The sequence below is a fragment of the Chelonia mydas genome, chromosome 14 (genome assembly GCF_015237465.2).
Source record: "Chelonia mydas isolate rCheMyd1 chromosome 14, rCheMyd1.pri.v2, whole genome shotgun sequence".
Classification (NCBI taxonomy): domain Eukaryota; kingdom Metazoa; phylum Chordata; order Testudines; family Cheloniidae; genus Chelonia; species Chelonia mydas.
Genome location: NC_051254.2, coordinates 40,421,845 through 40,492,972, shown reverse-complemented (window position 1 = coordinate 40,492,972; position 71,128 = coordinate 40,421,845). Strand labels below are relative to the sequence as shown.

The following is a 71,128-nucleotide window of genomic DNA, read 5'->3' as shown; positions in this document are numbered from 1 at the left end:
GTGAGGATTTTTATCAAGCCTTCCCCAGGAAAGGGGGTGTAGGGCTTGGGGGCATATTTTGGAGGGGAGACGTTTCCAAGTGAGCACTTCCCCTATTATTTTTGTTAGACGCTTGGTGGTGGCAGCAATAAGGTCCAGGGACAAAAGGTAAAATAGTTTGTACCTTGGGGAAGTTTTAACCCAAGCTGGTAAGAATAAGCTTAGGGGGTCTTTCATGCAGGTCCCCACATCTGTACAGCGTGGGGAAGGAACCTTGACGGGGTCCTGACCTACAGTTTGAGAACCGCTGCCCTTGATGCTCTCCCTGCAGTGTAACCCTTTCAGTGCCAGAGAGAGCAGCGGCCGTGGGGTCACCCATAACTCACACCAAGCAACTATTGGCAAGGTCGGTGCAGTAGGTGAATAACCAGAGGCAGGGTTATTAGAGTCACTATGAGGCAGGGGTTGCTAAGCCAGTCCAAACACCATGTCAGTGAGTGATCCCCCTTCTCCCCCTGCTCGCTCTCAGCCGCAGGGAGATCTCGTGTTGTTTCCTTTTTGGGGTGGGGTCGGGGAGGAGTCTGACTCAAATCCCTCCAGTCATTTTTTGTGCATGTCGTTTTTCTTGCTCCTCATGTTGCAGCAGTAACTCGACAGGTGGATTTTAAGCCTTCTCCTATGGCTGGGACACACGTAAGTTTGGGAGAACATTAGCAGCTGAGGCAGCGGTGATCAAAGAACGAGCAGGTCGTGTGCCAGGCATGTACTTCCCTGGATGAGTAATGGGTGCAGTGTGCTGTACATGCTAATGCTCACACACAGAACGGAGCAGGGCAGTCAGTGCATATGATGCTTTATAGTCCTGCTCGGTGTGTGATGTGTCACTCATTTCAGGGAGCGGCTGCAGCTGTGTGGGCCACAATTTCATGTTTCACACCCCGTACAGGAAATACACAGGACCCCGGGAGAAAGGCTCCCAGACCTGCAGGGCCCTTTCCAGTACTGCCTAGGAGGGGTAGGGCACAGCAAGGAGCCTTTCAGTTCTGGGAGCCCCTGACTGGTGCCATCTCCACCATCTGCCCCCACTGCGTTCTGGGGGCTCCCTGACCCGCAGGTGGGGAACCCCAAGCTCTCAGATCTCACCTTACGCTGTGTGAGCCAATGCTGCCCATTCCAATAGCCGGCCAGTCCAGCAGGGAGCTGGGACTCACAGCCCACCTGTAGCAGGGCAGCTGGCACCCGTGTATTGATGGGGAGGAAGATACATCTGTGAAAACCCCTCACACAGATGTGCTGGTAACTTACTGCAGTGAACGGCACCAGGGGAAGCCCCTTTCTGCACCGCTGCAGCCCATCTACGTTAGCAGCGTGCACCAATTCAATTGCACTAATGTCGTGACATTGCACAGAGGATTCCTAATGCAGACAGACCTGGATTCACCCCCCTCAGCCAGCTGCTAAACCCTCCTGGGGCCCAGTGATCAGATCCCAGGGCAATAGATAAATCCCAACCCTGACAATCTTACAGCACCCCCTTCCCCAGACTATTGGCAGATACAGTAGGGTTCATGTTCACCATGAAAAGCCGCACTCTGCCATAGCACACGCTGTCTGTGCAGGTGGTGAAGGCAATAGTGCTATGGGACCCTGCACTCCCGAGGCCACCAATGGGTGGGTTTCACACTGCATTAATGGAGGTGTCTGTACTGCGTTCCACGGCTCATTTCAGTGACACGCCAGCACCTGCCAGCCCCACCCTGGGCGTGACCTAGGGATGCAGGAAGGCCAGGCTGGTACCTCAGGGCGACACGCTGCAGGCAGAGGGCCCAGCTCATTGCTGCCCTGCACCCAGCCCCATCAATCACCCCCACTCTGCACAGGTATCGGTGACTCTGCCTGGGGCCCGGCAATAGAGACTTGGGTCCAAAGTGCTCAGAGATGGGCTGGGGGGAGCTAATTTCAGTCCCGACCCAGAGAGTGCCCAGGTGCAGGGGTCTGGGAGGGAGCAGGAGGGGGGGGTGGAGGAACATCCCCCAGGAATCCTCTGTCCCAGGGGCAGAAGCCAGACAGGCCAGGAGGAGAGACTGTGACTGTGGTGGCTGCAGGGGGAATGGGATGCACAGAGAGGGGGGCAGGGAGGGCTGAGAACTCACCTGCCAGGACAATAACAGCGATGATGAGAACTAAGAACACAATTGCGAGGGTGACTGCGAGACTGACTGCATGTTTCTTGCAGTTACAGCGAGGTTCTGAAACAGAAAGACCCGTCAGGCAGGGCTGCGAGGACGCGTCTCACTGACAGCACCAGGGCTGGAGCTGCCCTGGAACATGCCCCGTTCTGTCGATTGCTCCTTCCCTCAGACGCTCTGGGAGAGGAGCCCAGAGGATCAGGCCGGCTGGGGCTGGCAGAACAGCCCCTCCTTCCCCTCAGCCCAGTGCCCTCCCTGGGCACCCTCAGCCAGGCTGTCACAGGGCCTGGTGAGCTCAGGGTGGCAGGAGCCTGGTGAGCATGTTCTGGTGGCAGGAGCTCAAGCTGCCCCCCATCCCCACCCCCATTCTGCCCCCTGCCGAGCGCTGGCTGGGCCCACACTGCCGAGTGCGCCTGTCCCCGCACACTGGGGTCTCACACTGGCCATACACAGCAGAAGGGGGGAGAACGAACCAGGCAGAGATGGGCCAGGGCTGTCACAGGGGGTCTGACACACCCAGCCCAAAAGGCCCCTGCACAGCCCCACGGCCACTGCTGTGTGCACCAGACAGCAGCTGTGAGCCAGGGATCGGTGCCCTTAGAGCCCCTGGGGGTGATCCAGTCCCTGCTGCCCACAAACGGGGGTTGGGCAGTTGCTGCTGCCACTGAGAACATGGACCCATGGCCAGCAGCTCAACCCCCTGCCAGAGGCGGTTCCATGATGATTAAAACCACCTTAAACTCCATTGGCCCCTCCCTACCCAAAGGGCTTCAGAGACCTGATCTGCTATGGGATCTGCCTGACAGGCACCCAGCTGGGAGGGAGGGGGAAGAGCCCCGTCCACCCAGCCCCCAGGCACAGGACTGAGCAGAGAATCAAAGGGGGCAGCAGCCCGGCAACCACCGGAGCAGGGAACCGCGATGCCCAGCCACTAGCTGCCCTGTTTCCCATCACAACACATGGGGAGGAAGCGGGAGGGGAAGAATCGCTGCCAAGCCATCTGAATACACTGGCTGGGGAGAGGGAGGCGGGTTGCTGGCATACAGCACATGCTAACAGAAAGCAACGCATCGCGCCCACTGTGGACCCTGGCTGCGCACGGGCAGGATTGTCCTGGGGCTGTGGCTCTGTCAGGGCATTGGCTGTTTTGTAATCTGCTGCTCCATGGAGATCCCCGGCAGCATCTCCCATTGGCAGCTGCAATGTGATAATCACAGCAATGCACAAAGCATGGTTCAAATCTACAATCCAACCACAGAGCCCGGCAGCTGGGTTAGAGGCTGAGCGCACAGAGGTTTGTGCTGCTCATGCAGGCAGAGGGATGAAGGCAAAAATTCAAGCCAGGAACAAGGAACCAACATTGACAACCATGACAGGCTGTGAGCTGTGTCCATGTAAACAAAGATCTCATGCCCCTCAATCCCGACCTGCAGCTCCCTGCTATCCCAGTTTTGTCAATACTCCTCAGTCCCACCCCAGAGCCCCCTGCAGTTCTGGCCCTAGGTTACCCAATACAGCTCTCTTGACTCTCTTCACTCCTTCTGTGGCAGATACAGGATACACAGTGGGGTGGGGTGCAGGTTTCCTTGGCACTCACTTGGAGTGAGCTCCATAACTTGGGGCTTCAACCTTCATAAGTAACATAGTCATTGCAACCCCACGCCAGCCAAACCCATACATGGCGCCAGCAGGGCTTCCGGAGGCTATTTCTTGTGCTGCGCAGGCCACAGAGAAATGTTTTACGCCATATTTTATGCCCTCAAAAAAGAAAGGTTTTACTTTTTTAAACCCGGCCTGTTTTTTGTTTTTGGTCTCCTTCTGCACCACTAGCCAGGCCCTGGGCAGAGATTTTCAGAGCTGCTTAAGGGGGCTGGATGCCTAGTTCATCACAAGTCTTAAAAACCTCTTTAAAATGAGCTTCCAAGTGCCCTGACTGTGGGTTGCCTGCTGGGGCTGACCCAGTGACCTCTGGATCTAGAAAGCAGGTGCCTCTAACAGAAGGGAGATAAACCCAGTTGCTCCCAGCAAGCAACCCACATGCTGCAGACGAAGATGAAACACCTCCAAGGTCCCTGCCAATCTGACCTGGGGGAAATTCCTTCCTGACCCCATATATGGTGATATACTTAGACCCTACTTAGACCCTGAGCATGTGAGCAAGAACCAGCCAGCCAAGCCCCTGAGACAGAGAAAACTTGCTAACACTCCAGAGCATTGGCCCACCCCATCCAGTGTCCCATCTTCAACCATGGCCAACGCTGATGTTTCAGAGGATGGAGACAAAAAGCAAACACCTCTCCCGCACCCCTAAAAACATACACTGTGGGGGGGGGGGATCCCTTCCTGACCCCTTCAAGTGACCAGCTGAAGCCCTGAAGCATGAGATTTAGGACCATAAGACATATACCAGAAGAGACCCCAACCTTGTCCAGCCCATACCCACCATCACAGGCAACCCCCTCATACAATCACACTCATAAATGTGTCCAGCTCCCTCATAAAACTAAGTTGTTTGCCCCCCACAACTCCTATCGGGAGGCTGTTCCAGAACATCCCTCCTTTGATGGTTAGAAACCTTCTAATCTCCAGCCTGGACTTGTTCTTGGCCAGTTGAGCCCCATTTGTTCTTGTATCGACATTATCCTTTAGCTAGAACAGCTCTGCACCCTCCCTGGTGTTTAATAACCCCCCACCCCCACCTATTTATAGAGAGCCATCAGATCCCCTCTCAGCCTTTGTTTTGCTAGACTAAACCAGCCAAGCTCTTCCAGTCTCCTGTTATAAAACAAGCCCTTTATTCCCCATGTGACATTACGCCCCACTTATGCTTATGATATGAGTATGGCATAACTAAGATGTATTTTATGCAAGATGCATCTTGAGAGATATCACTGGAAAGGTTATGATTTACTGCATGTGATTATCCAATTTGTGGGCATGTATCATTTCTGTATCTGGAGTTAGGAATATTGACGATGTAACAATTACAACTCTGGTGACACATGGGAAACGCCCACCAGACAGTAAGCAATCAGCCTGGATGGGCCATTAGGAAAGACAATGGGTCTTTGAAGATGCTGATCTCCCATCTTCCTGGAGTTCCTTCCTCTGAATATTACAAATAAACCTTATCTCATGGTTGCTTTAACACCACAAGGTCATGTGATCATAGAATCATAGAATATCAGGGTTGGAAAGGACCTCAGGAGGTCATCTAGTCCAACCCCCTGCTCGAAGCAGGACCAATCCCCAACTAAATCATCCCAGCCAGGGCTTTGTCAAGCCTGACCATAAAAACCTCAAAGGAAGGAGATTCCACCACCTCCCTAGGTAACGCATTCCAGTGCTTCACCACCCTCCTAGTGAAAAAGTTTTTCCTCATATCCAACCTAAACCTCCCCCACTGCAACTTGAGACCATTACTCCTTGTTCTGCCATCTGCTACCACTGAGAACAGTCTAGATCCATCCTCTTTGGAACCCCCTTTCAGGTAGTTGAAAGCAGCTATCAAATCCCCACTCATTCTTCTCTTCTGCAGACTAAACAATCCCAGTTCCCTCAGGTGATGTCACCTGGTACAAAATACCACCTTGGACACTGCTGGTACTTTTCCACTAAAGGGGGGAGGGGAGGGGAGATCAAGCAGGGAAACAAAAGATTCCTGCCATATGTAAATCCTATTTAAGGCTGGAAAGTGAGTTAATCCAGGTCACCAGTTCTTCATTGAATCCCCGCCCAGGATGGCTGCTGTAAACACCTAAAACTGATCTAAGGAGAAAGGTCTGGGGCCCAGGCTGAGACAGGGGTCTAGCCTGTGAAGAGAAATATCTGGAACTCCATGCTGCAGAAACTCTGCAACCTGCCTAAAACAATATTTAGGGTGAGAAAATACTATTTGTAACCAGTTTCTTTAGTGAATTAAGCTTAGGTTGCGTCTTTGTTTATTTTGCTCAGTAATCTGCTTTGTTCTGTTTGCTATCCCTTATAATCCCTTAAAATTCATCCTTTGTAGTTAATAAACGTGTTTTGTTTTCTAAAACCCAGTTTGTGCAATTCATAACTGGGGGGGCAAAGAACTGTGCATATCTTCCTCCATATGGATGGAGGGGGTGATTTTCATGAGCTTATGCGATATAGATCTCTATACAAGGCAAGACAATATAATTTGGGGTTTACACTCAAGAGAGTGTGTGCACAGGGGTGCTGGGCAGTCCCCTAGCTGAATCCTCCCACAGAGAGCTGATTGCAGACTCTGTGTGATTCTACAGCTGGGTGTGTCCTGACCTGTGTGTGTGCTGGAAGGGGGCTTGAGAGCCTGTCATAGCAGCACAGAGTAAGGGGAATCCAGGTTGGTGGGACAGGCAGGCTCAGTGGGACCCCAGCACATCGGGTGGCACCCCAAAAGGGGGGTCCAACCCGTCACACCCCAATCATCCTAGTAGCTCTTCTCTGCACCTGTTCCAGTCTGAATTCGATGTTCTTAAGGTCTTGGAGTTAATGCAGGTCACCAGAAGGTTTCAGGACCTTTCAGGCAGGTGGTAACTAAGGTTATCTCCCTGTCTGGCCATCTGTGTATTGTGTGCCTGATGCTGGATAATATGAGTACTGAGCCAGGTGAAAATTGAGAGATTGCAAAATCCACAAAAATAGAAATCTACAGGAAGAAACAAACTGCGGGGTGTCTCATGAAAGAAAGGTCACACTCTGCCTGGCTGTACAATGCTGCAAGGATTTCAGGTGAGCAGGACATGGTTAGACAGGAGAATATCTTGTTAAATAAGTCTAGGATCTAGAATGCATGTTATGATTTTATTTTATGTATAACCATTTGTTTCCAAGACTTCTACTTGAATCTCTGCTTTGTTAAACTGATCCTTGATTTCACTCTGAACATATGTAAGTGCCGTGTGTTAAGCGGAGCAGTGATCTGAGGTGGAACTGTTCCTTTGGAAGCCGTGAATCTGTAAATAATACAGGTGACCAGGGGCTGGACGCTCCAGGCGGATGCTCAGAGGGTCTGAGGGCAGGATGGGCCTATTGCTAACCTGCAGTGACTGCAAACCCAGCAGCAAGTGTGTGTGTGGCACAGACAAGGCTCTCTCACACAAAGGGCAGATGGTCGTGAGCAGGGGTGAAAATAATTTAAAGGACTTACCCGTACGCAGGGCAGCCGGGCTCCTGGGCAAGGTGGGCCTGTGTCAGTATATTTGTGTGGCTCTGGGCCCCTGGAAGGGGTGGGGCCTCGGGTGGAAGGGGCAGTGCTGGGGCCAGACTCCCCCAGCCAGCCCTTCAGTGCTGCCCACCCTGCACTGCCCAGGGCCCCGGCAGCGATTTAAAGGGCCCGGGGCTCCCGGCCACCACTACCATGGCAGCGGCTGGAGCCCCGGGCCCTCTAAATCACTGACGGAGCCCCAGGGTAATGGCAGCGGTGGCCAGGAGTCCTGGGGCTCCGGTGGCAATTTAAAAGGACCTGGGGCTCTGGCCGCTGCCTGGAGTCCCAGGCCCTTTTAAATTGCCAGGCCCTGGGGCAGCTGCCCCTTTTGCCCCGCCCCACATCAGCAGCCCTGCCGATACGGTGCTTAAAGCACTGCCGCAGTGCTGTGTACCGACCCGTACCAGCAGCCACTTTCTTACCGGTATGCCGTACCAGCCCGTACTGGCTTACGTTCACCTCTGGTCACGAGATGCCTCACTGCCCTGGGAAGCATCACGGGTTAGTAATTTCTTCCAGGTTTAGGACAGTTATAAATTACAACTCAACACCCCAAACCAGAAAGAAGGACCGAGGGGAGGAACTGTGACTGTGAGGTGTACCTGAGTCCCAGTCCCTCCTGGGGTTCTGCTCTGCCCTGGCTTAGAGCTCCGCCTAAAGCCACAATCCCGCCCCGGGAGCCTAAACACCAGTATTTCATGTTACAGATACACAAATAAAGATCCTCAGCCCAATTGTTTATATCACAGCAGCTTCTTTCTGGCAGATCCATTTGAGCACAGCAGAACACGTCTCAGACAGAATCTGGGTGCCTTTTATACAACCGCAGCTGTTCCCATCAGTTGAGCCTGAGAAGCTGCAAAATTAAAGAGAGAGTCAGTGTCATTGTGGTCCCTGTAACAAGGAAAGGCCTAGAGGTGAGTCTTTCTTCACCCTCACTCTTAATGGGAAGCTTGGCTCTGGTGTTGTCCTTCATCTCTGTAACTTTCCTGCGGAGTTTAAGTCAAAAAGACAGCCCTGGAGGTGAGAGGAGCTAGGGGGTCTCTGGCAAGGAATGGAGTAGGCTGAATCTCATGGGTCAGTGATCTGGTACTTTCTCATTGGAAGCAGCAACCTTGAGCTCCCGCATCTCGCCTTTCCTTTAAAAACCAAATCTGAGTCTCAGGGGAGAGTGGAAATCTGCACCACGTGATCTGGGTAACAGGTGGCTGCAGGGAGCCTGAGGACTTGTCCAGATGAACGGTTAGCGCTGGGTTCACAAAGGGATTTAAGAGCCTAACAGGGGTGCCAGAACAGGGGGGACCAGGGGGCTATGGCCCTCCCACTTTTTGAAAGTGGATGGGCCTGGCCCATCCACTTTTCGCCATGAGCATGGCCCCTGCCCCTCCTAATCCCACCAAAGCTCCAAACCCCGAGCCTGGGCAGCTGTGGAGAGCCACGGACCTGTCACCTGCCAGGGGTGGAGGGGCCCAAGAGCAGCCCCCGGCCTGTGTCCCTGCCCCCTGGACTCCCCGCCCAGGGCAGGTAGAGGATCCACAACTCCCCACAGCTGCCCGCGCAGCTCTTACCATGGCCGGGCTGTGGCTCCCAGGCCCCGCCCCTGGATGGAGCCAGGTCGGGGTAAGAGCAGTGCAGGCAGCTGTGGGGAGCCACGGACCTTCCACCTGCCCTGGACGGACGGTCTGGGGGGTGGGGACTCCAGCCGGGGGCTGCTCTTGGCCCCCCCCCAGCCCGGGCAGTTGGAGGGGCCTGGGCTCCCTGGCCTGCTTCCAGCTTCCAGCTTGACTGGGGCGGGGCCTTGGGGAAGAGGAGGGGCAGGAGTTGGGCCATGGAGGGGGTGCGGCCCCCTGGGCCCCCCACTTTTGGGAAGGCTACATCACTCCTGGAGCCTAACAGCCACTTTAGGCACCTACATCCCAGAACCATGTCCAAAACCCTGGCTCAGCTGCAACCAAACCCTTGAGGCACCTAAACTTTTTCAGTGCCTCAGTTTTCATAGTGAAGGTTTCCTAGGCACCTGTGTGTCTGCCTGTCAGCCGGCTCGCTGCTGCCTCCCTCTAGGCTGCTGGCTGCCTAAGCCCCAGCATGATGCAGGAGCCAGCAGCAGACAGACATTCCTCCACCTAACGCGCCTGGGAGCCCCGAGCCGGCAGCGCATGTTCAAAGGCCACTTACTAGATTGGGCCCCACAGGTGAACTCCTACAACATGGAAGGGAGGATCAAGCGCTCCCTGGTAACTTGTAGCCCAGGAGTTTGGGCACAAACCTGAAAAGTGAGAGACCCCCAGTTCAAGTCCACTTGTGGCTGCAGGGCTTTGAACAGGGGTCTACTACCTCTTAGGAGGAGGAGGAGCAGCCTCTAATCACTGAGCTACGGGCTCCCTCAGTATGTTCCACTGAGGATAAATAATTTAAAGAGTGATTGGAGCAGAGGGACTAAATGTCACCTCAGGATGGGATGGAGAGAGATGATTTTTAGCCCCTATCAATGAACTGTTGCTTGGAGCAGCTGGCCCGGGCACCCACAAGGAGAGAGGCAATTCCTGATTTAGTCCTCAGTGGAGGACAGGATCTGCCCCAAGAGGTGAATGGAGCTGAACTGCCTGGTAACAGTGACACGGTAATTAAATTTAACAGATTTATCTGAGCATAAGCTTTCGTGGGTAAAAACTCCACTTCTTCAGATGCATGGAGTGAAAATTACAGATGCAGACATAAATATACTGACACAGGAAGAGAAGGGAGTTACCTCACAAGTGGAGAATTTTAGTTCTGCTGTTTCTCTTTGAAGTCTGTTTCTGAAGTTTTTTTGTTCAAGTATAGCTACTTTCACATCTGTTTATAGAATGTCCAGGAAGATTGAAGTGTTCTCCTACTGGCTTTTGTATGTTACCGTTCCTGATGCCTGATTTGTGTCCATTTATTCTTTTATGTAGGGACTGTCTGGTTTGGCCAGTGTACATGGCAGAGGGGCATTGCTTCAGAAACAAACTTCAAAGAGAAACAGCAGGACTAAAATTCATTTGCAAATTTAACACCATTAATTTGGGCTTGAATAGGGACTGGGAGTGGCTGGCTCATTACAAAAGCAGTTTTGCCTCTCCTGGAATTGACATCTCTTCATCAATTATTGGGAGTGGACTATATCCACCCTGATCAAATTGGCCTTGTCAGCACTGGTTCTCCACTTGTGAGGTAACTCCCTTCTCTTCGTGTGTCAGTATATTTATGTCTGCATCTGTAATTTTCACTCCATGCATCTGAAGAAGTGGGGTTTTTACCCATGAAAGCTTATGCTCAAATAAAACTGTCAGTCTTTAAGGTGCCACCAGACTCCTTGTTGTTTTTGTGGATACAGACTAACACGGCTACCCCCTGATACTTGTCAGTAATTAAATTTAGCATCCCCGTAGGGTGGATAATACCAAAAAAGCCCCAGACAGTTACATTTAACTTCAAAAGGGGAGCTACATAAGCAAGAAGATACTTGTTGGATGGAAATTAAACAGAGCTGTCACAAGTGTAAAATGCCTCCTAGCAGCATGGACACTACTTAAAAACACCGTAAGAGAGGCTCAGACTAAGGGCTTGTCTACACTTACAGTGCTGCAGTGAAGACACCACCTACACTGACCAGAGAGCTTCTCCCATCAGCGTAGTCAATCCACCTCCCCAAGAGCGGTAGCTATGGCGACAGGAGAAGCGCTCCCATCAACGTAGTGCTGTCTACACCCAGGGTTAGGTCGGTACCTGTGTCACTTGGACGGGTGGATTTTTCACATCCCTGAGTGACTTAGTTAGACTGACACAAGTTGGTAGTGTAGACCAAGGCTAAATGGGTACCCCAAATAAAAAAAGACTGTTGGAGGACCAAAAAAATGCCACCATGGCTAAACAGCAGAGTAACGGAAGCCATTAGAGGCAAAAAGGCATTCTTTAAAATTTGGAAGTTGAATCCTAATGAGGAAAATAGGAAGGAGCATGAACTCTGTCAGGTGAATTGTAAATGTTTAAGAAGGCAGGCCAAGGAACAGTTTGAGAAACAACTTGCTGAAGGTGCAAAAACTAACGAAAAATTGTTCCAAGTACATTCGAAGCAGGAAACCTGTCAAACAGACAGTGATTACATGCAGTGTTGTTGTAGCCGTGTTGGTGCCAGGATATTAGAGAGACAAGGTGGGTGAGGAACTATCTTCTATTGGATCAAGTCCATTGACCTAGCTACTGCCTTCCGAGGGGGTGGCTTTACTGCAGCGATGAAAAAGCCCCTAATGTTGCTGTAGAAAGTGTCTACTCCACTGTGGCCCTGTAATGTAGATAATGCTGCAGTTGTAACACTTGTAATGTAGTCCAGGGATTCTCAACATTTTACTTTCTGAACCCCAACCCCAACATGCTCTAAAAACTCCATGGCCGGGGGTCGGGGCTTCAGCTGCTGGAGCGGTGGTCGGGGCCAGGGCTGGGAGCTCCAGGTTTCAGCTGCCAGGGCTCGGGGCTTCTGCCCCATGGGACTTGGGACTCAGGACTCCCGGCTTTAGCCCCACGGGGCAGGGAACTCAGGGCTTCTGCCCCACAGGGACACCAGGGCTTATGGCTCCAGGCTTCACCCCCACGACTCCGGGCTTCAGCCCCATGAAGGAGGGCAGGACTTGTGGCTCTGGATTTCAGCCCTTTGACACTAGGCTTCAGCCTGGCAGGGGCACTGGGTCTCCAATCTTTAGACCCGCAGGAGTTCAGGGGCGCTGGGGCTGGGGGCTCCGGGCTTCAGCCCTGCAGGCTCAGGACTCCAGGTTTCAGCCCCTCGGCTCCGACTTCAGCCCCCTGGGGAGCGCCAGGGCTCAAGGCTTCAGCCCCCAGGCTCAGCTCCTGGTTTCAGCCCCACGGAGGCAGCAGGCTTCGGCCACAGGGGCCCTCAGCCCCTTGAAACCAGCTCCCGTCCCCCAAAGAGGACACGGACCCCTGGTTGAGAACCACTGGTGTAGACATACTTAGGCACCTAATTCCCTGAGAGAGGCAGTGGTTGGCCTCTTGTATTGGCATCTCCCATTGGCTAGCTCAGGCAGTTCCCCACCTAGTGTGCTGGTTTCTGTGAATCGCATTGTGAGGTGCTTGTCTCTCCCCATGCATTGTACAAGGGAGCCTGGGCACTTAACGCGGGCTTTGAGAATCCCAGGGATTTTCTTGGTGCCTAAAATGTAGGTGCTGATACATGCAGTGTCCCATCCCATAAAAGTCTGTTTGTGAATCTAGCCCTTACAGCACAGCAGGCTGGGGTGTAAATCTAGCTTGTGCTCACTGGCCGTGTGGACAGTCTGACTGCCCACTGAAAACACGGTAGGAAATTTTTAGTGCACAACAGCAGGGTCCACAGGGCAGTCAGTCTATGGCCACCTTGTGTGACTGAGGTAGGTTTAGAGCCCAGCCTGCTGCCAACCAACTGCTTGTCTAGACAAGCCCAGAGACAATGTGGGGGGGGGGAGCTGCCCCATACACCTCAGTGGGACGGTAACGCAGATCTGCAATGGTGATAAATTCCACTGATCTAATGCAAGGAAGGAGAGGGAGGATCAAGGGATAAGAATCTGCCCAAGTTCCTAAGAGCAGCAGCTCACTGTGACCCCACAAATGGGTGGTGCCTGAGAGAAATCGTCAAATTTCTTCCCCTTCCCCCACATCTAACACTGGCAGCAGAAAGACCAGATAGAGGAGCAGAGCCCAGGGGAACACAGCAGAGCCAGATCAGCACCTTAGGCCTTGTCTACACTAGGAGGTGTTTCCGGTGCAGTTATATTGGAAACCCTGTAGTGTGGACACAGCTATATCCATATCTAAGGGCTTGTCTACATTACCCGCCGGATCGATGGGCAGTGATCGATCCAGCGGTGGTTGATTTATCGGGTCTAGTATAGAAGCGATAAATCGAGTGCCAAGCACTCTCCCGTCGACTCCAGTACTCCACCGGAGCGAGAGGCGCAAGCCGAGTCGACGGGGGAGCGTCAGCAGTTGACTCACCTCAGTGAAGACACCGCGGTGAGTAGATCTAAGGGCGTCGACTTCAGCTACGTTATTTACGTAGCTGAAGTTGCGTAACTTAGCTCGATCCCCCCCTCCCTAGTGTAGACTAGACCTCAGTGTTTCTACCACTGCAGCTTATGCCAGTTCCCCCGATTGGCATCAGCTACACTTCTATAAGCACAGGTATATTGGTATAACTGCAGCTACACTAGGGCCTTTGCTGGCACAGCCAAAATACTCTTAACCAACATAGCTATGCTGGTAAAACTTTTAAGTGTAGATCAGGCCTTAGACAGACGTTGGACATTTAACATCAGCAATTTATACAATGGAGCTTTTCCCAAACATCTATAGAACAGTAAACATCAGGCAGCACTTACAGCATTGGATCTAATGGGGAACCGTCCACCCAGGTCCATTTCCCCCCTGGGGGTGTCACTTTAAGTCCAATCCAGGCACAATTTACACCTTGTGTAACATTCTGTATGGAAGCCTGTGAAGTGCAAAGCAGAGGGGGTGGGGTGAATATGCTGTAACATGCTCAAATTCCCTTAGTGCTCCCGTCAAATGCCTGCTCTTGGCTTCAGTGGCTCTGCCCATAACGCAGCAGGAGAACCCATCAGCACCTGAGCTAATTCACTCTCTCCCCTGGGCGGGCAGAGTCCCAGTGCAGGTGCTGGGAAATGTGTCTCTCTTTGTGCAGGCATAGTAACACCAGTACCAGTCCTTGGTGTCACAGGGTGAGCTGGCTCTTTAAGGGAGTCCTGGGTTCAGCCTCACCTGTGACTAGGTATCCCTGGTCTGAGAGGTTCAGGTGATGGAAGCAGATGACCAGGAGCCAGGCCTGGTGGGGCTACAAGGGCAGCCCGAGGTCAGTCAAGGCAGGGAGAGATTTGATGGAGTGGGGGGGGGGGGGTTCTGTGAGTAGCTCTATGCAGAATTCAGAGTGGTAGCCATGTTAGACTGTATCAGCAAAAACAACGAGGAGTCCTTATGGCACCTTAGAGACTAACAAATTTATTTGGGCATAAGCTTTCGTGGGCTAGAACCCACTTCATTAGATGCATGGAGTGGAAAATACAGGAGCAGGTATAAATACATGAAAAGATGTGAATTGCCTTACCAAGTGTGAGGTTAGTCTAACAAGACAATTAAATTGACAGCAGGATACCAAGGAGGAAAAATAACTTTTGAAGTGGTAATGAGAGTGGCCAATTTCAGACAGTTGACAAGAAGGTGTGAGTAAAGGTAGGGGGAAATTAGTATTGGGGAAATTAGGTTTAGGTTTTATAATGACCCAACCACTCCCAGTCTTTATTCAGGCCTAATCTGATGGTGTCCAGTTTGCAAATTAATTCCAGTTCTGCAGTTCCAACTCCCATAAAGACTGGGAGTGGTTGGGTCATTATAAAACCTAAACCTAATTTCCCCAATACTAATTTCCCCCTACCGTTATTCACACCTTCTTGTCAACTGTCTGAAATCGGCCACTCTCATTACCACTTCAAAAGTTTTTTTCCCTCCCTTGGTATCCTGCTGTCAATTGAATTGTCTCATTAAACTAACCTCACAGTTGGTAAGGCAATTCACATCTTTTCATGTATTTATACCTACTCCTGTATTTTCCACTCCATGCATCTGATGAAGTGGGTTCTAGCCCACGAAAGCTTATGCCCAAATAAATTTGTTAGTCTCTAAGGTGCCATAAGGACTCCTCGTTGTCTATGCAGAAGGGCTCTGCTGAGCTCTCAGACATGGCTTAGGGGGTCCAAAGCCTGCAGGAGCCAGCTGGGAAGTCTGGAGTGGAAAAGCTCTGGGGTTCTTGTTCTGAATTGTATGTTAATCAGCCAGATGCCCCAGAAGGGGGGGAAAGGAGAAATGGGGAAGAAGGGGTAGAGCCAGGCTGGATAAACCCTGCTGCACTGGGATTGTAACTAGTGACACACGTCTCTCTCCAGCTGGAGTTTGATGAGCCTGTATTTTATGTTACCATCTCCTCCCAGTTCTGGATCACGAGCATGTGAGAGCTCTTCCACAAGCAGTCGTCACGGCTCCCAGCCCAGTCTTTACTCTCTTTAGACAGCCAGTAGCACTTGTCCCCAAGCAGCAGCCAGTCCCTGGGGCAGAGTTTGCACTTGGATCCCTCTGGAGGGAGAGATGGGAACAGAGTGTCGTCAATTCTGAAAATTCAAACTACAGCTGGCTGAAAACTTTTGTTCAAAGCTGGTTTTTAATGGCAAAATGCCATTTTGACCAAAATAAAAGTTTTTATTTTGGTGTCATTTTTCATTTTTTGATGGGGGGAGGGGACTCAAAATAGAAATACTGATTTTTTGGGGGGTGGGAGAAGATTTCATTCACTTTTGGAGGGGAAATCAACACTTACTCTTAACATTTTCCCCCATTGGAAAAGAGGGGGAGGACTTTCACTTTTCCATTTCCTTCAAAGGACATCAAACTGTCATTTCTTTTCATATTTTTCATGAACAAGGTTTGCAATGTACCAGCTCTAGTTCTAGATATTGCTGAAGTTTCCCCTACAGCTGAGTAAAAGTCAACGTACTGGCAAGGGCTTTTTTCAGAGGTCAGCATGCAAACAGGCAGGCATGCTGTAGGTCACGACTGAGCGGTGCTGGCAGAGCTGGGAGGGCAGAGAGAAGATAATTCATTTGAAGTCTTTACACAGAGTTGCTCTCTTATTAAAGATCTGCTCTAACTCAGTCACAAGTTCCAGGTTCTATGCAGGAATCACTGGGTGGGGTTTTCTGGATTGGTGCAGTAAATGTAGTTCACTGAGGTTTGGTCATGTGAGATCATAACAGCTGAACAGACACAGGCTCTGTCTATACTCCAATGGGAGACCTCATGGGAAAATCAGTGTGGAAACAAATATTGATGACAGAGAGTGAGATGGAGGGACACCACCTACTAGGGCAGAACTGAACCCAGTGCCCCAGCCTGGCAGTAGGGGGCACTGTACCACTGCTACTTCCATGGTTCAGCTGAGAACTAAAAGCAAGGTCCACATCAGGTAATTAAGAGCATAAAAGATGCCATATTGGGTCAGACCACTGTCCATCTTGCTCAGTATCCTGTCTCTGACAGTGGCCCATACCAGAGTTTCCTGGGGAGTTTACAGAACAGGGCAATTACGGAGTTACCCACCCAACTTCCACTCCCAGCTTCTGGTAGTCAGAGGTTCAGCATCGCACCAATTATGGGATTGCATTCCTAACAATCTTGGCTAATAGTCATTGATGGATCTATTTCTTTTTTGAACCCAGTCACCGTTTTGGCCATCATAACATCCTATGGCAATGAGTTCCACAGTTTAGTTGTGTGAAAAAGTACTTCCTCTCATTGTATTAAACCTGCTGCCTATTAATTTCATTGGATGACCCCTGGTTTTTGTTTTGTGTGAAGGGTAAATAATAGGGCTGTCAATTAATCACAGTTAACTCACCCGATTAACTCAACAAAATTAATCGCGATTAATCGCACTTATAACAATAGAATACCAATTGAAATGTATTAAATATTTTTGGATGTTTTTCTATATTTTCAATGTTGATTTCAATTACAACACAGAATACAAAGTGCACAGTGCTCACTTTATATTATTATTTTTATTACAAATATATGCACGGTAAAATGAGAAACAAAAGAAATAGTATTTTTCAATTCACCTCATACAAGTACTAAAGTGCAATCTCTTTATCTGAAAGTTGAATTTAATATATTTCAAAATGTAGTAAACATCCAAAAATATTTAAAATAAATGTTATTCTATTATTGTTTAACAGCACAATTAATCGCGCGATTAATTTTTTTAATCGCTCAACAGCCCTCGTAAATAACACTTCTCTATTCACTTTTTCCACACCATTCATGTCCTATCACATTTCCACCCCCTCCCCGTTGTCTCTTTTCTAAGTGGAACAGCCCTTATCTTTTCTAGTGTTTCCTTGTATGGAAGCTGTTCCATACCACTGATCATCTTTGTTGCCCTTCTCTGAACCAGTTCCACTACATCCTTTTTGAGATGGGGTGACCAGAACTGCACACAGTATCCAAGGTACACCATGGATTTATACAGAGGCACTATGATATTTTCTGTCTTATTTTCTATCCTTTTCCTAATAGTTCCTAACATACTGTTAGCCTTTTTGACCACTGATGTATATTGAGTGGAAGCTTTCATATAACTATCCACGGTGACTCCAAGATCTCTTTTTTGGGTGGTAACAGCTAATTTAGAACCCATCAGTGTATACGTATAGTTGGGATGATTTTTTTCCCAATGTGTATTACCTTGCACTTATCCATGCTGAATTTCATCTGCCATTTTGTTGCCAAGTAACCCAGTTGTGAGAGATCCCTCGGCAACTCCTCACAGTCAGCTTTGGACTTAACTATCTGGAATAATTTTGTATCGTCTGCAAACTTTGCCACTTCACTGTTCACCACCTTTTTTCAAATCCTTAATATGTTCAACAGCTCTGGTCCCTGTACAGATCCTTGGGGGACCCTCTATTTACCTCTCTCCACTGTGAAAACTGACCATTTATTCCTACTCGTTGTTTCCTATCTGTCAACCAGTCACTGATACATGAAAGGACCTCACCATAGCTACTTAGTTACCTTAAGAGCCTTTGTTGAGGGACCTTGTCAAAGACTTTCTGAATACCCAGCTACACTATATCCACTGGATCAGCCTCATCCACCCGCTTGTTGACTCCCTTGAGGAATTCCCTTGACAAAAGCCATGTTCACTCTTCCCCAACAAATCGTGTTGATCTATGTGTCTGTTAATTCTGTCCTTCACTATAGTTTCTACCAATTTGCCCAGTACTGAAGTCCGGCTCACTACGTTGTAATTGCCAGGATCACCTCTGGAGCCTTTTTAAAAAATTGGCATTACATTAGCTACCTTCCAGTCATCTGGCTCTTCTTGAATCCTGGAAGGTCTGAACCTGTTCAGATTCCAGCCTGGGTGACTTCAGTTTGCCTCTCTAAAACGCCCCCTGCAATTCCAACAGGCTATGTGATTCTTCTTCAGTCATTTGCCTAAGACAAACAGCTGTTGAGTTTCACCCCAGAGGTGGCTGCATTTCATTAGTGGGGGAAATGATTCCTGAGAGTATTACATAATTTGAAAAACACTTTGTGATCCAATCTCTACAGAAATTATATTATTAAAACTGTCTGTGCTCTGGCAATGGGAGTTACTCTGACCACTAGATGTCACTGCTGATCCTCTGCACAAACAGCTGTGAATTATTAATTTTACTTAGATTGTAAATTCTTTGGGGCAGGGGCTGTCTTTTTATTATGTGTTTTTACAGCACCTTGCACAATGGGGCCCTGAATGCTGAGCCTTTGGGCACTGTTGCAATACAAATCAATAATAATGAATATTAGTATTACAGTAGGACAGAGAGGCCACAACAATGGATAGGACCCCATTGTGGTAGGTGTTGCACACGCACGTAGTATGACAAGCTCTGCTTCAATGAGCTACCAATCTAAACATAGGATGGGAAACAGGCGTAGATACACAAAGAGGAGCAGGATGACAGGGAGAATGAAATAACCCTACTGGTACAGAAAGAGGCAGCCACAGCATTTACCTTGCACCCACCAACTGGGACTCATGAAAAGAAAAAAGACAGAGGATCTTTGGGTGTATAGTACATCACTACCACACCTAAAGCATTAGAGCACAGTAAAAAACATTCCATTTACTTAAAAATCACCCTGTTGTCTGAACATTGTTTTCCCTGCTATAGTTATGAGTAGAGTTGACTGGCAAAAAATTGCCTTTCTTCAAAATGAAATTCTTCACAGGAAACTTGTTTCGTTTGAATTTTTCTAGTTTTTGTTGAAGTAACCTTCTGCCTCCCAAACTCTTTGATTAAAAAAGAAAAAGTTTACTCCCATGGTTAGCCCCTTTTACACTGTCACTTTGGCAATGTTGCCATCTCTCATATTTTTATCACACGTCTTGTGAAGTTTGGTGTTTTCTTTTACGCCCTAGCTCCTGGAGTCAGGGGATTATGTGAGAATCTCAGTTTCATTACAGAAAGTTTCTAGTCCTCATAATTCTGAGAAAAGCCTGACAGCAGGACCCAAGTGCAACCTAAAGGCTCAGAAACCAGAAGGCAAACATAAAGAACCCAAAATGTATAATTTTTCTAAAATAAGCCAATCTCATGACTTTTAGGGCCTGACTCATGGTTTTTGAATGCTTGGGGATCGCAACACTGGAGTATTGTATATAAAGGGGCCTCAGTAAAGCTGACAGTGTCCCTTTAACATGGTGCCTGGATTTTCAGTCACAGCCAGAGTGCTGCAAACTCTTTAAGGGAGAGTGACTCATGGCTCTGGGACAGTAGGAGCTGTGGTTACCTGCCAAGCTGTCATTGTGGGGTTCACAAAGAATTGGTTTCAGGTGAGACCGGAAATCATCTGGGCAGGAGCATGCAGTGCTGCTGTTGATTCTGGTTTCATTATTCTCCGATGTATTCAGAGTTCCTCTGGTCTTTCCTTCACAAGAGACATGCAACTGGGAAACTTCAAAACAGCATCAGCGTCAATAAAAAATCACTTCTATTGCAGCTATTTAGGGATTAAAAAAACAATCATGGGAGGTGTAAAATCAAACAATGTAGTATCCATCACAGCTAGGGTAGGGACAGAGGAAGAGGGAATCCCATTCACTTCAGAGTATAGGTGCATTTCTGTCTTCCCATCCACATGTAACAGTGAACCTGTTTTAGCTGGATCATATGAGTTTCATGCATCCAGCTCTTAACTGCACATTGTTCCTGTAACATTTTGACCTGGGTGGTGATGTAATGCCTAGGATTTCATCGCAAATGGACAGGAATCAGGAATGGAATATCATTCAGATTTGGGAATGAGAAGAGAATTCATGGAGCACCATGAAGCCCAAATGGATAAATAGTTTGGCTCTACTTACCCCAAACGCCCAGTGCTATCACAGCTATTGTCAGGACGATGTTCCCAGTCCATCCGACCCCTACAGCGATGCGATGCCACCAGGGACACGGAGGGGAACCTGTAAGAGACAATGTTTGGCGAAACACCATCAGTCCCAGTGTGAGAAATAACAATGAAACTTGTTCTTCTCTGGAGCCTGTCCCAGTCTCCTTACCTGGGAATTCCACTCCTCTTCGTATAACATTAGGGGCAGCTTTGCCAATGGCAGCTTCTTTCACACATTTCTCCCAGAAGCACCTCCACACCTTTTCCCCACGCTGTTCCTTATGCATGGATGGCTCCCCTGAAATCATTCTACACAGCCACTGCTCTGCCCTGCTTCAGATCCTTTCTTACGTCCCCCCTGTAACCTGATACCCATGGTAAACTGCCTAGTAATAACGGCTAGACAAGTGGCCCGTTAATGATTCATTAATATAGCTTACTTCTTTTAAAACCGACAACTACGAAGCCTCCAAATTGTTAACCTAGCTAATACATATCACCTTGTGTCCTTGTGACCATCCCCCTTGTCCTCCCCCTCCTCTATCTTTCCCTTCATGTTCAAAATACACCTGTTGTGTTTTGACCCTATTTAAACCACAATCCTATAAATACTGTTATGTCAGGAGTCACCAGGTGGTGCTGTTACACACAGTCATACATATTCCTTTTCTCAATGTATGAACACTTGGAAGAAATGTTATACTATTGTTCATTTTGTGGTATAGGTTCTTTGTGGGGGAGCTGTTGCACCAGCAGGGGAGTTTGCTCTCCGCCTTAATTTCTCTAACTAGAGTCACATCTTGGGGCAGAGTTGCTTCCTGGGAACCAGGCATGGTGATTTGGCTGAGATTCCTGAAAGAGGGGTTTGTTTGCATGCCATTTGTGACCACCTCTCTTCCAGGACTGGTGTACACAGGGTAAATAAACAAATTCCACTAAGAAAATACTCAGCCTCCATGTGACTGAATTCTTCTCCATTGTGAAAACAAACCAGGCTCAAATGTCTACTATTACTAAGCACACCTTAGTGACAAGGTGACAATACTTGTGCCTGCACTTAACTTTAAACACGTAAGTAGTCCCATTGACTTCAAAAGGACCACTTATATGAGAAAAGTAAAGTATGTGTGTAAGTGTTAGCAGGACTGGGGCCTTAGTTTGTAAATGATCTGGTTGAGAAATTTTCCATTGAAACTGTTTTTTTGATAGAAAACTGGGTTCGGGACTAAATTTTTTTTGCTAAAAAATGTTTGCTTTCTGCAGAAAATTGATTTTTTTTTTTTTTTTTTTTTTTTGGTATTTTGATTCTGAAATGCCACCCACTGTGGTGTCTCATAGAAGTGAAGTTTGGGTGCCTTATTCCCCCATTCTCCTCTATGGGCTGCAGGGCCACACAGAGAGGATGCCAAAAATGGAAGTTTGCCCCAGGCATCATGTTTAAGTGTGTCCCCAAACCCGTGGAACAATATGATTATTGGATGAAACACAGAAAGGTGGGGAGTCTCAGTTTCAAATATTGCCCCAGGCCCCCAGAAACTTCTGTGCAGCCCTGATGGACCAAGCTCCCCAGCCAAACTTCATCTTTTGTGATGCACGATGGCCATGTGAGTGCTGTTGTGATAACTGGGCCTACAAATTTACCCTAATTGTGAGAAGTGTGTGAAAGTTCATTAAATGTCGCAATAACCTATAATAATAAATGTTGATAGGAAAAGGTGCAAAAGGGAGACAGAAAGACTGAACTAATCCAAACAAAAAGGCCTACTGCTATAAATTAAGACCTGTGTTAAGATCATGCATGGTAAAGGTTGCACATGAAAGGTGCCAGAGAGCTGCATCATCAAACAACATAGATATGAACTTTGCATGCTCTCGGTGTGGCTGATTCTGCATCAGGATTTGGACTTTCGTCATACGTGGAGCCATAGATGAGAATTGCGACATCAGCAGCAATGTACTACTAACACACAGAGTTAATTTGTGAATAAAATAATGAGGGGACGGCTATTCCACCCACCAATCCTTTACGGGGTCCTTAAAAAAAAGACTTTTTTGGGGGGCGGGAGGGATCAAGAAAAAGCCAAGAAGAAGCTGTCTGCCAACATCTGCTACCACAAGTGTTACCGTCAGGGCTGCCGCCACTACCATATCCTGGGACCCACTGCTACACCATTGGGCCTTCGTCATCCTGATCTTGAAAGATGTCCTGACCAACCGGGCCCAGAGAGAGGAGCCCAGAGGACATTGCTACTTCCACCTGCTCTGGCTAAATTCCAAACACCTCCTGGCATGTGAGACTGTCACCCCCACTCCCCCTTGTTTGTTCTTTTTTTCCTCTACCTTATTTCTTCTCTTTCCTATCCGTTTCCTTTTGCCTTCTGTGTAATAAGAGTCTGGCTTAGGCAGCCAAGACTGTACATTTTGCAACACTGCTATAAGCCTGTGACCAGAAAAAGACAACCAGCCATAATACCCTAAACAATCCTATTCTGCTACAAGTTTACCAGGACTCTGAGCAGCTGATATGATTGTGTGCCATGCTTGTGTTTCTGCAGAAGCAAGGTTACAACTGAGAGTTAATACCAAAAACAGAAGTTGTATTTTCTATCTTTGCTGTTTCTTTTCCCTCACCTTTTGTTTGTCTTGTTTTCTCTTTTAGAGGAACAGGATTAGACTTTAAACAACAGTAGCAATAGCTCCAGCCCATCTCAACTAACCTTTTTTCTTTTCCCTCAAAAGAACAGTTATTATCATCATTAATACTATCTAAAGACTGTCAAATAGGGGGCTTTTCTCCAGCTAAAGGGAAAGGAAATAAGGAATGTTGTTAAAATGAAAGCCTTACTTAATATTTTAGATTTCAAATGCTTCAACTGCTTTATTAAAGATACAGAAAAAGAAAGAAAGAAAAAGATTAAAATGATTTTTAATGGTGTATTTGCCATGGGACTAACCAAGCTGAGATACTTTTATGTCAAACCCTGGACCTTGTTTACCAGTGTTTAATGTCAGACAGTGAGAGGATCACATTAACACCTTTGATCCTTTGGGCCCATTTAGTCCATGAAAATTAACACAAAAGTGCCATAAATGGACTGCGCCCCCCTCCCTTGCCAAGAGGGGAGACCATGATGAATCATGGGAGTTGTATTCCAAGCAGGGAGCCAAGCCCATAGAGGAAAACGGAGACATGAGGCACGCAAATCATAGACACCGAGTTTCTAATGTGTTGGGGGGGGGGGTGAAACTCCACCCCAGGCCCCACCCTCACCCCTTTCCCCAAGGCCCCACCCCTACCTGCCGTTCCGCCCCCGCTCTGCCCTGCCCTCCCACCCCTGATCGCGGTGGGCGGGAGGCACTGGGAGGACAGGGGGAGGCGCTGATCAGCTGGGCCACTGATGGGCGGGAGGTGCTGGGGAGGAGCGGGAGGCGCTGATAGTGGGGCTGCGAATGGGTGCTAAACACCCACCATTTCCCCCCCCCTCCCCCCGGGGAGTTCCAAAGTGCTTTCAAAGTAGGCTAGCGGAGTTTCAATGGTGGCTGAAACCCCTTAGGCTTCTTTGAAAATCCCAGCCAAAATACTTTAGTGGTTTCCTATTTTCCCGAGAATTATATTGTGAAATGAAGATAGTGAGCCAGAGTCTATTCTGTTACCCAGGTGTACTCTAAATACAAAGACATTCCACTAAGGTTACATCCAAATTTACACAGAAGTGACAGTGCTATTACATTGACTTAGTGTCTTGATTTTGAGTGGTAATCTTTTGTAACTTTTTGTAAACAGAAGCATCTTTAAACCAAACTCACTCTATACTTTCAAACTATGTTTTCTAGGGAAAGGGTTGGAAACTAACTTCTTGTTTCAAATGAAGCTTGTGACACTCTTAAAGCCACTCACAGAGTTTATAATCACTACAGGAGAATTAAATTTCTTCCTGTCGTAACCACTATTAATTCTAAGTCAATTCAAAAATTGCATCCTTCTGCTTATAAAAGTGCATCCTTATGTATGGATTTTCACAGAGACCTAATTCAGATCACTACTGTGAACTTCAGAGAACTAATTGTTCTGAAATTATGAGTGGACAAAAATAGTGGAAGTAATTTTTGAAAAGTGAAAAATATTGTCTGGTCTATACGTGTTCAGTACCTAAGACAACGAGGCCCCTGCTCCTAACTAAAGCCTTTTAGCAACACCACCTGGCAAATTTCATATTAATTAATGGTGGTGGTGGTGGTTGTGTTTTCTGTCTTCAATTTAAAATCGCTTGTTGAATTTTGTTTAACGTTTCTAAGGAAAATTATCTTGTAACTTTGGACTAACAAATTATTTCGAGCTAAAAGGAGAGGCCCCTGCTCCTAACTAAAGCCTTTTAGCAACACCACCTGGCAAATTTCATATTAATTAATGGTGGTGGTGGTGGTTGTGTTTTCTGTCTTCAATTTAAAATCGCTTGTTGAATTTTGTTTAACGTGTCTAAGGAAAATTATCTTGTAACTTTGGACTAACAAATTATTTCGAGCTAAAAGGAGAGGGGTTTTCAGGAAAAGGAAGTGGGAAGGTTAAAGTCATCCTTATATTGGAATCTGTCTTCCACTTTTAACTGCTATATGAAGTCAATACTGTGACTTCATGATTTTAACAAGTATCAGGGGGTAGCCGTGTTAGTCTGTATCCACAAAAAACAACGAGGAGTCCGGTGGCACCTTAAAGACTAACAGATTTATTTGGTCATAAGATTTTAACAACAACTTATGAGACAAGTTAATTTTAATTTCAGCATTAGACCCTGATCCTGAAAAGATTTGAGCACAGGTGTAAATTTAAATATGAGTGACTGCTTCATTGGGATGACTCATTTAATGAAGTAAAACTTGTGCATAACTGTCTGCAGGTTCGGGCCTTTGGATGACCCACCTTACAAAGCTCACGGCTAGCCACAAGCATTTGGAGGATCAGGACTACCCTTAGTTGTAGGACTGGAAATACATTATTGCCAAGGGTCGTGGTAGATTCTTCATCACTGAATTTTAAAATCAAGACTGGATTTTATTTTTCTAAAAGATACTCTAGGAATTATGTTGGGGAAATTCTACGGCCTGTTATACAGGACATCAGACTAAATGATCACATGTCCCTTCTGGCCTTGGACTCTGTGAATTAAGGCCCCAGTCCTGCAACTGGATCCATGTGGGTGGACTCTTGTGCCCATTGACTTCAGTGGGATTCTGTACAGGTGTGAATGAAGACCAACCATAAGGATCAAATCAGATCACAGGATTGGGGACTAAGTTTCCATTCATTAACGTAAGTCTTCAACATAACAAAATGATATAATGGCAGCTAAAAAAGTAATTTAAAGTCAACTTCAGCTCTTGGATACATTGGTGTAAAAAGTTTAGAGCAAATTCACTGACTTCTATGAAGTCACGCCGGACTTACATTGATGTAACAAGCAGAATCTAACTCCTAAAATATTTTTCAAGAGTAGATCAGATCCTGTCTGAAAATAATATCTAAAGTGCATGGATACAATTTCATGAAGGCTCACAACAAGAATTAAATTAGACTAGACAGCCCCATATTATGCTAGTTATTACTGTGATGTAAACAGATACCAAAGCAAGATCCGTTGGAAAATATCAACTGCTAAAAAATTCTATCAGGCACTTCTTTAAGAAACCATTTCAGAGGCTGTACAATAATTCCGTTATGTTCACAATGTGTAAGCGTACAGCAAGAATTTTTAATTATAATACACTTGTAGCTAAACTTAAAGAAGGAAAATGTGTGAGATAAAGGAAGACAGAATCATTGGCAATATACAAGTATAATTGTAAACATAGAGTATGTTTGACTATAGTATGTCACACTTGATATACAGCTTGATGAAATATCTGGACTATTAGAGTGGGATTTTTAGAAACACCTAAGTCACTTAGGAACTTCTGAAAATTTTACCCTTCGTGTAAATCTGTAGCCTTACTGTACTTATGGAAAATATACTCTAAAATAATTATTTAATATATAAATTATTTTTTTCCCAAACAGCCTCCAAACTATCAAGATTTTTAACTGATTTAATATCATTTTTCAGGGGAATCACAAGTTATGATACTCAGTTTACATCCTTTAAGTTGCAATACATACTTCCTTGTATTTTCAATATTCCTAAAACACTGACAACTCTTCATGGTCCCCATCTCCGCCACGGTTTTCTCCTTGACAGTCTTCCCTAACTCCTGACTGTCCATGCTTCAATGGAGCTACAGTACAATAACTCGCTGTCTCTCCTGCACTTAGAAACAGAACACATCATCTCTGTCCTTGGAAAGCTTTCCTGGGTTTTTGTCCATTTCAGAATCCAGTAAAAAAAAATTCCCTTCATTACCTCTATCATTCCCACATACCCACCCCACGCCCCATTGGCCAGGTTCTTCTCATTTCTTCTTCTTCTCCTCTGGTCCCAGTTCCTACTTTCCTCAGAGATACTAGGCTTCCCTCTCCCTACTTCCATCAGTACACAGAGGTTTGTAGACCCTTCCTCCTCAATCCCCAGTACCTACCATCTGCCACAGTCTCAATGACCCTCCGCACATAGTTTGGCTCCCTCCTGAATTTCTGATTCCACCTCTTCTCTCAGACCTATGTGGATTTTAACCTTCTCTCTAATAATTAAATTATATTCTATGAGCCTCCCACATTCCTTGTGTTCATTCTTCTCAGATTCACCCAACATACTGCTCTCTGCCCCCTAACTATAACCCACCATACTATGTATTATTACCTCAATAGTTTGCTTATATGCCACAAATACGTACTAAATAAGTAGGAAGGGTATCATAGAAAGTACAGCTATATTTTTGCACTTGTATTTGCATGTTTAGATTGTCAGTGACTGAAGTTTTCTGTGACACACTATACTAACAAACTAAAGTGCATTATATTACCTTAACAGAATTCAGTTGCCAGATGCTGAGAGTGGTAAAGAATTTCACATTAGCTAAGTCCTACCATACATAAAGCACAGAGCTGCTCCTTGGCTCTGGACACAGTTTCTCTAAACTATCTGTGCTGCAAGTCAAACAAAAAATATCTTAGAAACATGGAACCCTAACCAAGGACTGACCATACTGGTACAAAAATAAGAAACCTAATGCACTTACTGAGGTGCTGAGATCGTTGTGGTGACCTTGAAGAGGAACTGGCTCCAGGAATGTTTAAATCAGCATAAACTATTTCTCCAGCCATGGCAAGTACAGAGGAAGGTCTGAGCATACAGAAGGGGGATCTGTGCCTAAGAGCAGTCTCATGTGTATGTCTGCCCTCTTCTGAACAGTAACATATTTCTGTTCTGTTCTATGCAGGATCTTACACCACGCTCATCATCTAAGTATCTGTGAGACTTCTAGTAGTGCACTAAGCAATGTGACTAACATCTGTCACGTTTGTTCTCTCATCACCTCCCCAGAGGGAGAAATGTGCAGTAGAGTGTCTTGGTTTCGTAGGGTGTGGGTTTTTTTGTTTTGCTTTTTCCTATAAATATACCTGTTGCGATGTGTTTATATTATAGATGGCAAGGTCAAAGAAATGTGCCCTGCACTTGGAGTGGAAGATGGTGAAGTTTGTGATGATCCTTAGTTCTTGGGGGAGTTCATTCTAGAAAAAGTTCTGTCTCCTTCACAGACAAGCTTTGCCCTTACTGTTGAGAGTTTCATTGAGCCAGAGGAATGGAGTTGTCAACCAGTCTTCATCCCAGAGCTTTAGATGATTATTTAGATACCCTAGGTCCAGGCCACAAAGCGCACTGAAGACAAAGACTGACTCTTTGAACTTGATGCAAAATTCTATGGGAAGCCAGTGTGGAGAGTGGAAGACAAGTTTGATGTGTTCATGGTAGCCTGTGCTGCTGAGGACACACACTGCAGCATTCTGTACTAGTTGGCGTTAGTACAGATTATAGCTGTAATCCATCTGAGAAGTAACAAAAGTGTGAATAACTGAGGCTAGGTCTTCACCTGCCAGGGTGGGATGGAGTCCCTAACTGAGTAGAGATGGTAGAAAGCATTACTCACAGATGCTGCTCTATGAGTGCCCAGTGTCAGAGAGGAATCCAAGAGTACTCTTATATTACAGACTGAATTGACCAATTGTCTGTGTGTACCTTCAACCAAAGGAGACTGCACCATGGCTGCAAGCTTTTCAAAATACTTTCCTCTGCCCATCAGCATCACATCTGTCCTATTCCGGTTCAGCTTCAGCCAGCTGCTCTTCATCCAAGCTGATCTCATCCATTTTTTCCTCCGTTGAGTGACTGTACATGTTACACTGTAGGTAACTCACAAGCACTTTCCCTTAAAGGAGGTGGGACTTTGGATTTCTTGAAGAGAGTCAGCAGCACTGGCTTGTTAAAGTTGGCACCATCCCGGGAAGTTTGAGTGATAATATCTGGAAAAAGTTATGTACAGACAACCATATTGCTGCTTTGCAAATGGCTACTGCCATATGTTGCTCAAGAAGGCTGACAAAGTGGAATGAACTCGAGGGGAATGGGCTGTTATCCTTGGAGGAGCAGAAACCTTTGTTAGATTACAGCAGAGATGATCAATTCTGACCGTATCACACACTGGGCTGTAATCACTTGCCCTTTAATCCTTTCAGAGAAGACCACAGAAAGTCTAGGCAAAGACCTGAAAGACTTTATGTGATCCACGTAAAAGGACAGAGCATTCTGAACACATCCAAACTATGAAATTTCTCATCTGCTTTGTTAGAATGAGGGTAAGGAAATAAAAGTGGAAGATGAATGGTCTAATTGAGGCAGAATGCAGATACAACATTAGACATGAATTTAGGGTGCGGTCAAAGGGAGACCTAGTCCTGGTGAAATATTGTGAAAGGGTGGTCAGCTAGTAGTGCCTGGAGCTGTGATACCTTCCTCACAGAAGTAATTGCTACCAAAATTGCTTTCATTGATAGCAATGATAAGGAAGTTGTTGCTAAAAGTTTGAAAGGGGAACGCATTAAACAAGACAAAACTAAGTTCAAGTCCCATGAAGGTACTGGATCAGACACAAATGGGTCCATGTGAATAAGGGCCTTTAAAACTCTAGATACCAAGGGATGTGAAAATACAGAAATAACTCATCTACTGGAGGATGTATAACAGAGATGGAAGCTAAATTGACTGTCACAGAACCAATGGAGAGATCAGAACATTTCAAATGCAGCAGGTAGTCCTTGGGTTGGACTGGAGGGTTTCAGACAGAGATACTATGGACTAGAATCTGTCCATCAGAAGATAAGCCATAGATCACAGAGGCCAGATCCACCCCTACAAAATTTATTCTTTGTGTTGGTTGTAATGTTCATTTTTCTCCATTCAGTTTTAGACCAAGATGAGAAAACAGATGTCTGATGACCAGGATGTTGTTCTGGACATAGAACCTTGACCTTCCCCAAACTTGCCAATCATCCAGGTAAGGAAATATCTGAATTCCTGAACAGTGAAAATAGGCTGCTACCACTGCTATATGCTTGGTGAGCATCCTCAAGGCCGAAGGGCAGTATCATGTACTGGTACTGCATGTTGCCTACTATGACTCAAAGATACTTTCATGTGGAACACATCCCAGCACAGAAAGTAACATCCTGCAGATTGAAGGAAGCATACCAATCTTTCTTCTCAAGGGAACTGATAATAGACTGAAGGGTGACCATCCTGAACTTGATTTTCTTGATAAATCTGTTCAGCTTTCATAAGTCCAGGAAGGGATGAAGACAACCTCTCTTTTTGGAAAGCAGGAAGTAGTAGGAAGAGAAGCCTTTCCCTCTGTGATGGTAAGGAACTTCATCATCTATTGCTCCCAAGCCCAAAAGAGACTACTTCCTGCATTAACACCACCTCATGTCCCTGAAATGGGACCAGGAAGGTGGGCTGGGGAAGGGGAGAGAAGTGAATTGAATAACATATCCCCCTGTCGCAGTGCTGAGCACCCAGTTGTCCATGTACTATAAAAGAAAGATAGGTAATTTCCAAAGGGGGGTGGTCTCTAAAAATTGGAGGAGAGACATTGTCAGTATGCTGTTCTTGAGTGTGATGACAAAATGATTGCTCCAAAGTAGATGAAGGCTGGTGAGAAGGACCTGCTGTGGATGATGCTGATGGGCAACATCTAGGAGGCTCAGAACTCTGTCTAGAGACATCCTGAGGTCTCAGCTGGTAATAAGGTCTGTGTTGCACCTGTGATGTGAACGGTTTCTTCTTAGTTACTGGGGTATAGATGCACAGCAAATGAAGAGTCGCACAGGAAACTTAACTTGCACATGGTATCATAGGTCTTTTGAGAAAATAGTTTAGTTCCCTCAAAAGATTTTGTAGCTCTCTTGGCATGCCAGAGGCTTGCAACTAAAAAGAGTGTCTCATTCAGATGGTTGTTGCCATAGAACATGAAGCTGTGTCAGATGTGTCAATAGCCACTCAGAGAGACACCCGGGCAGTGAAGCATCCTTTGGAAACTATGGCCAAGATCTGTTCTTTGTATTCTTTAGGCTACTTGTGAGTTTTGAAACTGCTGACCAATTAAGAAAAATATATTGGGCCAATAATACCTGATAATTTGCACCTTAATTTAAAGGCCCACAGTGATATAAGCCTTTGTCCCATATAAATCCATTCTCTTAAACTCCTTTTCTTTTGGGGTAGCCTTTGGGTGCAACTGCCTCAAATGTTCATGTGCTGCCGTGACTACTAGAGAAACTGGGGCAGGGTGGGTGAAGAAATAATCATATTCTTTCTGGGTAACTTGATATTGTCTAATCCACCTGTTTGGCAGTGGGTGGAACAGAAGCTGATGTCTGCCAAAGAGTCTTGGCAGTTTCCAGCCAAGCTGCATTAATGGGAAAGGCAGGAGTGTATTGTCTCGCAAAAGTTCTGTGTGCAGTCCCAGAGAAGCAGCCACTCGCCTCATGAGGTCTTGAAAGACCTTAAAGTCTTCATGGGTAGGTGATGTTGACTCCAGTGTGATGGTCTCATCCGGAGAAGAGGAAGAAATATCTAGGGATTCCTCCCTTGCTGCCTCCTACTCTGTGGGCTCCAGTGAGAAGGGACATGGAGATCCTAAAGAAGAATGCTCTCTTGGAGCTACTGGAGCTGGAGAAGGTGATTTCCTTCTGGATTGTGTAGCTGAGCAGTCCAGAGGGCCTTGGAGCAGTCCAGGAGGCCCAGTACTGCCCATGGTGATGGGCACCATAAGAGGACATCTTTATAAGAATACTGACCTTGCTCAATGTTTTGAGCAAGTCTAGAGCATAATCTATATGGAGACCTGAAAGACCTTGGAGGAGATAGAAGTCTATCATGTGCAGAGTCTGAAGAGGAGGATGAAATATAACTCTCCTCTGTGAATGGGGGAGCACTTCCCGTGACTTTGGTGGAGGTCTCAGCACTGGCGATACATGGTGTTGCCCAAAAGGTACAGACATTGAAGTATCTGACAGTGCCAGTAGAAGTGAACGAGGCAGATTGAAGGCCAAAAAGGTGAGTCGATGCTGAATGCCAGTGGAGCCAGTGCTGACTGCATCAAGGATGCAGGAGAAACTGATGGTGCCTTAGTGGTACACAATGACAGCAGTGCCTACATAGTTGAGGCTGCTGCGACTTGTATCGGACAATGCACTTGCAGCAAAGGTGAGAATGGCCGAGGGAGACACAAATGCTTGTGGTGTTGATGGCACTAACAGGGGAGATGAGTGCACAGCTGCCAACACTGGTACCAGACCTGACGGTGTGGGGATCAAAGATCTCTCCAGTAAAAGTGAAGGCACCAGTCTCGATGACGCCTCCTCAGAGGTGTCAGTACTTATGACCAGACATCAAACCGGCACTGAAGGACTTTTTTAGTGCCTTTTTATGAGGTGAAGAGCACGACTTCAGTCTCTGATGGTTCTGAGTGCTTTGAGGAGACCACAGGAGAGGAAGATGAGTGAGATTTCTCACACAAATCCAGTTTCAGAGCCAGGGCAGCTGCAGGGATGCTCCATGTGGAGGCGGAGGCAGGGCTGGATTAACCTTTTGCGGGCCCGGCACCAAACATATTTGTGGGCCCCCATGGGACACTACAGCAGGAGTACCGGAACCTCCCCCAGCCCCGGCTCAGAGAGACTCACAGTACCAGTGTCTCCCTGGAGCTTGTGGACACCTCAGACGGGGAGGTGCAGGGCACAGGCAATGTCCCTACATCCAGCTGATCAGAGGTCAGGGAACCTGCTCCCAGCACCTTCCCCAGTGACCCCTCTCCCTGCGCCCAGCCCAGGGCTGCTGCAATCTCCCCGCCCCACCAGAGTTACATGCGGGGAGTGTGCTGGGGGGCAGGAGCAGCGGGAGAAGGACAGAGTTCCTTTCCCTCCCCCATGACAGGCCAAGCAGAAATGGGGGGCACTTGACTCTGCATGCCCCCCCACCCAAGTGTCCACACTGGGCTCACCACTTGGAAGGAGCCCATTATGGGCCCCTTCGGAGTCTGGGTCTGGCACCATTGTAAACCTGTGTAACAGTGTCCCTGCAGGGCCCTCCTGGCTCCGGCCCCTGCCGGGCTGAGAAAGTCACACAGAAACCTTTAGGTGCAGTGCCCACCTGGTGCTTCTATTTACAGGCTGTGCTCCCACCACCTTTCCACCATACAAGTCATCCCCTTCTTGCAGTCCCCCAGCAGGAGAGAGGGGGCAAGCTATCTCTCTCTGCTTCCCCTCACTGCCTTTCCTCTACTGCAGCTTTCCTCTTTCCAGCTCCTCCCCCAGCTTCATTCCCCTGCGGCTCTTATCCAGCCCCAGCCTAATGAGGCAGCAGCTGTTCAAGCTTCCCCAATCAGGGCCAGGTGGTCTACCCAGCTCCAATTCACTTCCCTTAATTGGAGCTGGAGTGACAGAGGGTTGGCTAAGCAGTTTTCTGCTTAGCACCCTGTCACAACCCAGTACTGTGTGGAGGCCCTCTCCAGTCTTTCATGGTCAGAGTCAGGCTCTGAGAAGGGACATATCACCTTTTCAAGAAGATGAATTTGAAGGCAGAAGTCCCTCTGCTTCTTCATCCTCATTGGAAATGAAGTGCAAATAGGACATTTGCCCCTCACATGTCTCTCGCCTAAGCAAATTAGGCAGCTTTTGAGCCTGTCGCTGAGAGAGATAGCAGTCCTACATGTGGCATGTTGAAATCCTGGTGATTTCTGCATGGGAAACCTCCCCACCCCAAAACAGGAAGGGCACATGTGCTGACTAGTGGTACTGCAGGCAAAAGTCTCCAATTTGAGTGCATTGCATTCATATACATCCACAATGGAATGTATCTGTGCACACTGACTCGAAGTAGAACACTTTCAATGGAGAGTTCCACTCAGAGTGCTTATATGTGACCAACCCATAACGTGTATGACATTAGCACCTGCTTCCATAACAATTCCAAAATGCTACCACAAAATACGCTGTAACAGGGTGGCACTCACCTCTCATGAGCATCTCCCTTGGCGGAGCATGTGTGCCTGCACTTTCACTCTGCCTTGTGGTGAGTCTTCAGCAACTCAGCCCTCCGGCCAAGTCACACATACCGACTATGTGAAACAAGAGATAGATAAACCCCTTCTGAGGCACAAGTCCAAGAGGGGGCCTATCCCAGTACCCTTCGCTTGGTCAGTGTCTTCCTGCATAGGCGCCAACTTCTTATGGCGCTGGTGGGTGCTCGTGCCCCCCCACCCCTGGCCCCGCCCCCATTCCAACCCCTTCCCCAAAGTCCCCGCCCCAACTCCGCCCCCTGCCCCTATTGGACCCCTCCCCAAATCCCCACCCTGGCCCTGCCTCCTCCCCTGAGTGTGTCGCGTTCCCCCTCCTCCCCCCTCCCTCCAGTGCTTGCTGTGCGAAACAGCTGTTTTGCAATGGCAAACGCTGGGAGCTAGGGGGAAAAAGCAGGCATGTGGCGTGCTCAAGGGAGGAGGTGGAGGCAGAGCAGAGGCAGAGGTGAGCTGGGGCGGGGAGCTGCCGGTGGGTGCAGAGCACCCACCAATTTTTCCCCGTGGGTGCTTCAGCCCCGGAGCACCCACGGAGTCGGTGCCTATGTCTTCCTGTAGCCCTTCTTATGCTTAGGCCCTTGCTTAGTCCAGCAGCCTTTAAATGGTCTCAGCCCTGGTATCGAGCCGTATCCCCCAGGGCTCCCTCCCTGGAGGCAATAATGTCTTTGCCATCTCTGGGCCTTTCTGGCCCCAGGGCTCCAGCCGGGCCACTAAACAGTTCAGTTCCCCTTCTGTGGGTGTATCAAAGTCCAGGTCACTATAGCTGCTCAGGCAGTCCCCAGGCCAGCTGCACCGGCCACTGCAGAAGTCACGGAGGTCCCAGAAAGTCACAGAATCCGTGACTTCCATGACCTCTGGAACAAACTCGCAGCCTCACCCATCACATACACATTCATGTTTGGTTTTATATATCAGGGGAGATACTACTATAGGAGGAATGATTGTAGGAGGAACAGTTGTCCCAAAGATGTATTTTGTGAACTTGAACAGAGCAGTTAGTGAAAAACGATGGTCTGTTGGCTTTGCAAAAACATGCAACAAACAAGGGTGCTGTAGTACTGGTTAACAAGTGGTAACAGAGCTATGCAGTTAACATATAGCAAAGGCCTCTCTGCAAATAACCACTAAACCCAAGGAACAAAGAGTGTTAGGCTGTTCTTCAGATGATTTGTTTTTCTCCACTAGGTTTTCAAGCTTACTATTTGTATTGTAAACATGCAGCTGGGCTGAGGAGCTATGGGCCTTGAGATGTGAGACAGTTTGAAGTGGACAGTTTAATTGCTGAAAGTCTCCATTTCCTTTCTTTGAAATGGTGCAAACAGCAGAATGCTCTGCAAGGCTATATTTAACTCAGTGTGGGCTGTAACACTCTCTAATGGAAAATACTGAATGAAAGAAGAGGAATAGAGGGACAAAGTCAAGAAGTTCAGGCGGAAGTCAGAGGTTGAAGCTATTGTAGTTAGATAAAGAATTTTAAATGTCACTCAAATAACTATCCAGCTCTTAGTCACCTTTAAAAAATGGTATTACTGGAAGAATGTAGGACCTACCTTATTTTGTTGTCTAATTAGCACTGGAACAAAAACACACTCCACCTGTCTCTAGCATTGTAGTGATAGTATTCGTCTTTAGTTCTTGCTATTAAACAGCTGATATGGTTCATCCCAGAACAGCTGCATTTCAGTGGCAGATGAAACAATGTACCCGAGGGCTTCAACCTGCAATAATTATTCAGATAAAACTCATAAAGTACATGTTAAACTTCGAAACTTACTTTTTTTATATGCAGCTATTTATGTACAAGAAATGCGTAGTGTGCAAAAGGCATTTGCAGTTGTTAACAAATGTACCGTGTACAAAATGGCAGTTTGTACACACAGATGTGATTTGTAATCGTAAAACAATGCTTCTGGGTGGATTACTGGCAGGAGAAATTGAACCTACAGCTTCTTGATCTAAATACATGAGCCACTACTGCCTGAACTGAAAGAACTTTCTCTGCTAGTTCAGAGGTAATGAACTCAAACTTCTGTGTGCAGCCACGAGCAGGGTTCCGCATGCTGCTGTGTAAGCGTAGGTTACTTCTGCACAGTTACACACGCCAAGTTTGCAGACATAAGTTTACTGGCCAGTTTACAAAGCCATTTTGAATTAGAGCTGGTCAAAAATTTTTCTTTGAAAGGTTTTTCTACAAAAAGTGACTTTCCAACCAAAACGATAATATTGACAGACAGTGTTCATTTTGGTTGACTTTTTTTTTAATTTTTCCTTGAGAAAAATTGGTTTTTTGGGGGGGTTAGTTTTGGTGGAAAAAAATCCCACTCACTTGTTTTAGTCTCCCTACCCACCACACCTCTTTCCACTTTAAGAAAAGTAAAAATGTTTTTCCCCCACAAAGACTGAACACAATTTTTCAAAAATAAAAAGATGTCTTTTTGAAATGTTTCCTTGAAAAATGTAATGACAAAATTTGAACAGCACACACAAAGTAAAAGACAGTTTTTTCTCCCACAGTTTTTACAATATGAATAGACAAATAGTTGAGAGAAAGGACGATTATCCCTATTTTACAGATAGGGAACTAAGAGAAGTGGACCTAAGATACCCACATTTAAAACTGAATAAAAGATGGAGCCATAGTTTGTTTCAGTACATGGTCTGCATCTATGATTCTTTGGTTTAACTTTGTTTTCTGGCCACACAATATAATCTTCCTCATCCTAAAGTTCTGAGGTGTCCAGTCTCATTAACACTTGAATTGTTGCCCTTCTGTTTGTGTCTATGCATGTGTCTAAGCTTCCGGTGTGGTTTCTCACTGCAGACTGAGGAGGTGTCATCTCTGCTGCCGGCCTGTGCCCTAACTTGGACCATCTCCGGTGCAGTTAGCACTTCTCTTATCTTTTAATCATTTGCTAGGAGACAAAACCCAAAACAGAAGGTGCAGGCTGAAGATGATTACGCAGTACTAAACCTCCAGTTGCACAGGAGAAACACCAGCTGCCCAGATCCAAGGTAGAATAATTATTGTACTTAGCACATTACGTTTTTCAAATCACTTAGAACTAATTAGGGGTGGGATTTTCATAAGTGCATCAGTGTCCCATAATAAGGTCTGTTCTGAACAGTTTTTATATCAGTATAACTATTTCAGTTTGGGGTATATATATATTTTTAACCAATATAGTTATACCGATATAACCCTAGTGTGGATGCAGTATTACCAGAAAAAAGTGCTTTACAATGGCATAGCTTATTCCTCTTCCTGTATAAGAATAAGCTGTACATATTGTGACAGGGTCAGGCCAGATGGCTACAGGAGAGTGATCGAAAGTAGATAGCTTAGTCCCAGATTAAGCAGATCCCTTTTCCCTGAGTACGACAATGGGCTGTTCCAGAACAATCAGGAAGTTGCTAGAACCAATTAAGGCAGGCTAATTAGGCCACCTGGAGCCAATTAAGAAGCTACCAGAATCAATTAGGACAGGCAGGCTAATCAGGGCACCTGGTTTTAAAAAGGGCCTCACTTCAGTCAGTGAGGTGCATGCGAGGAGCTGGGAGCAAGAGGTGCGTAAGAAGCTGAGAGTGAGTAGGCATACTGCTGGAGGACTGAGAAGTACAAGCATTATGAGACATCGGGAGGAAGGTCCTGTGGTGAGGACAAAGAAGGTGTTGGGAGGAGGCCATGAGGAAGTAGCCCAAAGACTTGTAGTTGTCATGCAGCTGTTACAGGAGACACTATAGACAGCTGCAATCCATAGGTGCCAACTCCGTGGGTGCTCTGGGGCTGGAGCACCCACGGGGAAAAATTGGTGGGTGCTCAGCACCCACCAGCAGCTCCCTGCCCCGCCCCCAGCTCACCTCGCCCCTGCCTCCTCCCCTGAGCGTGCCGCCGCTCCGCTTCTCCCCCCTCCCTCCCAGGCTTGCCATGCCAAACAGCTATTTCGCGTGGCAAGCCTGGGAGGGAGGGGGAAGGAGGAGGAACCCGGTGCACGGGGGAGGAGGCCGAGTGGAGGTGAGCTGGGGTGGGGAGGGGTTCCTCTGCCCCCCGCCACTGCCGCAGGGCCCTCCAAGCTCCCCACACACCCCCCACCCCAGCTCACCGCCGCCTCCTCCCCTGAGCGTGCCGCTGCTCCGCTTCTCCCCCCTCCCTCCCAGGCTTGCTGCACCAAACAGCTGTTTCACGCGGCAAGCCTGGGTGGGAGGAGGGGAAACACGGCATGCTCAGGGGAGGAGGCGGGGATTTGGGGATGGGGTTGGAATGGGGGCAGAGAAGGGGTGGAGTTGGGGCGGAGCTGGGGGGGCGGCGTGAGCACCCACCAGCACTGGGGAATGTTGGCGCCTATGCTGCAATCCACAGGGCCCTGGGCTGGAACCCGGAGTAGAGGGCGGGCCCAGGTTCCCCCCATCCCCTCAACTCCCTATTTGATATAAGAGGAGTTGATCTGGACTGTGGGTTCCACCAGAGGGGAAGGTCTCTGGCCTGTCCCCCGACCCATTAGGTGGGCCAGCAGAGACTGCGGGGAATTTTCTCCTCCTTTTTCCCCATGCTGGCCAGTGATGAGGTTACGGAGTGAACGGCAGGTTTGTGCCACTAACAAAAGGAGCCAAACTGAGGACTGCCGTAAACCTCCGAGGCGAGCAAATCCGCTAGAAAGCGCAGAACCCACGAAGGCAGAGAAGGAACTTTGTGACAACAAATAAGCACCTTTAATACCAATATAATGGCTTCTCCACCACAGGAATTGTAAAACAGTAACTTTTGTGTTGAGACAAAGCCTTAGGAGCACAAATGCCATTGGCTTTCAATGGGCCTTGTGCTGCTAAGTCACTTAAAGGCTATGTCTACACTGGCAATTGAGCGACAAAACTTTTGTAGTTCAGAGGTGCTAAACCCTGCTCCTCTCCCCCCCCCCACCCTCTGAAGGCAAAAGTTTTGCCACAGCAAGTGTCAGTATGAATAGCGTGTTCTTGGCAGGAGCACACTCCTGTCGACAACGCGAACACTGCTCATTGGGGGTGGAAGTATTTTGCTGGCAAAAGTGCCAACAAAGAGCAGCTGCACTGCCCGACTTTTAGCGACACAGCTGTGTAGACACGACTGTGTGGCTAAAAGCTGTGTAGCGTAGACAAAGCCCAGGTGCTTTTGGAAATCTCACTCTAAGATTGTAAAGTTCAAATTTTAATCATGCCCAGAACCTTCTACTTGAGGAATTAAAAAGACAGGAATTACACAAAAGAATCAGCTCTGTGCAGCAGAAAAGGGGCCATTTTTAGGCTACGTCTTCACATGGTGCCAAGGGTGAGATTCCCAGCTCTAGAAGACATACTCAGGCTAGTGCTAGAATGTAGCCACAGCAGTGTGAGCTGCAGAATGGGCTAGTCACACCGAGAACATGGCCGTCAGAAATGCTGGGCACCTACTTAGGGTTGCTAGCCCATCCTGCAGCTCCCATTTCAGCAGCTACAGTGTATTTTTAGTACACTTGCTCAATGAGAGCTAGTGCAAATATGTCTCCTTGAGCCGGGAATCACACCCCTAACTCCAAGTGCAGAGATACCCTTAGAGTCACTTTTCAGAGCCGAGCTGTGCTGTAATGTAGAATGGCCCCTTTACGCTCAGCAAGATCAGCTCCCCATGTATATCAGTCAGAGTTGCTGACAACAGGGATTAAAACAAGATTTTACTACTGTCCGCCCTGCACAGCCACCAACAACTCCAGAGAAGGAAGTTGAATTCTAAAGGCCTGAATCTCCGTTCCCGTAATCCACATGCGCTCATTTACACAAGTGCAAAGAGGATGTAAAATTATTCTTATAGGTGGCACTTGTAGCACCACCTACAGTTAAGGTTGCCTGATACTTCCTATTATAAGACCCTCTTTTCAGCTGCTTACATCATTGCTAAGCTGTTTGGACTAAAATTTCCCATGCCAGGTGCCTGCCTCCCTCAAGCTGAATTATTATTGATGATTATGATTATTTTAAAGTTGCAGCAAAAGTGGTTTAGCAGTCTCAGAGAATGAGACTTGGGGGAAACACATTGTTTAGCTCAAGTTAACAAGGAGTTGTTTGAATGTATTTATTTATTTAGAAGTTCTAGCACTCCATGCTTTGGAGCAGGAACTTGAAATTTGGCTGGGGAGGCGGGGTGTCACCTGGTGTCAGGTATGTGCCTTCTGTTGCTCCTGTGAAAAACCACCTAGAATTTGGCCAAGTTCTGAGCCCTTGGAAAGGGCTCATGCTCAAGAGTCTTTCAAGAATGTGGCTGCTAAATTCTCCAAAGATTCCATCTACACAGAGCACGCTCCAGCCCCTCACAGGTCACACATGTGACTGGCCTACTCAGGCCTATCCCCCGCAGAGATCAACTGAGCATGCTCCAGCCCAGGTCTGAGCCGGGCTTTGATTGCTGCAGTGGCACCAGGCATCAGAGACCAGGGAGACTGCCTCTCTTGTGCTCAGTGCTTCCTTTGCTGGCACCAAAGTAGCAAGGAGAAGAAAGCCTAACTTGGAATACAAAGGGGTGAGAAACGGGGTAGGGGACATGGGGAGGAGGAGGTTACAGGAGCCAGAGAGGCTGGCTAGGAGCAGAAGCACAGCAGTGGGGGGGAGGGGTAAGGGTGTGGATAGGGACATGGAGGTAGGGTGAGATGATAGGAGCACAGAGGGAAGGGGCAGGAGCAAGGAGGATGGGAAGCAGAGACAAACCTGGGGGGAAAAACAGGGGCAGGGGGTCTATAACAACTAAAGCACACGCCCCTCCACAACCTGGAACCGAATCCATTATTCCTGAGCCTCAACATCCCTCTGCAGTCAGTAAATAGCCATGAAACCCACTGGCAAAGCATGTGACTCATTCCCCTTTTGTGCCCAATCCACATATTCAGCCTACTATTGTTACTAGTAACTCAGGGTATGTCTACACTACAAAATTAGGTCGATATTATAGAAGTCGATTTTTAGAAATCGATTTTATACAGTCAATTGCCTATGTCCACACTAAGCGCTTTAAGTCGGCGGAGTGCGTCCTCACTACCGTGGCTAGAATCGACTTACGGAGCGGTGCACTGTGGGTAGCTATCCCACAGTTCCCACAGTCTCCGCCGCCCATTGGAATTCTGGGTTAAGCTCCCAATGCCTAATGGGGCAAAAATATTGTCGCGGGTGGGTTTGGGTACATGTCGTCAGTCGCCCCTCCCTCCGTGAAAGTAATTGCAGACAATCATTTTGCGCCTTTTTTCCGTGCGGACGCCATATTGCTTTCAGCAGACGGTGCAGTAGGACTGCTAACTGTCGTCATCCACTGCTTCCACTGCAACTCTGCTCTGCTGCTATTGTCTCAATAGCAAATTTCTCCATGTTGGCTGTCATGGGCTCCCGGGTACGTGTGTTCTTCCTCAGGAAATGTGCGCGGTGCTAACCACCGTCATCCACCGCTTCTGCTGCAACTCTGCTCTCCTGCTCTCATGAATCCACCTCACAGGTCCTCTCGTCGTTCTCTGTAAATATCTATTCTCATAGCATCCGTCGTCAGCCACCGCTTCCGCTGCAACTCTGCTCTCCTGCAGACGCCATACCACGGCAAGCATGGAGCCCGCTCAGATCACCGCGGCAGTTATGAGCATTGTAAACACCTCACGCATTATCCTGCAGTATGTGCAGAACCAGAACCTGCAAAAGCAGGCGAGGAGGCGACGGTGTCACGGTGACGAGAGTGATGAGGACATGGTCACAGACTTCTCTCAAAGTACGGGCCCCGGGAATTTGGACATCCTGGTGGCAATGGGGCAGGCTCATGCCATGGAACGCTGATTCTGGGTCCGGGAAACAAGCACAGACTCGTGGGACTGCATAATGTTGCAGGTCTTGGATGATTCCCAGTGGCTGCGAAATTTTCGCATGCATAAGGGCACTTTCATGGAACTTTGTCACTTGCTTTCCCCTGCCTTGAAGTGCAAGAATACCAAGATGAGAGCAGCCCTCACAGTTCAGAAGCGAGTGGTGATAGCCCTCTGGCAGCTTGCAATGCCAGACAGCTACCCGTCAGTCGGGAATCAATTTGGAGTGGGCAAATCTACTGTGGGGGCTGCTGTGATCCAAGTAGTCAACGCAATCACTGAGCTGCTGCTATCAAAGGTAGTGACTCTGGGAAATGTGCAGGTCATAGTGGATGGCTTTGCTGCAATGGAATTCCCTAACTGTGGTGGGGCAATAGATGGAACGCATATCCCTATCTTGGGACCGGATCACCTTGGCAGCCAGTACGTAAATCGCAAGGGGTACTTTTCAGTGGTGCTGCAAGCACTGGTGGATCACAAGTGACGTTTCACCGACATCAGCATGGGATGGCCGGGAAAGGTACATGATGCTCACATCTTCAGGAACTCTGGTCTGTTTGAACAGCTGCAGGAAGGGACTTACTTCCCAGACCAGAAAATAACTGTTGGGGATGTTGAAATGCCTATAATTATCCTTGGGGACTCAGCCTACCCCTCAATGCCATGGCTCATGAAGCCGTACACAGGCACCCTGGACAGTAGTAAGGAGCTGTTCAACTATAGGCTGAGCAAGTGCAGAATGGTGGTATAATGTGCATTTGGATGTTTAAAAGCGCGCTGGCACAGTTTACTGACTCGGTTAGATCTCAGCGAAACCAATATTCCCATTGTTATTGCTGTTTGCTGTGTGCTCCACAATATCTGTGAGAGTAAGGGGGAGACATTTATGGTGGGGTGGGAGGTTGAGGCAAATCTCCTGGCTGCTGATTACACGCAACCAGACACCAGGGTGATTAGAAGAGCACAGCAGGGCGCACTGCGCATCAGAGAAGCTTTGAAAACCAGTTTCATGACTGGGCAGGCTACGGTGTGACAGTTCTGTTTGTTTCTCCTTGATGAAAACCCGCCCCCTTGGTTCACTCTACTTCCCTGTAAGCCAGCCGCCCTCCCCACTTCGATCACTGCTTGCAGAGGCAATAAAGTCATTGTTTCAAAATCATGCATTCTTTATTAATTCATCACACGAATAGGGGGATAACTGCCAAGGTAGCCCGGGAGGGGTGGGGGAGGAGGGAAGCACCCGGTGGGATGTGGGAGGAGGGAAGGACAAGGCCACACTGCACTTCAAAACTCACTGAATGCCAGCCTTCTGTTGCTTGGGCAGTCCTCTGGGGTGGAGTGGTTGGGTGCCCGGAGCCTCCCCTCCCCCTGCGTTCTTGGGCGTCTGGATGAGGAGGCTATGGAACTTGGGGAGGAGGGCGGACGGTTACACAAGGGCTGCAGTGGCAGTCTGTGCTCCTGCTGCCTTTCCTGCAGCACCACCAGATGCCGGAGCATATCAGTTTGATCCCCCAGTAGCCTCAGCATTGCATCCTGCCTCCTCTCATCACGCTGCGGCCACCTCTTCTCTTGCTCCTGCAACCTCTCATCTTGCTCGTCCCTCCTGTCCTCGCATTCATTTTCTGCTTTCCTGGGCTCTGCTATTGTTTTCCTCCACGCATTCTGCTGAACTCTTTCAGTGCGGGAGGACTGCATGAGCTCAGAGAACATTTCATCGTGAGTGTGGTTTTTTTCAACTTCTTATCTGCGCTAGCCTCTGGGACAGAGATGATAGGGGGAGCGTTGAAACATCTGCAATTGAGGGAGGAAAAAAAGGGAGAGTAGTATTTAAAAAGACACATTTTAGAGAACAGTGGGTAGACTTTTTCACGGCGAACCAAGCTGTTAACATTACATAGCACATGTGATTTTGGTACAAGGTCACATTTTGCCTCTTATATTGAGGGCCTGCCGATTTTGTGTGAGAGATCACACATGCAGGGCTGGGCAACAGAATTCAGCGTGCAGGCAGCCATGGTTAGCCACAGTCTTTCAGCTTCTTCAACCGTCATAACATGTGGGAATGGTTTCAAACAGCAGCGCCCTCCTTTCCCATACCAAGCACGCATTGGGTTAGTCATTTAAAAGGAGGGGCTGCGGTTTTTGGGTTAACATGCAGCACAAACCCAACTAACCCCCCGCCACATACCCAATTCTCTGGGATGATCGCTTTACCCCTCCTCCCACTGCATGACTAATATCAGGGACGATCCCTGCCAGCCAAATACGAACAGCTCAGCGTGAACGGGCCCCCCGGCATTGCGTGGCTAAAAGCGGGGATGATTTCTTTTCAGCCACAGGCAAACAGCCGAGCAGGAACAGCCACCTCTGAATGTCCCCTTAATAATGTCCCTGGAGGATTTCCGCTCCATCCCCAGACCCATTAACAGACTTTTCCAGTAGCTGTACTGGCCGCGAATGCATCCCAAGTCTTCAGGGCAAATTAATCATTAAAACACGCTTGCTTTTAAACCATGTATTGTATTTACAAAGGTACACTCACCAGAGGTGCCTTCTCCGGCTTCATAGTCTGGGAGCCCGCCTTGGGAGGGTTGGGAGGGTATTGTCTCCAGGGTGATAAACAGTTCCTGGCTGTCGGGGAGAACAGTTTCTCCGCTTGCCTGTTGTGCACTATCCTCCTCCTCCTCCTCCTCCTCCTCATCTTCCTCATCCCCAAAATCCTCATCCCTGTCGCATGAGACTCCTCCCTTGCGGGTGTCCACAGACAGGGATGGGGTAGTGGTAGGGGCCCCCCCTAGAATTGCATGCAGCTCATCATAGAAGCAGCATGTCTGGGGCTCTGACCCAGAGCGGCTGTTTGCCTCTTTGGTTTTTTGGTAGGCTTGCCTGAGCGCCTTAATTTTAATGCGGCACTGCTGCAGGTCCCTGTTATAGCCTCTGTCCATCATGCCCTTGGGGATTTTTTCAAATATTTGGCATTTCGTCTTTTGGAATGGAATTCTGATAGCACGGATTCGTCTCCCCATACAGCGATCAGATCCAGTACCTCCTGTTCGGTCCCTGCTGGAGCTCTTTTGCGATTCTGGGACTGCATGATCACCTGTGCTGATGAGCTCTGCATGGTCACCTCTGCTGATGAGCTCACCACGCTGGCCAAACAGGAAATTAAATTCAAAAGTTCCCAGTGCTTTTCCTGTATACCTAGCTAGTGCATCTGAGTTGAAAGTGCTGTCCAGAGCTGTCACAATGGAGCACTCTGGGATAGCTCCCGGAGGCCAATACCGTCGAACTGCATCCACACTACCCCAAATTCAACCCGGTGATGTTGATTTCAGCATTAATCCCCTCATTGGGGAGGAGTACAGAAATCGATTTTAAGAGCCCTTTAAGTCGACAAAAATGGCTTCGTTGTGTGGACGGGTGCAGGGTTAAATCGATCTAACGCTGCTAAATTCGACCTAAATTCATAGCGTAGACCAGAGCTCAGTTAGCTCAAGTGGTAGAGGTCGGTGCTGTGCATCAAAGGATTCAAACTCTGCTGTTGATCCACACTGGGGGATCAATATGGTTCCATGTGATGGAATTTATAATTTTTTTCCAGTCTGTTTAAAAAAAGTTAGGAAATTACATAAACAACTACTTTAGAAGAATATTAAGATTGCAAGTCAGTCAGTCAGAAGTTAAGAAATGCAAGATTTAAGCTTGTCAGTGCAATCTTAAATTAGCTCCTTTGTGCATATGCATTATGATACAGTAACTACATGATTAAATTCTATTTTTAGACAGGACCCCTGCCTCATTCAGTGCACAGCATAGATGATGCTCTGGAGATGAATCAGGGTTGCATAGTGAATAGAAGTCATTTTCTGTGGGACCCCTGCCTCATTTATTGCGGAAGTCAGAAAGTGAGTAATGATTGCTGCGGGGACTACAGGAGGAGAAAGGATGCTCCTGTGGTTAAGTTGAATGGCATTCTAGAGAATTTGATTCTATCCCTGCCTCTGCCACAGAGTTCCTGTGTGATAGTGGGCCAGTCACTTAAAGCAAAATGTTCATAGATGGCCACTAATCACGTGCTCCTCATTTTGTGTATGCTGCAAGTAAGACACCGACCTGGGGCCAGATTTGCAGAAGTGCTGAGCACTCAACTGCAATGAAGTCAATTAGAGCTGTGCTTTGAACATATAATAAGCTATAAAATTGCTTAGCACTCTGGAAAATCATGGCTTAGGTGTCTCTACTTGGGCACCCAAAATTAGTGGACACTTGACAATTTTGACCTTAATCTCTCGGGGTCTCAGTTCCCCATCTGCAAAATGGGGATAATACCACCTAATCTGAGAGGGGCGTTGTGAACATAAATTAATGTTTGTGAAGTACTAAAAGATCCTATGGTGAGAACACCATAAATATGCCAAAGAAGAAATTAATTTTTTCTCCAGTGCTGTGTTTGAATGGTGTGCGGTAAATTAAGGCCAGGGAACATACTTTGAATGAGGAGGATAAGAAATATTGAATGACTACTCATTCAGTAAGCTGTGATCCATCCTGTGCACTGAATGAAGCAGAGATCCTGTCCAACAAATAGAATGTGTTCATGTAATTAAAGATGATATCATAATGCATACACTTGTGGGGGGGGGGGGGGAATTAAGATTGCACAGGCAACCTTAGTTCTAGCTTTCCCTAGCTGCTGACTCTTTGACTTTCCAACCTTAATGTTCTTATTACAGCTGTTTTGGATGTAGTTTAATATGTATATTGTGGTAGTACCTAAAGGCCACCTCTGTTACTTGAGCTAGCTGAGTAACTTGTAGCTAGCCATTATAAGAAATAAGAATTTTCTAGTGGGTTTCAGAGCTATTTGCTGACAGCAGAGAAACATACAGACTTAGGACTCCTGGGTTCATTGGTTAGACCCTTTTGTCTCTGTGATCCCAGTATATTCACCTGCCACCATGTCTCCTATCAGTCTGCTCTTATCCATCCCCTACACCCTGGATCCAGTTCTTCCACCCTGTCTCCAGACCCCCAACCCGTCTGTCCCTATCCAAACTCCTCACCCCCAGCTTCTAGCTTTGTGCTCCCTAGTCATCTGTTCTGTCTACCTACCACTCCCTGACTCCCACTCTCTGCCTATATACCCCCCATCCCTCCCCGCTGCTCTTGTCCACCCCACATTAGTTCCAATCTCCATCCCTGACTCCTCCTCCCATCCACTGGCTCCTGCCACCCTCTTCATTCCTCACCCCTCTATTATCCCAGTCAGGTTACCTCCTCCTTTTCCTCACTGCCTGGGCATCAGCAGGGGAAAGCACTGTCTGTCCTTTACTCTCAATCTCCCTGCCCTCAGTTCTGGTATCTGATGTCACCCCAGCCCGAGAAGCAATTGCAGGGAAAATTCTGCTCAGCCCCTGTAGCCTTAGGGTGAGGAATGATTAGTTAGCTTGTGGAGATGGCACGTGTGCAGTGCTCAAATTCCAGGGGGGGTTGAGGGGAGCAGGCCCCCTTACTACTTTTAGGGAACACTTCACTTCTGTCTTATTCAAAGGTGCTGTGGGGCCATGTATTGGCCCCCTTCTCACCTAGCTTGGGTGTCTGCTGGGGTGCTGCTGCCTAGGTCCAGCTGCCCTTGGCTCGGGGGGGCCCTGCCACCTGTGTGCCCAGCAGCAGGGCCATGAGCTGCCGGAAGAGCAGCTAGTGCTGCCAGCCCATTGTCAAGGAGCCAGGGTGCAGCAAGGGGCAAAAGGGAGAGGCTACCCTGAGCGATTAGGGGCCCCAGCACCACCACTCCATGGGCAGGGGGCAGTCCCCTGCCCACAGCAGGTCCCAGGCTCGGACACTGCACTCTGGAGATGCCCCCCTCATCCCAGCAGGAAGCAAGAGGCACTGCCTGGCACCCTGGCCAGCTGCTCAGCAGAAATCCGCTCAAGCCTGCCATATCCCATCCCGACCACTCCTCCTCTGGGGACAACAGCCTGGGGAGATACAGGGGAAAGGGGGTCAGAGACTAAGAGTGAGGGGATTGGGTGAGCCAGAGGGAGAGGGGGGTCAGAGACTTGGCAAACTGTGGGGGTCAAGGACCAGGAGACCTACCAAGGGAAAGAGGGCAGAGAATGGGAGCTGTCACCACAGGGGGACCTAGGGGATAAGGGGGATAAAGACCCAGTGTCCTGACCCTTCTAGGAGCGCCACACTGGGGAGAGGGATCTGCCGGGTTGGGGAGAGTCAGAGTGGAAGGGGGAACAGAGATAGAGGCAGGGTTAGGAGAGGCAGAGGGGGTGTTAGATACAGGGGAAGGGAGGAGTAGACCAGGGGAGCTAGGGGGTATTGGATAGATGCAGAAGGCTGGAGGGAGGCAGGTTACAGACAGGGCAAACTGCAGATGGGAATGAAAGGGGTAGTGCTGGGTGGAAGGGGTGCAGTGATTGGTGCAGAAGGGGGAATTATGAGTGGTGGAGGAGACAGGGACAGAAAGTGTGGGTAATGGATAGGGGAGGCAGGGGCAATTAGGAATAGGGAAGGCAGGGGCAGAAAGTGGGGCATTAAATAGTAGGGGCAGGTAGAGACAGTTAGGGGTAGGGGAGGAGGCAGGGACAGAAGGTGGGGGTTTACAGGTGAGAGAGTTTACTTTCATTAAGGGCCCCCCCATAATTCGAGCACTGTGCATATGCAGGCTGGTCAGCACATAGGGGCTCTGAAGGGCTGGAGCATACTTAGTGCAGATGGAATCTTCAGGGAATTTCCAGTTACCCCCTCTACTTTGCATTGTTACCCTGGGTGAGGTGCGGTAGAGCAGAATTAAGTTTGCTCTCAGAGCAGGCTAAGAGACGTAGGTGTATGGGTCACCTCCCTGGCTGTGTGGAATGAATAAAGTCCTTAAGGAACCAACTGAAACTGACCCAGATCAACAAGAGGCCCACAGAGACAATGCAAGCTCCAAAGTCTCCTGAATCAACACAACAGTGGGAAGCTCCGGCCAGGTGGGCTTTGAACTCAGCATGGCCCTGCCTGGAGAACAAAGGACAAACATGTCCAGCAGGAAATAAGTGTGAGTTCTGGAAGAAACTTGAAGCTCTCTCTCCTAGGACTGACTAAGGAAGTCAGAGAGAGCCTAAAAAGGGAGCTCACTAGAGCTTGGCTGGTGAATTGTGACTTGACCAGAATGGACTGTGCTTTAACCTTTACTTCTCCGCTAACCTAAGGACTTCCCATGCTGTGTTCCAACTAACTAATAAATCCTGTTGTTTTCAAAATGCTGTTTGGGGTGTTACTGTAAATACCGGCTGGGGTGCATTAGTCCCTGACGAGTGTACAAGTCCCTCACCAGCATTCTATCTCAGTTGGACTCATTGAGCAGAGCCATAGGCGCCGACTTCCTCTTTAGCCGGGGGGGGGAGGCCGCCTCTTCCTGCCCCCTCCCCTGAGCACACTCCATCTCCACTCCTCTTCCTCCCTCCCAGCGCCTCCTGCACACCGCAGAACATCTGTTCCGCGGTGTGCAGGAGGCACTGGGAGGGAGGGGGAGGAGTTGATCAGTGGAGCTACCGGCGGGCAGGAGGCGCTGGGGGGAGAGGAGGAGCCTGGCTGCCAGTGGGTGCTAAGCAACTGCTATTTTTTTTCCCATGGGTGCTCCTGCCCTGGAGTCGGCACCTATGAGCAGAGCTCATGGTGGAAAGACCCAGAAATTCAGTCTTAGAAGGCTGTGAGGCAGCATGTGTTCTACCGTGAAGAAAGAGTGAGACCCCTTGGGAGTCTGGCACACTAAAGGGGTTCCTCCAAGAGACTGTTCAAAAGCAGGGGATACAATGCTTATCCTGTGGATCCATGAGAGTCTTATACTGTGATTGAGAGTACTTTGGGGCAGGGACTGTCCTTTTTGTTCTGTTGTACAGCACCTAGCCCCATGGGGTCCTGGTTCGTGACCAGGACACCTAAGCACTATGATAACAATATCATTTTCCTGCATCTTAAAGTTCTGAGAGGTCTAGTCGACTTAACACATTGATTATTACCTTTCTACTTGTGTCCATGGCAGCATCTAAGCTTCCTGTGTGGTTTCTCTGTGCAGACCGTTATGGAGGCGTCATCACTTCCACTGTGCAGCTCTGTGCCCTATCTTGGACAATCTCACTACACGTCCTGCTAGTGCTTCTAGTCACTTGCCAGAAGATAAAACCCAGAACTAGAAGATGCAAGATGAAGCAGGTTACGTGGTTAAATCTCCAGCCCAAGATGAGACCCTAGATACCCACTCCAAGGTAGAATGATACTACTTCGTACTTCTGATTTTTGAAGCACTGAATATTGATAAATATTTTAATACTCAGTACATATATCCCATCTGAGGAATATAAAGCATTTTATAAAAACGAATTAATCCTCAAGGTCCCTATGAGGTGGGCAGGTATCTCTCCATTTTATAGATGTAGAAACTGACAACCTGACAGCAGATTCCCTCCTTCTCTCCCACTCTTCCCACTACTGCCGGCCTGCAGTCTGGCTGTCTGCCAGTTATTCCCATATGATTCCCATGGGTGCTACCAGATAACTCACATTGAGTGTATAACAGATCAGTGAGGGTTTCTGGCAGCAGGGAGTGCGTGACTGAGAACTGGGAGGGTTCTGGCAGTGTGAAGGCAGGTCATGTGGGGAGCATATGCCAGGGATAAGAGATGGTTTTGGACTGCATGGAAGTGGGGCAGGGCAAGAGTTACTAAGCAAGTATCTCGGGCTACTGGTACCTTCCAACTGCTGTAAAACTTCTCTATTAACAAGCTTCCTCCCAAGTGAGCTCCTGAACAGCTATCCAGGGATGGGCCACCTCTAAACTAGCTCATTTCTAATGGCTAATAGGTCACCATCTCTCTGCCCTGTCAATCCCGTTTGAGTCACTACATAAATACAAAAAGAAGAGGAGTACTGGTGGCACCTTAGAGACTAACCAATTTATTTGAGCATAAGCTTTCATGAGCTACAGCTCACTTCATCTTCGATACTTAAATACACTGAGCAGCGACTGTCTGGAGCAGCAGCAACGACATCTAGTGTCCAGACAGGATAAGCATGGGTGGCTATAGATTTTAGTATTGAATTACTTTTACTATTTCTTTATCATCACAGGTGTGAATAATAGCATAGAATACATACACCAGTATGGAAATGTATTTCTATATATTTTGTCCTTATGGATCTCAGAACACTCTACAATTTCCATAAATAGAAAATCTCTGTATCCATGGTTGCTCCCACACCTATTCTTCATATGCAGCCTTTCTACAGCAAAACAATAATAGTGAAACATCCTGTTTAGAATATTTATAGCTTTGTGGGGGGTTTTAAGCCAGAAGGGACCACTTTGATCACCTAATCTGATTTCCTACATAACACAGGCTATGGAACTTCACCTATTAATTCTTGCATCCAGTCCAGGTTAATTTGTGTGACTGCTCCTCATGTTACTTTAAGGTAAGTGATTGTTGTTATTCAGTAAACCAAGAACAATTAGTGACACCCCCACACTCACTTTTCCTTCAGAGGGATCTAGGTGCAAACTCTGCCTATAGGACTGGTTTCCATATAGGAATAAGTGCTACCAGCTTTCTGAAGAAAGTAAGACTTGCAGTCAGAGCCAGGATGACTGTTCAGCAAAGAATTCACAAATCCTAGTGACCCAGAATTAGGAAGAATGGTAAACTAGAGGGTCTCACATTTGGCTTCTGTAGTCTAAGCTCACTGCACAAACCAGGGGCTCCTTTCATCCCTCCATTCCCCCCACAATCTCCCTGTGTGCCCCTTCCCATCTCCTCTATTTCAGGGACTGCAACCACCCCACAATCCCTCATGCTAGGAGCCCTGTATGTCCCCCCACTCCCTCCTTCCCCCATGCCACAGATTCTGTGTCTCCCATACCCCCACCCCCATACCATAGAGCCCATGCCATGGCAGGAGAATGGGGGATACTGTGCCCCACATTATCCTGTTCCCATACTGCCATTTCCCCCCTCTTCCCATACCAGGGTCCCCCATTCTCCCCCACTCTAGAAGTTCATACACAAACCACCATAACAACCTCATTAACTCATAAGTAAAATACGAGCACAAGCATGGTGGAAGGTGCAGTGTAGATGGGCCCTGTCAAGGTTCCTTCCCCACCCTGATCTCTAGGGTACAGATGTGGGAACCTGCATGAAAGACCCCCTAAGCTTATTCTTACCAGCTTAGGTTAAAACTTCCCCAAGGTACAAACTATTTTACCTTTTGTCCTTGGTCCTTATTGCTGCCACCACCAAGCATCTAACAAAATATAACCAGGAAAGAGCCCACTTGGAAACGTCTTTCCCCCCAAAATCCCCCCAAAACCCCCTACACCCCCTTTCCTGGGGAAGGCTTGATAAAAATCCTCACCAATTTACATAGGTGAACACAGACCCAAACCCTTGGATCTTAAGAACAATGAAAAAGCAATCAGGTTCTTAAAAGAGAAATTTAATTTAAGAAAAAGTAAAAGAATCACCTCTGTAAAATCAGGATAGTAAATACCTTACAGGGTAATTAGATTCAAAACATAGAGAATCCCTCTAGGCAAAACCTTAAGTTACAAAAAGACACAAACAGGAATATACATTCCATTCAGCACAACTTCTTTTATCAGCCATTTAAACAAAACAGAATCTAACGCATATCTAACTAGATTGCTTACTAACTCTTTACAGGAGTTCTGACCTGCATTCCTGCCCTGGTCCCGGCAAAAGCATCACACAGAGAGACCCCTTTGTTTCCTCCAGCTTTGAAAGTATCTTGTCCTCATTGGTCATTTTGGTCAGGTGGCAGCAAGGTTATCTTAGCTTCTTAACCCTTTACAGGTGAAAGGGTTTTTCCTCTGGCTAGGAGGGATTTAAAGGTGTTTACCCTTCCCTTTGTATTTATGACAGGCCCTGACTGACCAGCTGCCACCCTCTTCCTGGCCCTTCCCTCACGCTTTCTGATGTCCCTGACTGGGCCCCAGCGGTGACCTACATGGCTGTATACAGTCACGTCCCCCTGCTTTCTCAAGGACTCCGCACTGCACACCTGGCTGCCCAGTCCAAACACCATTCCAGATCCCAGCCCCGATCTGACCTCACAGCCAAAAGCCAGTTCCCATCTGCCCTCCCCACTCACCGTTCAGAGACCTGCTCTTTAGCTGCCTTTCTTGGCTGGGCCGTTCACGTACTGCGGGAGGCAGAGAGGTCACCTAATGATGCAGAGCTGGTAGAGGGGAAGGGAGGGAGGGTCACCACAGCCTGAAGGGCAGGCATCCTAGGTCCGAGGGAGATAACTGGGATTTATGTGCTGGGCTGAGAGGTGGAGGGAACACCTCACAGTGAGTGGAAGGGGCTGAACTAAGATGCCGGTCTGTCTACCCAGCCCTCAGCTCTGCCACAAACTACCTGACCCTGCAATACCCTTGAGTAACTGCCAGTCTGATCTGCCCCTCCCCACTAACTACTCCAGGTGTGACAAAAATTTCCCTTCCACTCCCAGTTTGTCCTCTCAATTAACTTCCACGGTCTGCTGTAAACATCCCAGTCAGCTCCCCCAGGCTCCTGTGATGTCCTGGACAAACTTGCAGTCTGTCTTCCCCTCACAGATCATAGAGAGTTCAAGGCCAGAATGCACCGCCAGATCATCCAGTCTGACCTCCTGTATATCACAGGTCACGAACACCACCCAGCACCTGCACACAACACACAACAACTGAAAATATTGCAAAGACCAAAGTGTTACAGCCCTCAAGAGACTAGAATATTATGTGCCACAGACAGAGAACAGGAGGGATCCAGGTACACCAGTGCCCGAGTCCCCCGCACTGGCAGGGAAATAATTAAGTGAGACACTCCCAGATAATCCTGAAAAGTAACCCACACCCCATGCTGTAGAAGAAGGCAACCCCACCTGGCAAGTCCCTACCAGTCTCACATGGGGGAAAATTCCTTTCTGACCCCATATATAGCAATCACTTAGACCCTGAGCATGTGAATTGCCAGAGCTTCCCATGTGATAACTGATCGATTGGTGTCCTGCCTGCCCTTGCTACTTACTGGCTGTCCCAGCTCTGAACCTGCCATCCCTAACCCTCCATCCCCACCCCCACCCCAAAATTGTTTCCCATTCACTATCTGACTTTGGCTTTTCCAGAACATACCCCAGCAATGTCACCCCTACTGACTGTTCCCCGCACCCCCACATATATTAATTGCCCTGGTTCTTCCAGAGCCTCAGACCCCATCCACCGCTATATCCTGAGTAACTGTTTTGCCTCTGTACCCCCTCACACAGACCCCCCAGCTCTACCAAAACCTCCACAATAACCAGCCCCATGTCTCTCTGGCAGGCAGTCTGGTCCCCACATCACTAGCTGACCTAGTATGAACATTAGTAATTATTTGTGTCACTGCAGCACCTAGGGCCCCTAGGCATGGACCAGGACCCCACTGTGCCAGGCTCTGTCTGAACAAACCTTCCTCCCAGACCCCAACTCATCCCTGCTGAAAACATGCCTGCCCCTCACTGCCAGACCCTGGTTCTTCCACAGCCTTCCCGCATCTCCCTGGGACATCGGTTGGTCCCTAAAACTACCTGCCGCAGACCTGCCAGAACCCCAACTTCACATCCTTATATAACTGCCAGTCTGCCCCCATCTCCTCAGAGAAACCCTGGGGCTTCCAGAACCTTCCACCACTCCCAAGTCCGTGACTAAACACCTGTCTGTCTATCCACCTCAAACCCACACCAACCGCTCTGGGTCTTCCAGAACCTTCCACGGCCCCTCACCCCTAGTCACTGCCATTTCCCACCAGCCAGCCTGTCCCCCTACCACAGACAGACCCTGCTGTGCTGGAACCTTCCGCCATGACCCATTTTGTGTCTCCCTTTAGCTAAGGGTCTGTTCCTCCATCGCTAACTGACCCAGTGTTGCAAAACCTTCCACACATCCCCCCAGCGCACCCCTGCTGAGAACATGCCCGTCCCCCACTAACAGACCCCGGCTCTGCCACAACCTTCCCCCTTCACATCTCTGACTGACTGCCGCTGTCTCGCCCAGCCCCATAGAAAGTGGCTCTTCCGGCAGCTTCCTTCACCTCAGCCACTGGGACACCCAACCACCAGTCTGTCCCCCCCACCCCCAACCCCCCACAGACAGACCCCAGCTCTTCCAGACCCTCCCCCCACCTGTGACCCTGAGTAAATACCACTCTGTCCCGCAGCCCACATACACATTAACTGCCCTGACTCTTCCAGAACCTTTTACAACAAATACCCCACGTCCCTGAGTAACTGCCAGTCTGTCCCCCACAGACAGAGCCCCGCTCTTCCAGACCCTCCCCCCACGTCCCTGACTAACTGCCAGTCTGTCCCCCACAGACAGAGCCCCGCTCTTCCAGACCCTCCCCCACATCTCTAACTGCCAGTCTGCCCCCCACAGACAGAGCCCCGCTCTTCCAGACCATCCCCCCACCTGTGACCCTGACTAAATACCACTCTGTTCCCCAGCCCACATACACACTAACTGCCCTGACTCTTCCAGAACCTTTTACAACAAATACCCCACGTCCCTGAGTAACTCCCAGTCTGTCCCCCCACAGACAGAGCCCCGCTCTTCCAGACCCTCCCCCACGTCCCTGACTAACTGCCAGTCTGTCCCCCCACAGACAGAGCCCCCCTCTTCCAGACCCTCCCCCCACATCCCTGACTAACTGCCAGTCTGCCCCCCACAGACAGAGCCCCGCTCTTCCAGACCCTCCCCCACGTCCCTGACGAACTGCCAGTCTGTTCCCCACAGACAGAGCCCCGCTCTTCCAGACCCTCCCCCACACCCCTGACTAACTGCCCGTCTGTCCCCCCACACACAGAGCCCCGCTCTTCCAGACCCTCCCCCACATCTCTAACTGCCAGTCTGTCCCCCCACAGACAGAGCCCCGCTCTTCCAGACCCTTCCCCCACGCCCCTGCCTAACTGCCAGTCTGTCCCCCCACAGACAGAGCCCCGCTCTTCCAGACCCTCCCCCCACATTCCTGACTAACTGCCAGACTGTCCCCCCACAGACAGAGCCCCGCTCTTCCAGACCCTCCCCCCATGCCCCTGACTAACTGCCAGTCTGTCCCCCCACAGACAGAGCCCCGCTCTTCCAGACCCTCCCCCCACATCCCTGACTAACTGCCAGTCTGTCCCCCACAGACAGAGCCCCGCTCTTCCAGACCCTCCCCCCATGCCCCTGACTAACTGCCAGCGTGTCCCCCACAGACAGAGCCCCACTCTTCCAGACCCTCCCCCCACATCCCTGACTAACTGCCAGCGTGTCCCCCACAGACAGAGCCCCGCTCTTCCAGACCGACTTCCTTCATGTTACTATTTTTTTATGCTACAAAGCTTTCCTGAGTATCATGAGCAAGAAGGGAAATGGCGACTCTTCCACAGTTCACATCTCAGCAGAACCCGAATGAAATTTCACGGGCCAAAGAAAAGCCACTTCCTCCATCCCAAGAGCTCCCTGCCATATTTCAAAGACCTGCTGCAAACAATGGAAGTGCAAGAGCTTCTCAAAAGAGTCACAAGAACATTTTACAGTGGAAAGTGTTATGGATCCTAACCACAGGGGGTCACTACCAGCTCCCCATATACGTAGTTTGTTAAATCTTTTGGGATGAAAAGTGCTCTAGAAATTCAGTATTTATTGCACTTATTGAAGTGGTTTGTGTCCTCCACTTAGGGTTACCCTAACTGGCCACTAGATGTCACTGCAATGCAGAAAGAATGAGGAGGACTTGTGGCACCTTAAAGACTAACAAATTTATTTGAGCATAAGCTTTCGTGGACTAAAGCCCACTTCATCAGATGCATGGAGTGGAAAATACAGTAGGAAGATATATACAGAGAAAATGGGGTTTGCCAAACCAGCTCTAACAAGACCAATCGATTAAGGTGGGCTATTATCAGCAGGAGAAAAAAACTTTTGTACTGAAAATTAGAATGGCTCATTTCAAACAGTTGACAAGAAGGTGTGAGTAACAGTAGGGGGAAAATTAGCATGGGGAAATAGTTTTTACTTAGTGTTATGACTCATCTACTCCCAGTCTTTATTCAAGCCTAATTTAAAGGTGTCCAGTTTGCAGATTAATTCCAGTTCTGCTGTTTCTCGTTGGAGTCTGTTTTTGAAGTTTTTTTGTTGAATAATTGCGACCAGCTAAAACCTCCCAGCGCATCATCAAGGATCTACAACCTATCCTGAAGGACGATCCCTCACTCTCAGAGATCTTGGGAGACAGGCCAGTCCTCACTTACAGACAGCCCCCCAACCTGAAGCAAATACTCACCAGCAACCACACACCACACAACAAAAACACTAACCCAGGAACCTATCCTTGCAACAAAGCCCGTTGCCAACTCTGTCCACATATCTATTCAAGGGACACCGTCATAGGACCTAATCACATCAGCCACACATCAGGAGAGTGGGGAGTGGGAGATAATAATGAAGCCCACCATTTAACTTCAAAAAGGGGAGCTACACAAAAATGAGGAAGCTAGTTAAACAGAAATTAAAAGGAACAGTCGCAAGATGAAATGCCTGCAAGCTGCAAGGCAACTATTTAAAAACACCATAACAGTTGCTCAAACTAAATGTATACCCCAAATAAAAACAAAACAGTAAGAGGACCAAAAAAATCTCCAAAAGGCCATCATGGCTAAACAGACAGAGTAAAAGAGGCAGCTAGAGGCAAAAAGGCATCCTTTAAAAAATCCTACTGAGGAAAATAGAAAGGAGCATAAACTCTGGCAAGTCAAATGTAAAAGTATAGTAAGTCAGGCCAAAAAGAATTTGAAGAGCAACTAGCAAAAGACACAAAAACTAACAGCAAAAATGTGTTTAAGTACATCAGAAGCAGGAAGCCTGCCAAACAATCCAGCCACAGGACAATCAAGGTACTAAAGGAGTATTCAAGGAAGACAAAGCTGTTGCAGAGACACTAAATTAATTCTTTGCTTTCAGTCTTCACTGTAGAGGATATGAGGGAGATGTCCACTCCTGAGTCATTCTTCTTAGGTGTCAAATCTGAGGAACTGTCCTGGATTGAGATGTCAGTAGAGGAGTTTGTAGAACAAACGGATAAATTAAACAGTAATAAGTCACCAGGACCAGATGGTATTCCCCTAGGAGTTCTGAAAGAACTCAAATATGAAATTACAGACCCACTAACTATGGTACGTAGGCTGTTTGCACCAGATGACTGGCAGATAGCTAATGTGACAGAACTATCAGACACATAGATGAACGCAGGATGTTGAAAAGAGTCAAACATGCCCTTGTAAAGGGAAACCATGCCTTTTCAATCTGTGAGAATTCTTTGAGGGTGAAAGCATGCTGGCAAGGATGACACCATGTACTTGGACGTTAAGAAAACCTTTGACAGGGTCCCATACCAAAGTAAAGTAAGCAGTCAAGGGATAAGAGGGAAGGTCCTCTCATGCATCAGTAGCTTGGTTAAAAGATAGGAAGTAAAGGGTAGAAATAAATGGTCAGTTTTCAAAGTGGAGAGAGATAAATAGCAGGGTCCCACAAGGATGTGTACTGAGACTAGTGCTGTTTAACATATTCAAAAATGACCTGGAAAAAGGAAAAAAGGATAAACAGTAAGATGGAAAAGTTTGCAGCTGATACAAAATTACTCAAGATAGTTAAGTCCAAAGCTGACTGCAACGAGTTACAAAGGGATCTCACAAAACTGGGTGGCTGGGCAACAAAATGGCAGATGAAATCAATGTTGAAAAGTGCAAAGTAATGCACATTGGAAAACACAATCCCAACTATACATATAAAATGATGGGTTCTGAATTAGCTGTTACCATTCAAGAAAGAGATCTTAAAGTCATCGTGGCTAGTTCTCTGAAAACATCCACTCAATGTGCAGCAGTCGAAAAAGCTAATAGAATGTTAGGCACTAGGAATGTTAGGAAAGAGATTGATAATAAAGACAGAAAATATCACAGTGCTGCTATATAAATCTATTATAGACCCACACCTTGAATACCGCATGCAGTTCTGGTTGCCCCATTTCCAAAAAAAGATATATTAGAATTGGAAGAGGTACAGAGAAGGGCAACGGAAATGATTAGGGGTATGGAACAGCTTCCGTATGAGGAGAGATTAAGAAGACTGGGACTTTTCATCTTAGAAAAGAGACGACAAAGGGGGGATATGATAGAGGTCTATAAAATAATGTACGATATGGAGAAAGTGAATAAGAAAGTGTTATTTACCTCTTCACACAACACAGGAACTAGGGGTCACCTGATTAAATGAATAGGCAGCAGGTTTAAAACAAACGTAAGGAAATATTTCTTCACACAACACATAGTCAACCTGTGGAACTCCTCGCCAGGGAATGTTGTGAAGGCCAAAACTATAACAGAGTTCAAAAAGAATTAGATAAGTTCCTGGAAGACTGGTCCATCGCTGGCTATTAGCCAAGATGGTCAAAGATGCAACTCCATGCTCTGGGTGTCCCTAAGCCAGATGCTGGGACTGAATGGATCACTCAATAATTGCCCCTGTTCTGTTCACTCCCTCTGAAGCACCTGGCACCGGCCACTGTCCAAAGACAGGATATTGGGCTAGATGGACCTTCGGTTTGACCCAGCATGAACATTTTTATGTTGTTATGTTCTTATGTTCTAAAGGCTGGATCGGGTACCAAGGGAAATGCTATTATTTCTCAGAGACTGAAGGGAACTGGAACAACAGCCGGAGCCACTGCTCTGCACTCAACGCCTCCCTGGCTGGGATCGACAGCGACCAGGAAAAGGTGAGAGAGCGGCAGATGTTTTATCCCAACAGACTGGGCTTGGCAGGGCTGGAATCGGGCTGGGCTCAGCCCCAGAGTCCCACAAACTGCCCTGTTGCCTCTCATGCTGGGAAACCTGAGAGAGTTCCTGGTGGCCGAATCCCAACCCTGGCTAGAGCTGGGCTCACAGTCTGGGATCACTCACTCCCAGCCCCCCTCCTCTTTCCCAGAGCCCCAGGTGGGAGGAACCCTCTCGGTAGGGCTGGGCCGGCCCGGTCAGCTCCTGTCCTGTGGGCTGCCTGTCAAACCTGCCTCTGCAGCTCACCACAGCCACTGACTCCACAGGGTGGCGGCTCCGTGTCCCTGCCGGGGGAAGCACTAAGGGTCTTGGGCTGTGCAGGGAGTAAGCTCGCCCTTCCTCAGAGCAGCCACCACCTGTCTGGCTGAGAGCGGGGTGCTATGTGCAATGCTGCTGGGAAGGAGCCTGGTAAGGAGGGCTGAGGTGCCAGCAAAGCCAAATCGCTGCCCAGCCCCAGAGGGGAGAGGAGAAGGGTAGGGGCTAGGGATAAGACAAAGGGGCCATGTTAATACTGATTGTGGAGGGAGATGGAGGCTATCTATGCAGTCCTCCACACACACACCCCACACACACCTCCTGCACTTGTCTCCAGGCTCCCTATTGCAGGTCCCAGTCTGATGGGACTTCCATCAAACTGGGATTCTCAGCCAATGATTGGTTCACTGGCTGAGACCACTGTCAGAGGAGCAGAGCTACCAGCCCCCCCTACCAAACCTAGAGCGGGGCCTGTGGAGGGGAGAACTGTTGCTGTTGCATAGTCCTGTCTTCATGACCCACAGATGGATGGTCAGACTGGGCCTTGTTCTCAGCCTCCCCCCTGTGTGGGCTGGGCTGGTGTCATCGGACCTGGGGCTCTCAGCTGGCAAACTATGGGTGGCTCATTGAAACCTGGACTTCTAAGTGGGTTCCACACAGAGCCAGAGGAGCAGATGAGCATCACAGCCTGGGGCCTAAATATAACCTGGCTTGTCTTATTTTTCAGGATTTCCTGCTGTGCTATAAGGGCTTCCTTGACCGTTGGATCAGCCTCCAGAGGAAGCCAGGCCAGGCCTGGAGATGGCCCAATGGCACCAAATTCGACAACCGGTGAGTCCCTTTCCCTCTAGTAACGTTCTCCATGTTAGATCACAGGTGTCTGCTGTGCTACCAGCAGACCAATAACTCCTCATCTACCCAAGTCCTTTGTTCTTATTTGTAATATGTATGTTTCACTGATTAAAATCAATATGCCAGCAGCCTTTGAGGCCCCAGGGAAGTGTTGTTATTTATTATTTGTCATCGTAGTGCCCCTAGGGCAGGGCCCCATTGTGCCAGGCAATGTAGAAACGCAGAACAGAAAGATGGTTCCTGCCCCAAGGAGTTTGCAGTACAGCACAGTTTTGGGCATGGAAAAGGCTGCTGCTCCATTGGGGGAGACATTAACCAGAACTCCCTTCTCTAGTGGGCTGTCCGGGTGGAAGTTAGACCCCTTTACTCTTTGTAAAATGCATAGTATGGAGATGAACAGGGTCACTTCTGCACTGTTGGGGTAACTTGAGGGTCTCTCCCTGGGAAGGTGCTAGAGAGAAATCTCATTTCACTGACAGTCTGTCCTGACAGCCCTGTGGGGTTTGAAACAGGCTTGTGGCACTCTCTGACAGTCCCCCAGCTGCCTGGGGAGCATCGTATCAAACTCTTCTCCACAGAGACCTGCTGCTCTCTGCCATGTGAGAGGCTTGTAGATTCTCTCCCCTTTGAGCTGAATGGGCCTGGAGAGAAAGTTGGGTCTAGGTAAGAGTGTCAGGCAAAGCTGAGTAGTGAGCAAGTCGTGCCAAATATCTACCAGCATAAAGACTTCTCTGGAAGCCCCAGCTATCATCTTTCAGCCCCACCACCTTTCCTTCTGCAACGGAGTCTGAGATGGGCTAATGTCTGCATGCAGCCACTCCCCTGACGGACCTGCCCTGTGTATGTGACCGATGGGAAATGCCCAGCCCCTTCCTGACTCCCATCCCCTGGTGTCTCTGTTGCAGGTTTCCAAGAAGAGGAGGAGGCAAATGTGCTTTTCTGATGGATGAGAACTGGTTTGGCAGCTCAAGGTGTATGAAATGGAGACACTGGATCTGCAGCAAACCTGATGTCTATACGCTGGGGAAGGGATGCATTGTGGAGTTAAAAGTTTGAGACTCATGGGAACTGGACCTGGAGAAGTTTTATTAGGGGGCCCATCTACTACTATCTGAAGATGATGGAGGCTGGATCTCTATTACTTCAGGAACGTCCCCAGGACTTTGTCCATTCCTGGCTGTACACAGTCCAAACCAAGGGGCACCCAGCCCTTGCGTTGTGGACATGATTCTCCATAACGGCATGTTCCTGAGGGCTTAATGGTATTTTCCCTTTGGCTCAGTTTAATCCCACTTGTTCCAGTTCTCCACCCCTACAAGGACTCTGCTCCAAGACCTCCCATTTGATGTCCGTCTTTGAAATGACTGCATCGCCCTAAGACAAGACCTAGTCCTCCTGTATAAGCCAACCGCCTGGATCAAGTGCTGCCAGGGAGCCAGAAGGCGGAGACAGAAAATGCCAGCCAAAATGAAAATGGAGCAGGTGCAAGGGACAAGTGCAGTGGCTTTTCTCCCTTCCCAGTGACAGAAAGTTAAGGTACAAAATTAATTTTAACTTCATTTTTTTCTCCACTAATTGTGTTGAGGCGTAACTGACTCTACAAGGTTCAGTATTAAACACACAACTGCAAACTATCCTGATGTGAAGGCAAGACAGAAAGAAGAGTGAGAGGCCAATGTGGCTCCATCAGGAGCTCTTTAATGGTCTGAAAATCCAAAAGGAATCCTACACAAAGTGGAAACATGGACAAATTGCTAAGGGTGATAGAAAAGAACAGCACAAGCATCTAGGGAATAAAATCAGAAAGACTACGGCACAAAATGAGTTACACCTAGCAAGGAACATAAAAGGCAATAAGAAAAGGTTCTTTAAATACATTAGGAACAAGGGAAAAATGAAAGAAAGTGTAGGTCCTCTACTGAGCAGGGAACTGGAACAGCACGGCAGTTAGTCCAAGACCCCACGGGGGTCTGAAGAAGCAAAGGAGGATGCTTCTGGCAGAGCCGGGGGAAGGGGAAACCACCTGGCAGTTAGTCGGGGTGTCACAGGGGCTAGAGAGGAGAGGGAGGTTGCCGCAGACAGGCAGACTGACAATGCTGAACTATCCATGACTGGGTTCCCTGTCCCCCACCCACCCATCCACATGCCTGTGAACACAAAAATCCTGGCTGCCTCCTTCTTACCTAACCCCATTCAAGCTGTGGTGGCCTCGCTTCCCGTTTCTGGCCCTGTCTGCATCGTTTGCTGACAGCCCTGTAGTATGGGCACTGTGAAGCCAGGAGAGGTGCAGCTTTCCGAATGGTGAGTGGGGAGGAAGATGGGAATTGGCCCTCGGCTGTGGAATCAGAAAAGACCGGGGCTGGGATGTGGGCTGGCACTTGGGATGGTGAGCAGGGTGCGTGATGTAGGTGTAACTCACATACCTCCTGGGTGTGGTGTTCTGTCCCATCTGGTGGCACCAACACCACTTCGAGAGAGAGTTAATGAGTCTGTTCTACAGCCTTAGCTAACAGCCATTGGCTTTTAGATCATGCGGTAGACCTTCATGCACTAAGCTCCAGAAGTCCCAGGTTCGATCCTGCCCGCCAACAACCAAGGTCTGTTGGCTATTACATAGGCTTCCTGAGAGAGCAGTGGCAGGAGGCCATATGCTGCCACATACGTCACTATTGGAGGTCAGTCAGTGATGACAGAGAGTGAGGGAAGGTCTGGAAGGGTGCAGCAGCTGCTCAGCGAGTGCCCATCCACACTACAACGTCAGCCACGCTTGTTCTAACCTTTAATTCGAGTAACCAGTGATGTTGCTGTGGCAGTTTGTGTATGATCTCTAGTTGCAGTTTTAAAAGCACCATTTTCTTTTGTTTGCCATGTCCTCCTGGTTGTCGGAATTGGGAATTCTTTGAACAAGTACCATTGCTCACCATTGTCACTTGTTAGAAAGCCAATAGCATTTGTTCTTTTGTGGCAACGAGTTCCAGGGGCAAAATTTGCATTCAGGTCCCTTTGGCAGCTGGCTGGGCGGGGGTGGGGAGGGAGGGAAAGGGAATTAGACATGATTCTGGGGGTACTGAATAACAAAGACTTTCCATACAGTAATTTGAGGGACCATCGTGCTAAATAATTTGCACTAAATGCAGGAGTTGCTATCTCAAGGGTTATGTAGGAGGTCATATTAGATAAAGTGGCCTCTTCTGTTACTCTAATTTTATTTATATATCTTTTGGTGTAGATAGGCTGCATCCTGGGAATAGGAAAGGAGGGTGGAAGCAACCAAACATAAATATGTTCAGTCTGTTATGGATTTTAGGGGAAAATTTAAGAGCAGAATGAGTTAATAATCAAAATGGGCCAAGGGAAATGTGAAGGGCTTTCACAAATGTGTATATATAAGCCTTGGATGCAAATCTAATATATCTGGGAAGATCTACAGAGAAACCTAAGATAGGGCCTGACCCAACTCTTGTAGAAATCGACTCTCATTGACTTCAAATCTAGCCCATAGACAGTAACAGGACTGGTCAATATTTTAACTTTTTTGCAAATATTATTGAATAAATGAAAACTTTAAATTTTATTCAAAAGCTTTCAGGACCTTTTACAATATTCACAGCTAATTTTCTCTTCAGTTTTTCCCCCTGCCATTTTTTTACCTTTTTCCACTTGAAAAGTTGGGGGCAAGTTTATTTTTTTAAATGAAAAAAGATTGTCATTTTCTTTTCTCTCCTTTTCCAATGAAAAAGAGAACCTGCAAAACTGAAATGAAACTCTTTATCTATATTTATCTATATAAACTGACAAATTTCCACAGGAAACATTTTTGTTTTTGTCAAAGCTGTTTTTGTGTTTAAAAAAATAATTTCAACCAATTCTAGAAAGTAGGTCTATTAATATATGAGGAATATGGGAGGGGGAAGAAACGACATGCTAACATTTCCAGATGACAGTAAATTGGGACGAGTTGTGTATACCAAAGAAGACAGAAGAATAATACACAGAGATTAAAGAGTTTAGAAAACAGGATTCAGTTTGGGGAACAGGAAGGTAATACAGGAAGGGGTAACTAGCTAACAAACAAACAACTTACAATATGTTCTTGTTGTGTGCATTTGATACTGTTATCAACTAACGATAGCACTTTGTGGGCTATAGACACAGGTGAAGGTAAGAGGTGGCCACCGGGACCGGCCCGTACACAGCCGACGTTAAAGCGCTGCCAGGGACGCCAACCGGAGGGGCGGGGGGCAAAAGGGGCAGCTGCCCCAGGGACCGGTAATTTAAAAGGGCCCGGGGCTCCCTGTAGCAGGAGCAGCCGGAGCCTCGGGCCCTTTAAATTGCCACCGGAGCCCCTGGTGGCACAGGACGGGCAGCGCCCCAGGGTGGGCTGACCAGGGAAGGCTGACCCCCAAACCCTGCCCCTTCCACCTGAGGCCCCACCTTTTCCGGGGGTCTGGAGTCAGGCCCCCGTACTGGTAAGTCTTTAGATTTACTTTCACCTCTGGCTATAGAAATAATAATTTAATACTGTAGCCAGTAACACTTACCGCATGACCACTAGGTGCTGCTGCTGCTATAGACAATCAGAGTTGAGACTATATCTAGGCCAAGCTTTTCAAAAATAGGAACCTAAAGTTTGGTGTCTGTATAGATTGAGAAGCTAAGCAAGTGGCTTGGTTTTCAAGAGTGCTGAGCACCCTATAGCTCTCACTAATTTCGGTGGCACCTGTGGAGGGTCACTGCCCCTGGAAAACACACCCAGCTGCATCTTGGTGTGAAGCCAGAAGTGGAGGTACCAAATAAGGGACATTTTAAAAATCTGTGGTAATAGAATTTGGATCTCCTCGTTCCAGTTGAGTGTTTTAACTGTAAGCCTGTCCTTTCTTTCATCCTTCTGTCTCAGAGCAGGGAGTGTTGAAGCACCCGAGGTTTAGAAGGACTGAGGACCTAACGATAGTGTACTCCTCAGTGCTTTAAGGAATAATGGTAATAGGCTTGCTTACCAGTCATAGCAAGAGTGTGGAGAACTCTTGCAGGATCTAAGATTACTTGCTGTGCTACTGTATGGTGCCTTATGCAGAATTTGTTTCAAGTGAAACCAGAAGTTCTCAAGGTAAATGGTGCCCTCTGCTCTGGCAGAATCTTAGTCAGAGGCATTTAGAGCAACTCTGGCCTGACCTCTCTGACTAGGACCCTGGAAAACTTAATAAAAGCATCTCAGTGAAGTGCATGGTAATGTCTGGGTGCAATAAAGCAGCAAATAATATGCCTTATACTCAGCACAACTGAGAGTAGAAAGGGGGAGAATCTGATTCTGTAGAATTTGAAGGGAAATTTCTGTGGCTTTTCTGCATGATGTGAAAGTGACACTTAAAGGTGACTTGTAACAATTAAGTAAATGCAGAGGGGAGTATATTGAATGTGAGCCCTTTCTTGTTGCTTTCAGGTGCATGAAGGTCTGAAGGGGTCTTTTATGTTAAATTATGGATGAAGGCGTGTTCACAGCATATACACAGAGAAATTAGATAACGTAACTACTCTTGCTGGAAGGTTGCAATGTAACACTATTTTGTTTCTTAGAATTGAGAATGATAACACAAGAACCCAAAACACAGAGAGAGAAAAGAGGCTGCTCCCTATGGTGGAGAGAGACAACTCACTGACCTTGTGGTCTGGCTCTTTCACATGCTTTGCCACAGAGCCTCTTGGTTAACAAACAAGACCAGGGACCCCCCTTACTCTTAAAGAGAGAACTTGCACTACCACGCAGTCCTCCATACACGGGTGGTGGGTGGTGGAAGGGATTTGCTTTTATATATTAGAAATGTGGATCTTGCCTATCCTGTTTGTCTGGAGACTCGATGGCTAACCAGAGAACTAGTGGGCTTATTCTATCAGTATCAGAGTCTGAATGTGGAGTTTGTTAGTTGTTAGCTCCTTCTGTCTAGCTCAACAGCCACCGATCAACAACAGGTTTCAGAGTAGCAGCCGTGTTAGTCTATATTCGCAAAAAGAAAAGGAGTACTTGTGGCACCTTAGAGACTAACCAATTTATTTGAGCATAAGCTTTCGTGAGCTACAGCATGCATCCGATGAAGTGAGCTGTAGCTCACGAAAGCTTATGCTCAAATAAATTGGTTAGTCTCTAAGGTGCGACAAGTACTCCTTTTCTTTTTGCGATCACCAACACTGGATGGAGCTATGTACCCAGATTTTGGGAGTACATTACTTGATACAGTAGCCCCTTTAAAGTTACAGAGAGGCATATTACAGAAATACTTAAGGAATAGGTTAAGCGACAAAATTAGCATTGATGTATTGCCACAATTACACATGCAACTGTGGGAATTGTATGCACAACTAATTTTGCAATTGCACACTTTTGTGTACAACTCTTCACTTCTAAGGCTTTGAAGTTTAGGCAAATGACATCTAAAATAAGTGTTCTGAATTGCTGCCACTTTACAGCTGTATTGCTGCAACAAGACTTAATTTTGGTTTCCTCTTTACTTTTTGCTTCCTTGTGGCTTTTAATTCCACAGAAGTGCTGGAGTTTTAACAATATTTCAGGTTTTTAGCTAAAAACAGATTGACTCTTGTGTATTTTGAAATCTCTGTACTTAAAGTTGTGTTTAAGCCCAGTATTCATGCCACTTCTCTGCAGTCCATAGGGTGGCAATTATAATTTCCTGACTAGAAATTCATTTCTGGTTTAATACAACTGACAAGCATTCAGGTATAAAGTCTTTATACATTACTAGGAAGTTAAACATGTTTGTCTCACAACTGTTAAAAATGGCTTTTTAAAACTTATTCGGTGGCTTCTGATGTGAAGATTCTTTACATCAAATTATATTTTTTATAAAAATATAAAGTAACTTCATTGTTTTAGCCTCATCAAATTGCTTATTGTACCCTAAACACCTGCAGTTTATTTTGAGAGGGAACTGTTTGAGCATTTGCCCAAGAATCATCTTATGGTTAAACATAGAATTAGAGTCCTGCCACGGACTTCCTTGTCACTTTAGGCAGAGCATGGCTCTCTGCCTCAGTTTTCCCATCTGTAAAATGGAGATATTTACCTACTCATAAGGTCATTGAGAGGATTTAACATGTGTTTATAAAGCCTCTGAGGGGTCCAGATAGGATACTATTAGTACTAAATACTACATTTAATTGTAATTAATCAGTTCTCTGAAAAAATGTACTACAGAAATGCTAAGTACAATAGTTATTCTACCCTGAGTCCGTCTTTGAGATGGGTGGCTGTGAAACCCTGTTCAGCTTGCATCTTTTTATGTTCTGTTAAATTGTTAGATGTTAAGGGGTAGCTAAGCCCATGCTGAGACTGTCCAATAGGCCTGTAATGGAAACAGTGATACCTCATCAAGAGTATGAACTGAGAAACCACTTGAAAATTTAGACAAGGTATAGATGCAGGTAGAAGAACAATATTTTGTCATTGTTATTCAGATGGGACATCTCAGAACTCCTGGATGCATGAAGATTGTTTTCTGGCCATACAATAGAAAGTTAAACCAAAGAATCATACAGATAACGATTGTGTAATGAAGCCAGAGGCACAGCTCCATCTTGTTCTTCACTGAGATGTGGCATAGGCGCTGACTTTTGTTTTTCCTAGTGGGTGCTCCACCCCAAGGCCCTGCTCCCGCTTGGCCTCTTCCAAGGCCCTGCCCTTGCTCTGCCTCTTCCTGCCCCCGCTCGCTCCTCTCCACCCCCTCCTGAGCACCTCCCACCAGGTGCTCATTGATCCGCGGCCAGCCCCAGGAGCCACCCAACAGCTGATCAGCAGCCAGCCCTAGGGCCAGAACCACTGTGGCTGGTGGGTGCTGAGCACTCCTATCTTTTTTCCTGTGGGTGCTTGAGCCCCGGACCACCCATGGAATTGGTGCCTATGGGAGATCCTGCACTTCCTCCTCCTCCTCCCTCACCTGTTGCCTTTTGGAAAACAGGTTTAGATACTTCTTTAATAGACCTAACACAAGTGTGAACCTTTGAAAATGGCTGGGATTAGGCTCTAGGTGTTTGCCCTCTCTCTGCTGAAAGTCACTATTGTTTATTACTAGGAGAGGACATGGGGTAGATTCACAAAGGTACTTAGACACCCAGACCCCAGAATTAAACACCTAACTCCCTGTTTTAGGCTCCACGGAGATCCACAACACTCCCGCCAAATACTGCAGACACCTATGTTTTCAGAGAAAAATTCCCTAGGTGCCTAAGCTTCTGCCTCTGAGCATGTGCAGAGATGTCAGGACGCCGAGCTCCCGTCTAAGTCCCCACACAATCCATGACCCAGGGTAGTTAGGTATTTGCCGATCTATCTCACATGCAGGGCCTGATCCGGTAAGTGTGCTTAGGGACTGCCTTCCACATTGGCTCCCATTCAAGATGTGGGCAGCAGTGGAGGTGAGAGCGGCAGCCACCTTATAACTTTTAGCCGGTGGGTGGAGCACTCACCTGGAATGTGGGAGACCCAGGTTCAATTTCCCTCTCTGCCTGAGGGGGAGAAGGGATATAAAGAGGGGTTTCTCAGGAATGTGCACCAGCCACTGAGCTATGGGATAGTCTGATAGGGAGCAGGTCCCTAAGTCTCTCCTGTTGAAGCTGTACCACTGTGGATAAATAAATATTCATTGGAGCAGGGCGACTGGACCATGAGTCTCCCACCTCCCGAGTGGTTGCCCTAACTCCTAGACTACACAGCCATTAATTCTCTCTCCCCGTTCACCTGCTCCAAAAGCATATATGTGAGCCAGGGTCTGAATGAGCTTTCCCCTTCCTTCTGTCCATGCAGTGGGGGAAAAAGACCTCAGGAGGAGACGGTATTTGCATAGACACACCTACTTCGCCAAGATGATCAGCAGACAGAGCTGCTTTGCCAAAATGACCAATTTTTGCTGTTTGGGGTTAAAAATCATTTTATTCTTAACTGTGGTGGTAATAAAATGGTGTTATCTGTACTGTGTGACTGAAAGGCAGCAAAATTGTTGAGGGTCACCCTAACTGTAATCTCAATAGGTAAGCAGGGGGTAGTGATGTCAAATACCAGTGAAAGTCAATAGAGGTAAGGAGAGAGATTCTTAGGGGGGGAGTCTGTTTAAAGTGTGTTTTTAGATACTCTTTGATCCTTTTCCTTTAGTGTTTAAAGGCAGTGTATAGCAAATTCAGCTTAGTCTTTGTTTCCACTCCGTGATTGCAAGAGGTAAAATCATTGATTAATGGGTCTAAGGGGCTGAACCTTAGCCCTGGTCTGGGGAGAACGACCTAGTGAAATTGCTAAGCGGTGGAGCTTCAGAACATGACATTGAGGATAGAGGCAGAGGCGGCAGTAGAGACAGGGGTGAGCAGCAGCAGCAAAGCGGTGGCAGAGGCTACAGAGGTCAGCAGCAGAGGTATTGATCAGTCCCCCCTTTCAGAGGTGGGAATGAGCCATATGGACACACCCCTGAATTCTGGGACTTTGCTGACTTCAGACAACCAGCCATGAGTGGGATGTAGCAGAGGGAAAAGGGAGCAGTGTGTTAAAGGGACATTCATCCATCAGACTTCTACACCACAAGCTGGGAAACTGAGGCAAAGGACACTGCCCAAGATATTGAGGGGTAGGGATAGGTGTCTACTGATGGTTTGCATGCTTTCTCTCCCTTTTATTGAAAGTTTTCATTTGTTATACACAGACTCAATGCTTGTGAGTGGGGAAGTATTGCTTGTTAGAGGTGCCCGGGGTGGTGTTTAATTTTCCCAGATTACCGGGTGGGGGCTTGAGCTGGTTCTCTTTTGCAATGTTAAGAGGAATCCCTAGATATTGAAACTGGCCCTTGTTGCTGCCAACACCACCTGGCAGAAGGGTACTGATATAAATAAAAGGGACTTAAACTTATGTACGAAGGGTGTCCCACCTTCAGGGTTATTGCAGAGTGTGTGTGTCTCCTCTTGCTTGCTCACTCTCTGCTCCAAAAGCACTTGATGTATATCACTGGGGATGTAAACATATGTATGAAGTGTCCAAAGCGGCCTTGCTACGTGGCTGCTAAATATGTTGTTTCATGCATGGCAGCCAAAATCTGTGCATCCAAACAAACACTTTTATACATGAATTGGATAGAACTACGTGATTGGTATGAGCAAAGATCCTCTGCACATCACATGTTTTTCATGTACAAATATTTGCTTGCAAATATATTGTAACCTTAAGGCCTCTTTTTAAAAAAAAAAAAAGTGGCTGTCTTCTTCTGAGAGCTTTGCCTGAATACGGCTTGGGCTGTATAGTACATGTTGTGCTCTGCTAAACAGCAGTTCTC

The 71,128-nt window shown here is 47.7% G+C and overlaps 2 protein-coding genes across 4 annotated transcripts; one reads left to right on the top strand and one right to left on the bottom strand.

The window, feature by feature from the left end:
• Positions 1–7,674: 7,674 nt before the first annotated feature.
• LOC114019531 (killer cell lectin-like receptor subfamily F member 1) lies at positions 7,675–27,945 on the bottom strand. Of its 3 annotated transcripts, none has more exons than XM_043528273.1 (6): positions 27,571–27,945; positions 20,378–20,476; positions 19,804–19,941; positions 15,386–15,540; positions 13,776–13,888; positions 7,675–8,236 (listed from the first exon to the last, which is right to left on the bottom strand). In XM_043528273.1, exons 1-6 carry the CDS (start codon positions 27,680–27,682, stop codon positions 8,119–8,121), a joined length of 735 nt encoding a protein of 244 aa, XP_043384208.1. In that variant the 5' UTR covers positions 27,683–27,945; the 3' UTR covers positions 7,675–8,118. The 3 variants fall into 3 exon arrangements, with proteins under 3 accessions (XP_043384208.1, XP_027678206.2, XP_037770983.1); XM_027822405.3 differs by having other exon boundaries at positions 19,804–19,968; positions 27,571–27,894; XM_037915055.2 differs by lacking the exon at positions 7,675–8,236 and adding an exon at positions 11,339–11,686 and having other exon boundaries at positions 19,804–19,968; positions 27,571–27,944.
• A 30,275-nt stretch (positions 27,946–58,220) lies between these two features.
• LOC114021157 (C-type lectin domain family 2 member D-like) lies at positions 58,221–61,865 on the top strand. Its single transcript, XM_043528535.1, has 4 exons — positions 58,221–58,266; positions 59,520–59,644; positions 60,685–60,788; positions 61,715–61,865. Exons 1-4 carry the CDS (start codon positions 58,221–58,223, stop codon positions 61,863–61,865), a joined length of 426 nt encoding a protein of 141 aa, XP_043384470.1.
• Positions 61,866–71,128: the final 9,263 nt, after the last annotated feature.

Bases quoted from the DNA above. Each gene is read 5' to 3' on its own strand.
- LOC114019531 (XM_027822405.3), bottom strand. From the start codon at position 27,682: ATGCTCAGACCTTCCTCTGTACTTGCCATGGCTGGAGAAATAGTTTAT. The intron at 19,969-20,377 runs GTAAGTAGAGCC...GCTGTTTTGAAG, and splicing joins GATAGCACTGGGCGTTTGGG to TTTCCCAGTTGCATGTCTCT. The intron at 13,889-15,385 runs GTAACATAAAAT...TGCACTTCACAG, and splicing joins TCCAGAACTGGGAGGAGATG to GCTTCCATACAGAATGTTAC.
- LOC114021157 (XM_043528535.1), top strand. From the start codon at position 58,221: ATGTACTTGGACGTTAAGAAAACCTTTGACAGGGTCCCATACCAAA. The intron at 59,645-60,684 runs GTGAGAGAGCGG...CTTATTTTTCAG, and splicing joins TCGACAGCGACCAGGAAAAG to GATTTCCTGCTGTGCTATAA. The intron at 60,789-61,714 runs GTGAGTCCCTTT...TCTCTGTTGCAG, and splicing joins GGCACCAAATTCGACAACCG to GTTTCCAAGAAGAGGAGGAG.